Source organism: Argopecten irradians, chromosome 16, assembly GCF_041381155.1.
Source record: "Argopecten irradians isolate NY chromosome 16, Ai_NY, whole genome shotgun sequence".
Classification (NCBI taxonomy): domain Eukaryota; kingdom Metazoa; phylum Mollusca; class Bivalvia; order Pectinida; family Pectinidae; genus Argopecten; species Argopecten irradians.
In genome coordinates this window covers 16290784-16351731 of record NC_091149.1, presented here as the reverse complement: position 1 = coordinate 16351731, position 60948 = coordinate 16290784, and the positions used below count along the sequence as shown (strand labels likewise).

The 60948-nt window shown below is 35.1% G+C and overlaps 2 protein-coding genes across 2 annotated transcripts; one reads left to right on the top strand and one right to left on the bottom strand.

The window, feature by feature from the left end:
* Nucleotides 1–1124: 1124 nt before the first annotated feature.
* On the bottom strand, nt 1125–17865 carry LOC138310549 (cephalotocin receptor 2-like). The gene is made up of 3 exons (XM_069251813.1): nt 17738–17865; nt 8136–9103; nt 1125–2369 (listed from the first exon to the last, which is right to left on the bottom strand). Exons 1-3 carry the CDS (start codon nt 17779–17781, stop codon nt 2014–2016), a joined length of 1368 nt encoding a protein of 455 aa, XP_069107914.1. The 5' UTR covers nt 17782–17865; the 3' UTR covers nt 1125–2013.
* Nucleotides 17866–20550: 2685 nt separating this feature from the next.
* LOC138310037 (uncharacterized) lies at nt 20551–23646 on the top strand. Its single transcript, XM_069251187.1, has 6 exons — nt 20551–20558; nt 20744–20937; nt 21195–21461; nt 21657–22691; nt 22874–23041; nt 23183–23646. Exons 1-6 carry the CDS (start codon nt 20551–20553, stop codon nt 23644–23646), a joined length of 2136 nt encoding a protein of 711 aa, XP_069107288.1.
* Nucleotides 23647–60948: the final 37302 nt, after the last annotated feature.

The following is a 60948-nucleotide window of genomic DNA, read 5'->3' as shown; positions in this document are numbered from 1 at the left end:
ATGTGTTAAGATCACTTAAGTTTAATCTAGATAGGAAAACACTAGAAATTATATACAAATCATATATACGCCCTAACCTTGAATATGCAAGTGTTGTATGGAATAATCGCAATCAAACGGAATCCGAACTTATAGAATATATCCAACTTGACGCTGCTAGAGTCATCTCTGGTTTACGTAGAGGTACTAATCATGTTGTTATCTATAATGAACTTGGTTGGGACACTCTCAAAAAACGTAGAATTGATAAACAACATATGTTATTTTTTAAGATAATTAATCATGAATCCCCTGACTATCTACTTGAACACATTATACCTTTTATTATTGATCAAAGTCAAGTGTCTCATGATGTAAGACATTAACGTATAATTCAAATTCCCAAAATTGTTTGTGAACGCGGACCCTGCCTCTTAATTGGTCTCCTGTTAAGAGGCAGGGTCCGCGTTTACAAACAACATATACATTCTCCTGAATATAGAAAAATCAAACTAAGTGAACATCTTGATGTATGTGGACAAAAGAACTTTAAAATATTTCCATTTTACAAAATGTACCCAGACACTGCTTTAGAAAGAAAAGAGAAAGAAAAGTATTTTATCAAATTATTTAAACCTAAACTAAATAGTCAAATTTAAGATTTACCTCCCCTTTATATATTGTGACGTCAACAAACCTATGACGTCATCATGTGTTGTTGTTGTTATTGTTACCATGTAACTACAGTTGAGTATCTGAAGATAAAGTGAAAGCGCTAATGCTTAACGAAGACTTCGTCGTTTGTGCATTTGTTTTTCTATATTATTACACAGGACAATGTGAAGATTATTTTTTTCTGTACATGTATATATATATACTTAACATGCTTTTTATACATGCTCATTATTGAAGCGTTATCATAGTATTACTTACAAGTGTATCCTAAATATATATTTAATTTCAATATTGTCTGTAAATTTACATATATCATATATATGATTTTGAGATGTACATGTATGTATCCACAGGGAGAGGGCTAATATAGGCATAGCCTGCTGCCAAATCCCTTTTAAATCTAATGATTTAATAAAAATATTTTGAAATGCAAAAATAACAGGGAAGTACACTTTTATCACTGTCTTTAATATCATAATACCAAACAACAGATACACAGTGTTAAATCAAACAACATCACATATAAGGCATCTTTTTTAAAAACATACAGATAATTCATTAAACAGCATGTTTTAATCCATATTTTTGATTTGTAAACAATTTTTTGTTTTTCACCAATACACGAATTTTAGTTAAAGTCGATGTGGATGCTATTTCTATATCTAATACTTTTTGGAGTATGTTTTATAGGTGAAATTCGCTGTTCGTTTAGCTGAATATTTATCACCATCTGAAAATATTATAGAAACATAGTATGCGTTCAGAAAAAAATATATCTATTGGCACAAACATTTTCCATTAGATTACTATCTGAAAACAAACACGATTTCGTTTACTATATTTTCCGGACAATAAGTCGCACCTGTGTATTAGTCGCAAAAGGTTTTTTTACGATTTTAAGTACGATTTTAAATCGCACTGGTAAATAAGACGCAAATAAAAGTTTAGCCATGTACCACTTACCCTCTGGGTACATACGTTCGATCTCTGATAACTTACGGTAATTATTATCAGTTCAGTACAGTTAGTCAGCTATGTTTAGGATGCTTATAAAATCTAGTATGATTAATTCTTGCAATCAAGAGGAAAATTTCATAACACACACACAAAAAGGCGCTCTGCTTTATAGTACTGTCAAAATATCACATAACTGGCTCATCAAACTATGTCATACGAACACACGAAGAAAAATCCGCCAACCCGCAGTCATAATCAGTCATCTGAATCAGATGAGTTTCAAATCATTGAGTGAAGGTCCAGACGGCTTGACCTCTCGGTCTTTGCTGCACCTACGTTAATCACATAATTTGCTACATCCTGACGAAATTTGAAGAAAAAGATATATATAGTCTTGCTATACTACCTATTCAGCTGCATGCCATTTAATTCAATATATTCATCAGTATTCGTGTTACAAATATTTTCACTGGACTTACAGCGCTTATCATCTCTCCTGATGTTTGTTATCCCTATTGTTTGTGTGGAGTCAAACGAATAAGTACTTCGAAATGTCCATCTCTGTTTATGAGTATGTTTCTTTTTATATCTTTCAGAGCATGCGCAGACACATAGTTTGTTCCCATTGGATTCTTCCATCCTGGTACATTTACAGGGCGATAAATTATGCAGCATGTTCCCACTAAATGCTAAATATATCCACGGGTTGCAGCAACTGTTTAGACTGGCCAGCAGCAGCATTATCACCAAGGCGTTATCTGAAACACAGATAAAATATCCTTAAGTTCCATTCTGTAATTGTATTTACAATGTAATTATGTCAACGCGTTGATATCTTGTTCAGTTTTTCTTCTAATTGCCAACATTCATTTCATTGCAGAAAACGCGCATTCTTACGCTTTAAAGTACAGAAAAACAACATGTTTCACAATTTTGTGTTCTCTTTTGTGGCGTATTTATTTTGATGTAGTGGTTTGCCGATACTCACTACGTGGTTGCTTATTTTGAGATAGGCAATGGTTCGCTTGAAAAGTAGTTTTTTGTTACTAAATTGTTTTTTTAAGTATGACATATAAACATGTATGTTTTTATTATTGCTATCTTAATGGTGTAATTGTTTCCCTTCTCAAATGGATATTCGATCTTTGTGGCATTTCAGGAGCATGTGGTAACAGGGATGTAATTATTCTTTTTACTTGTCGGGTGTGCTAATCACATCTCAAATTCTTTAAAGATGCTCCATCGCAGACAAAGCATAAACGATACTCGTCAGTTGAACAATAATTGGTATTTAATCATGTATATATATATGTCTAAATAACAAAAAAATAACATAAAATAATTTATTTCGTTATTTTTATGCATGTGCCATCAGTACTTCATTCCAGGTAGTACATAGTGACACGGAATTTTTTTCTGGATGCAATTGATTATTTTTTTATATTTTTTTTTATTTTGAAGTAAACTTAGAGGCTAAAACTTTTCAATGGTGGTAATGGTGTTGAATAAGTAACTTTTGTAACTGAAGAAAAATACCAAATCGTCTGTTCCCGTTTTTGATAAAGGAAAATACCATTTGCCAGAGATGGAGTATTTTAACAATAAATAAGCTATTTATTGTTTTTGAAATCAATAATTTGCTTTACTATGATATTGGAAAAGATGGAAGGTCACATTTACATGGATGGATTGGTGCTTTTCTCAAAATAAATTGATTATTCATAATATAACAAATATATATAATGAATATAACAATGTCAAAAGCGAAAAAAATGGCATTTCCCTTCAAGATTTTCCATGTCGTTCTTAAAGTCGTATACTCGAATCGTCTTTCACCAATTACACCACTAAACGTCCGTATATTCCATAGAAAACATTGAAAGGATTGGGCATATTCATTTATTAAGACTATTACCGTAGAAGTCAAAAGGGTGATCAATCTTAAAAAATAAGTGATTTTTAATCTGTGATTCATCTTCCTGAAATGTGTTTTTCCTCGATATGTTGAACTTGCAATTACATTGAATGCGTCACTTTTTTGGCTTTTTTTTAGTTTATTTAAATGTAAATTGGCTTTCAGCAATAAACGGCACACCTTTGACTAATGCTATTTTGTATTTGGCTTTCTAACTATCAGCATTGAACTAAATTGCATTTGAAAATGATAGATCGTTATTCACAAAATCGTCTTTAACCGAATTCAGAACCCTGATTTGGAACTAGATTAAGCTTTAATTTGTTCGGAGTGAGACGATTATTCTGAATTAATTTTGAAGTAAGGATTCCGCCAAAATGGGATAATATAATGAGAACTACGCTTAATTGACAGGCATAAATAGATCATGCCTTTGTACTAACGATCAGCCATGGCTGACACTATCCAGCAATCCTTGAACAGCATTTTAACAGGATAATTTTAGATGAGTAATTTCCATTCTATAAATTTCTTTTTAAAGGCCTACTACCTTTCAGAATAAAACTTCATAAGAACAATTATAGCGTAAGAATATTTACATCGATGGGGTTACAACATCGAGCAAATACAAATGACCTTGCGTAATCTTTATGTTACCAGTATAGTGAAAATTCATTTCGGTGGTTTCCGTCTTTTGCAGTGGTTGTCAACTAAGGCGTTGTAATAAAGACTATGTCAGGAAACAAATGTAACGACCCGCGTTATTTTATGGGGATTATTATTTAATTGATTTTAATTAAATTGTTCAGAAAATGATGTGATAAGTGTAGTATTGACATTACGCAGACTACAGTAATTTTCTTTCAAGAAATAATAAAGAAGAACAATATAGAATTTTACATGTGATGACACCACAAAATAAATATGCATACATTGTATAATGTGGCCACTAGCGTCTAACAGTATACAGTATTGACTTAAATAAACAAAGGGAGGCTACTCTAATAATTATGTCTGAATTATAGTATATTTCAGGTCAATTAACGGAACAGGTACGAGGTATTAGTAAAAGGAAAGCAGCAATACATATACTTTAAACATTAATTTGACAATCGTAAAATCACACTGTCCAGACATTTGGCTGATAATCATAATAAAATATTTATTTGGTGACAGTTGTTTTTTATAGAGATTTGACAACACTTCAGTTGAAAACACGTAAGATTTTACACATGTATTTGATATGCATTGATGTTTAGCTTGTGATTTGTAAAATGTATCTCAGAAATAAAGTCGCGACCGCTTTACCTATCAAAACATTCGGTTCTATATTGAAAGTTTAATTGCTTTCTTCATTTCTATATTTTCTATAGAGTGATCGTTGTTTTGTCAACGTTAAAGTTTTACTGCGGATAACATATACCTATTAGAAAGTGTACATGTAATTTACTCCAAACGTAAAACATATAGAAAATGAAAGTGGAAAGTTGCATCTTGTGCAACAGACCCCTTTAATTGTATGATAGAGAGCAAAGCGTATTGTAGATAGGCCGTCTTCACCGATATACATTGTAGTCGGAATCAATGCAATATAATTTTCTGTGAGACGTAGATATCAAAATATCAATACAAGAGTACAATTGGCTATTTATTCTGTGATTATTGGCCGATAGCACCCCTCTGGTGTGACAAGTTCATATTATATCTATACAGAGAGTAGACGTGATCAATACTTATATATCAGTGTAGTAATGGAGCTGGGTTTATTAGCTATCCTTTTTGCAAAGCTTCAATGAAGTAAGCAACCCTGAATAAACAGTATGACTAAGTAAAATGAAGTGTACGCTGTACGCAGTGTTGTATGCTGTACCGTTAAAGTTGAAGTATTTTAAGAATTAGTTGAAAGGTTCGCTACCTTTCCGAAACGGCTTTTAAAATTGGTATTTTAAACGAGATTAATAATTTTGTAGGGTCTCAAAAGTTATTACCTTACCGTTAATACTACAGCTTTCATCACCTTCTGAACAATTAGATTTAAATAAATTAAATGTTAGTTTTTAAAACGCGGGTCGTATTATATTCCCCGCCGTTGTTCTAATTACCGAGCTTTAGTTGACTATCACTTCGCCATACGGCAAAATAGCGAAATACATCTTCACTGTAGTTTACGCAGGGAATCTTTCATTTGTTTGGTATTGTTACCTCATCTAAGGCCATCGATATATATATTTCCTTATGTTATTAATATTTTTAAGAAACTGTTTTATTTGTTTTTGTTTCGGAAAGGTAGTGTGTCTTTAATGATTATACCTTCAATTAGGAGGGTTATCTCTCCCGAATGATTTCACCTTTAACAAAAAGTATTTTGCTCTATTAAAAGGAGGAGCAAAAAAACTAGTATGTGTCTTCATTTGCAATAGTTATATGTTTTACACCATTGCAACCATAGGTTGTTAAGTTTCAGGGTTCTTTTTGTTCAAGATAAAAATACGAAAAATAATTAAATCCATCTAAACAAATCACGTCGTTATTCCCTATATGGATTGAAGTACTGATTGCGAATGTACAAAAAGCAAAAGAAATAATTCTATATCAATTTTGTGTTAATTAGACACATATATAAACGATTAAACATCAGTTGTTGTTCAAATGATGGGCATCGTTTATGAAATGTTCTGTCGGCGGTGGAGCATCTTTGAGTTATTTTGTTGTTTAAGAACCTGAAACTTTTATGTTATTAAATAAGAAGAGCCCAGTCTTTCGATTCATATTCAAGATTATTCCTTTGTCCCGGATTCAACCCGCATTTGTATAATGCATGTTATCCATGAAACGACACTTTCGAATCCAGTTGATCTATATACCAGCGTGGTATAAGCCAACAGGAAACATCGATAATTGTTTATCCTCAATCAACAACAGGGTATTGTTTAGTTGGATGGAAATGCTAAACGTCCTATTATCAGCTATGTTTAAAAACACGTTTAATTTTCTCTCGGACTCGCGTGGCCTTGCTGTCCATGAAGAGACACTCACGAAGCTAGTTGGTCTATACCCGCTGTGGTATGTAACAAACATCGATAATTGTTTATCGTAAATCATCAACAGTGAAATGCTCAGTTCGTTGGGCATATTTGACGTCCTATTAAGATATAGGTTTTGTGTTCTCTCGAACCCGCTTGGCCATGCCGGACGGTCACGGATGCACATACTATTTGCACATGTAGATGGCAGATTGTCACGGGCTGACCCCTAATTGATATTCGGTGTTGATACTGTGCTACCTATGTGATGGTATCAACATGACTTGAAGTACACTCTTAAATTCTCTCTTGTGACGAATTGCAAGTGGTGAGAGTGTATGTATTCAGAGAGACTGCAGTATGTTTGTACTATGTGTTCCTATTAACTGTTTATAAATATATATCAATTCTAGACCTTTGTTGAGGTTCACATGGTGTTATATCACCCGAGTAGAATAAATAATAACCGAGAGCGTAGCCCGAAGTCATTTTTTTTTAAATTCTATAAGGGCGATATCACACCATATGAACCGATACAAAGGTCCTTATTTTTTTATATTAGATATGTCGTTTCTTTATCAAATGCCAAAATAATCTCTAATGTACATATTAATTACAAGAAAAGCATTAGTTAAAGAACGACACCCTGAAGAATGCAGCGTTTGGGCAATGAAGTTCGAAACGGAATATTTACTTTCTTGGTGTTTATAAAAATGGAACACTATATATGCTACATATTGAATGTCACGTGACCATGTATTAACGGATGAAAATAGTGGAGAACTAGAGTATATCTAGGGTTTTTATAATGTGGCTAGCTTGAGGAATCATAATAGGGTAAAAACGTTTTAAAACTAGTATATTAATAATCCAAAATAAAAGGCCAAAATAAATTCAAAGTAAAATCAAAAACATTTCTTTTAGATATATATATTCAGCCACTATAGTGCCTTCTTTAGTCCAGAATAATACTAACACAACGTGTTCGTCTACATGTATGTTTACATCTGTTGTGCGCAGGTACGAAATGTCTCGACCCGTTTGATGTATACGGCAGGTTATTTCGACCCAACTACTATGTGCACTAAATCTAATAAACATGTTAAGTACTAGCTCACATACAATGTATAATATGTTTCTTGATTCGAAATGAACGTAGAAACAAATTAAACCGATATCAGAATCAAAATAGAATAATAATGGCAGAGTAAAACTGAAATCTCAAACATTTTTGTTTCTTAAAAACACATATAGAAAAAAGGAGAGCCAAAGAAAACTGAGCTTTGTGTGTGGAAATGGAAATACTGAATTTATTATAAATGGTTATTTTGTTACTCAGAATTTCTGCTTTATTTGACTTCATTCTTATGATAGAATACAATGAAATATTTTTTGTTTGGTTAACTTATATAACGTCCTATTAACAGCCAGGGTCATGTAAGGACGACATATCATGTATGCAGTGTGTAGAGTGTTATGTAGTGTGTTGTGCATGTTTTGAGAGGATGCGGTATACTCGTTTTGTGTCTTCTTGTATATTGGAACTCCTTATTTTTACAATGATACAAAAGTATGATAACACTTACTTGTAAGTGGAGCCGATTCGTCGTATAACCACCAAAGCTGAGAGACAAAGAATGGAGACCAACAGACAATGTAAGCTAGGATGATCACAAATGTGAGCTTTACAGTTTTCAGTTTTGCTCTTGAAAATCCTCTGAAGGAATGATTTCTAGGCACCACAGTAACATTATTATGAAATTTACCATTTTGTGATGTCACAGACTGATGCGTGTGTTCTTGACTGTTGTTCCGTGTAACATATTTCCCAGAATCCTTTGAGAGTCGGTACTTCCGCCAAACTGTATAGCATATAGATCCATAACAAGCTAAGAGTATGAAGAATGGAATTATATACACAAACACCGTAAAAGACGTAATGTACAACTGGAGCGTCCAAGGAGGGTCAAAATGGACCCAACAGTCCATCACTCCCGATCCGGGCTTTGTTTCCTGGTAACGGAACATTATCAGTTGCGGTAAACTCATAATGGCGGCGATGGCGTAAGCGCCACCTATCATGACGTTAACAAGTCTCGGGGTCCACGTATGGTTGCTAAGGGGATGGCAGATCGCCCGATATCTATCCACAGCGGTCATTACCAAGATGTAGGTCGACAGGTACATTACAAATATTTGTGAATATTTGATAAAACGGCAAAGAAAGTCACCTCCGTACCATCTGTATGTGATATCCCAAATCAGCTGGGGGAGGATGTTAAAGAAAGCCACTTGGAGGTCTGCTATACTTAAATGCATTATAAAGATATGCATCCGCGTTGACTTTTTCCTTCGACGACATAGCGCTACAAGAACGCAACAATTTCCAAGAATCGCAAGGGCAAATATAGCAGCTTGAACGGCGACTTCAACTCTTACCAGTTCTTCTTCCCTTGGCGGAGCGGTGACGTTCTCTGTAGATTCTATCGTTTCTGTAATGTTGTATGTGGCATTCAACATATCACCACTTAGTGCTGTCTTCGAGTGCCCCATTCTGGAAAATAAAACCGGCTTGTTACGATTTACTTAAACATAAATATGTTTGATAAGTATTCGTTTACAACTCAATGACGTTTAAAGAATGCGAAGAATTCCAGCAGCAAGACACTTTTAATTATCGCCATTTTCCGTCAACAATAGGTACATTCCTTAGGAAGGCGTACAAAATAAGGGGATGAGTAGCCTAAGAATACTACACACCACCAAGTCTAAGCCGTCCTCTGTGATGAATACCAACGTTAGAATGCTTCATTTCGATTACATGTGATTTTGTTAAATGACCTATGACATTCGGAAATGACTAGTATTCTAAACTTTAGTCATTGATTGAAATCGCTTCCGTCATATGTCTTCTTTAACAAAGGTTAAGGAAAAATCAATATGAATGAATGTATTTAATTAAGAATACATGTCCAAATCCATTTCATATGTATCTCTATCAATCGCTCACCGTATGAGATATCTGCGTACAGATCACTGCGATTAAGGCTATTGTCGACTGTGCTTCACTGAAAACCAGCACTTTAATTTGATTTTATTACTTTAACAACCGGAGTTATTTAAGGACGTGTCATGTATAGATGGTGCAGGAAAGCCTAAGAACCTGGAGAAAACAAAACACAACTCAGATGTGGAGGGCTTTTGGTAACTATTCGGCCATCGCGAGCTGACAGTGACGTACGGACAAATGACAAAACGTCTAGATAAACGATTAGTATATCTTACCATAAGCAAATTGGAGGTTTGTAGAGACGTTTGGTTTGATAGCATTTACAATTTTCTATCTACATTTTTTTCCGAAAAAAATTATATGCTTACTCTGAATGATGCAACTCTAATATATAGTAGTCGCATTTAAGACCATTGGATTGAAGTGTCAAAGTATTCAATAATTTTGTTCTTATAAAGGAGAACATACTTTTTATTCTAGTTGTTGACTTTGTGTTCCTGTTGTAAACCTGACATGTATCTATGTGTATCAACGTGTAGATAGACTTTGTACATGTATGTTAAAGAGACAATTCATTGAGGCTAATTCTGTTACATAACCACGAAGCAAAATGTGACATAAATGTATTTTGATTGATACCGTTGAAATTCCAAATTGTTGATCAAAACGATTAAGCAGGCATAATATGTATGCTGTACACATACCCGAGCCAAAGACAACACGTACAATTATAAAATGCAATTTATCTTAAGACAAGAGCATGCACCTAATAACATAACATACTACTGTAAGAAAGATTTGAGTAGCTCTAGACAATATTTTAAATATCAATTGGCAAGGGCCAGGGTTTGGCATACAATATGTCCGACAACAATATGTAGTGACGGACAGCAAGCAAGTTTGAACATTTCACATACATTTCACTACAGTGGGCTTTTCTGACATATCATAGTAAAATCAACTACTCTTATTACCATTAACTTGTTTGTTTCCGATTTATATATGCAAATGAAAATGGACTCTTAGACTGAATTTATTGTATGATTTCAAAAGTTTTTGACGCTTTCCAGTACCCTTCTATCACACATATTTATAGATTTGTTATATAAATATAGCTCAAACATCACGACGTTGCATGTTTGTAACTCATCACTTTATCCTTTTGACTAACACATTGCTAAATAAAATAATTGTTACTTGCCTAAACGTAGGCTGTTTTATATATGTGTGTTAACGAATGTGCAAGATCTTAATTTCATCTATGAATTGTAAAATAATAACCATCCCATGAATGCTGAAACAAATAAAGATAAGCATATATAAATACATATTACGTACGCGTACACAAATATCTGAGTTATCGGTTCATGCAGTCGCCTGATCTGTTAGGCATAACCACTTAATCGAATGTTCGACAGTGTACGATGAAAACAAGTTGTTTTGCAATATCCATGCGTTATTGCTCGATCGCACGCGAGTTTTACGACGTGAGATGATGGCCTGGTATTGGTCTATTACACTTGAGTATGTGATTAATCTTTTACACTTTGTGATAGCGGAAGCTGACAAATATTGCGATTTCAAATTGTCCTCCCTCACGATTCCAGGTTCTGTAGTAATGACGCAATCTGAATTTCGAACTTTCGTAATGAACTTCTCTGAAATCCGCTTTGGCAGTGGATTGTTGACACGAACTATTGATCACGTAAAGTGACAAGTTTTTGCAGCTGCAGCTTTATTACAGTTTAATTGCACTAATCACGTATGTTTTGCATTTTTTTCTTTTATTTTGTGACTTAATAAGCTTGTTTAAGAGAATATGTACGATTAGTATTGCCACGGCTTAGCGTATTATTACTTTCTGTGCGTTTTATAATTGCTTTTATATGTGTTATTTTTATGATTCTTCGTTTGTTTGCACAATGACAAATTTAATCAACATTTTTAAGAGAGGGAGAGGGGGGATTAATCATTAATGAACAAATTAAAATGTAAAGCTGAATTTTGTGTAATCTACGTGACTTATTGAGAATGCCAAAGCGAGACCCAAGTATGTTTCCAATTATTGTGAGAACTTGAAAGTCATTGATGTGTCGCACAGTTGATACAGGGGTTCGAACTTGCCAAAGAGTAAAGATAGAAATTAATGTTACGGTAATTCCATATACCGTATCGAAAACACTCACTACAAGCAGAAGACTATTCAGAGCTCCTGATTAAGACTCGTGATCCTTTTATGAAATTTCAAATTTCAAACCATTTTTTCTGATTTATTCCACATTGATTGGCAAGTGGTATATGAATAGAGTAACGCTTATACTGTTGGAACACATGTTTAAATCATTTTAAAAAATGTCTTAATTGAAGTCATCATACAAATTGAATAATATCGTCGTTCAATCAAATTTCTAGAGGGACTTTGTGTTCTATGAAACCATTGTCCCGTTGTTCATAGACGGCTTTACAAAAGACAATTTTTTTTACGTTACGTGTGAAGGATGTTAAAACATCAAGCCGACTGATGTGCTGGTTAGATAAAAAAAATGATTATTCCTAAAATTGAATTGCCGCTAAGCTGGAACACGAGGTTCTGTTATCTTTGTATGTTAGCACGATTCCAAATACGTATTCTGTTATTAATTTGTTTCAGTGCTATGTTACCATAAAGCTATTTATTCGGACCCGTTCTAGACAATCTTTTTTCTTCTTCCATCTCTCCACCATTTTGCTTTAATAAGAAAAATCATCCATATACTAAGCAAACATACATTTCTAATAATGTTGTGAAACATTGAAAAGGGACCATTGACAATTTGCCCGGGGTTGTCTTTCAACGTTGCAAATTAACCCCAAAAGTCATTGGAAACTGAGCTTTACGCGTACTCTTCATACGGACACGTTGAATGTGGACCTCGTTCATTTTTCTACAGACCTTCCTTTTAGAATTGATCATAGACGCTGGTAATTGTCAACGACACTATTCATTAAAAAACGCTTATGATTCATATTCAGCGTTGATAACTGACCATGGGTCAATTCTCAACGGAGGTCTATCTTCAACGTTACACCGGCCTTTCATATATAATATCTATCATATACATACACAGTAATCATATTTAGATAAAAAATAGATTATATTCTCATATTTCCCTTCTACTTTCAGTTTCCTGTTTGATCTGTGTTAAATCAGATGGGCAATATCCGGTTATGAATTCCCATCTGCTCACGCGTTTGGATATTTAACCTTTTCCGCCGCATTACTGACAGTGTATGAAATGTATACTTACGCCTATACATACAGGTCAAATAATTTAATGATTTTTGTATACATTAAACATACTACGATGGTTGTGTCTCTTGCGCATGTCTGAAAATGTGTGTCATTAAAACTGCGTCCACTTATTGCGTATGGGTTTTATGTTCGTGCAAAATTAAGAAAAATGTGGTATGTACTATGTCTCCTTGTAATGATGGGACGTTTAGTACAAGCCCAAAGAAACACAGATACGCTGTTATTTATTTGTCTTCTAATTACTAAGCAATAATGAGAAAGGTTATTTAAACTCTCCGACTGAACTCCGAGAGAACTAACATTCCTTCCAAATAAGCGCTTTAAACTAAAATGGCTCAATTTTGTGTTCATAAATTCATTCAGTGAAAAGGTGAACATGTTTTGAGAGCTATGCACTTACGCACCATTTTCTCATATAAAGTCGAAATGAAAACCTCCTGGGGGAGAGTACTGAATTGACTTTATAAATCATAGCTACATCACCGTGGGCTATATATTATCCAAACGTCTAGGGTTATTTGAGTACGGATCTAGAGGAGCTGTCAAAGACAGATAACGTACCCTAAATTGACACGTGTAACTTTTGAATGCTTACGTCGGGTTTAATCTATTCGGAATTATATAAAACCTGGTAAAAATCATATACATTTAAGGAAAATCTCCCTATCCATCTGATGTTTTACAGTGAGGCAAATGCGTACTCAGTAACAACGGTCATAGAAAAGGAAATCACGGAGCATAGATCTTTATACACTTAAAATACACATCTTATTGGAACATTGACGGGGAATGGTAAGAGCTACGTTAATGCGATAAAATCGTTGAAAACGTATCCGTTTTAAAGTGTTTACTAGTGGGGCGACACCTGGAAGAGTGTCGCAGATTAAATGAAGAGACTTACGAAAGGGAGATAACTATAGGAGTAAACTGTTAACTGTATTTTGAAAAAAAAGTATTAAAAGTTAAATCCATAAGCATATGACAGAATAAACATCGCGCTTGACGTTGAAGTAACACCCGACTACCACGAGAGAAGAACATTTCAATTGAAATGACAAAGATAATTCTATAAGAGTTCGACACCTACATCAAATAGGAAAATATGTTTCACGATATGTGTTAAACCGATCACAAAAAAGTGGTGTTTGAGTTTTCTGTCTGTGTCTATTATGCATTTTATTAGGTCATGATTGATGTGGAATAAATTTGACATGACATGTTTTTGAATCAATTTTCTAAATTTAGACGGATGATGCGCTATTTTATGGCGTAGATTCATGAGGGCGTACATATATCATATTTTGTAGAAACTCTTTTAAATGGTGTTATTACATCAATTGATAGTTATTTATCTTGTTTTACTCCGGTTTGTGTTGACATTTTTATTACTGGAACATGCAAGTGGAGTTGGTTAAGTCTCCTAAAATAGCGTATCTGTGACAACCATTGCACACTATAGTATATTACTATGCTAGTGACTGCTTAGCAATAATGTGATGGTACGACTGGTTTGCCCATTGTCAGTATAAGATGACCAGACAGGACGTGTTATTTCGTGTTTACCAGATTATATTTTCAATGACAATAGCCTCACTACTATAAAAAAAAACACATGAATATACCACAACCTCCAAAAATGTACAAACATTCCACACGCATCATATTGCTTACGTTGGATACTGTATCTATAAATAGCAAGTATTGCGAATAGGTTTTACGCCTACTCATGCAACCAACCAATTTTGCAAGCCAATTTAGAGACTTTTCGCCATTGCATTAACAATGACAATAAAGAAGCCAGTTGCAATATTAACCCTGAAAATGGTTCAAACAAATATTGTTTTGTATTATTGTTCGTATGTTCCATTCAGTGATCAGAATCCAAATCTTCATCTCGGGGGCGAACGCTGACAACCATATCATCAGATATGACCGGACAGGACTTACTGTTTCGTGTTTTCAGCAGTATGCAATAATGATATACACAGCACAATGATATACAACACTTTTATATGAGGATATGAAAAACAGGGATATTCTACCCAAGGGTCACAAAATGTTGTAAAACCCGAGGCTTGCTACAGGCGACACGAGTGTATTGTCCTACACCAGCCAGTATTACACGCGTAGGTATGAGAGAAAAAGGACAATAGCCCCACTACTATAAAAAGACATGAAAATACCACAGCATCCCAAAACATAAATAAACATTCACACACATGTGAACAGTATACAGTCTATACACCTTGTATAGCAATTAGTCTTCAAATGAAAATGATATATTGCGTCAGTTTAATATTGTGTGCATATTTGATTTATGTATCTTTTTAAAAACTACCAATGGATACGGTTAATACGAGTAATTGATCCATACATCTGTTCGAATGACACAAACACACATATAAGCATATCACTATTCCTATTGTTATTGGTTAATTGTTTATATACGAGCTACAGATTTTTTAAATAGGGATTTCAACGATAGGAATTTTCTCAAGGGTAATTAGGTAGAAGTTCTAATGAACCTTTACCTCCACTAGATCAGAATTAGTGCGCGACTAGAATCATACCACCATATCACAATGTGTGAATTGCAAAAATACCATATACGGAAGTTTTGGAAAACCTGAAAATAATCATATGCTATGGACTAATATACGTTTTAAACTTTGACTGGTTTATACTTTACTCGTTACTCTTGTAAATAACTGTACAGAAAAATAGAAAGGAAATGAAAATAGTGTTTATATTAAATATGAGAAGGGCAAAAAATGTCCACAAAACGCAATATCACTTTAACAACACATATTTAGAAATAGGCACCGTTTAATGGAAAATGATAAAAAAACTGGTAACAGTGGACCTTTTGGAGAATTTTTAACTTGTACGATAACTACGAAATCGTGAATGTTGTATTCCGAATTTGCATATTACAGAGTTATCTGCACTTGTGGGTAGGTATTGATTGTGACGTCATGTGTTTGGGAGCGCAACGTCATACGTTTCGGAAAAAACCACGTAAATTGCGCTCGATACCTACTCGCAAGGGAGCTAACTGTGTAATATGCAAAGACGGAATAGCGTGATGACGTAACTTAACTTGATTATTTACACGATAAGGAAATATCGGTAGTGGATGTTCAAGTAACATTCGCACTTGATAAAATGTCTCTCTTTCAGTAATAATTGGACTTGTGTTTTAACACATTTGTTTATAGTCAGATATTATTATTATCTTTAAGTAAAAAATATTTTTGGTGTATAGAATCTCTAACTGTCAGTTCGTCTCATAAATACACATAAAGGATTAGATAAGTCGCGATCGGGCATTTTAGACTAATTGCATGTGCAACTAGTATTCCTTGCCTGAAGTGTTGAACATTAATTAGTAGGCAAAATAATGCGTGTGCGATGTTTTCGCCTTTACTGCTTTAATCGTAATTGATGTATCGTGCAGCGTCCAAGTTCGCACTTCTGAAGTACATATTACGTAGGCATGCGAATATGCGTAGGGTAATTTTGATGTTTAATTTAGGCCTATACTGTTCCTCTCGGAACTTGTATGTCTTTGACATATCGTTAATCATACGCTTGACGCTTGAAGCAGTATCAGGCTGAAATAGAATTTGCAAAAGCTGGATCTTTTATGGATTGATTATTTTTATTTATCTAGATCCAAGCATTTTAGCAGACGCATCCATCATTTAACGAGTTGCATATTTAATAAAGGGACTATTTTAGTGCAAACTGATATTAGAAATATCTGCAAGAAAAATGGAAAATTTCTTCCGTAACCTTCATTAACGTAAAGTTTCACTTCAAAATTCAAATACCTTTGATATAATCAAATTACAATTGTAAGGTTTGTATACGATACTATTAAATATCAAGTACAGAAGCAGACATAATAAAGTCAGAGATAATCCACGGCAAACAGCTGTCTGTGAAGCGCCCTGATATCGGATAAGAATAAATCGCACGCGAAAAAAAATGTTTACTGTTATGCACGTGTAATTACATGGCCACCAGAATCTGATATTAATAACTACATCATCTTGCTCGTTGTGATTCAATGGTATAATATACTATTGAATATAGTATACACAATGACGTTGGCATGTTAACTATTAATTGAAAGTATTTTTTGTATAAATAATCACACCATCTTGCTCCTTACGATGCAATGTTATGATATACTCTAGAATATAATGTACATAAGAATTTGGCATGTTGACATCGAATGGACTGTAGATATTTTAAAATAAAAAACCACATCATTTTGCTATGAAGCATGCACTGGCCTAAGCTACTATGGTAGAGTAATATTAAGTGTACATTCTCTCTAGGTTAGGAACAATTGAGATAAATGTACAATATAAGCATAATTAAACCTTCCGGATTGGACAAAGAAGGAATATTACAAACGACTTGACAAGTTGTAATACTAAAAGTCATGATGTACGCATTATTCTTGTAAGAATGCATATTATTAACAGCACGGCAATTAAAATAACGCATATAGTTTTAAGGTTGACACATCGAGAAATCCATCTGGAAACAATCAATTTCAATAGAAATTAATCATCGATATATAAAGTCGGCTAATCCGTTTTTAAGTTGAATGACCGCAGAGACAGCATTTAAATTAAAAAAAAAAAAATGTCATATTGAAAAAAACCGAAAAACAAAACCAATAATCATCCAAGCAAAAGAAACAACTAATACGGCGTTTGTAATTTAAAATGCAGAACTAAATATTACATAAATCTCTGATACCTTACTTTGAAAACGAAATCAGTATTTCACATTTAAAAATTCCACATCGTATAAAAGCACATAACTTATTTGGCTTCTAAGTTCAATATTTCCAACATATATAAACTCACCCAATAAAAATAGCCTCCATTTCCAGGATGCTTTTACGCTCCATCGTATTGAAGTGTCGTTGAACGCCTTCAGCTTAGATACAGTTCCCCTAGAGCACGTTCATGTGTTGTTTATTGTTAGAGGATCGGGCCACTGTGAGCACTACATTCTAATTCGATTTTATATAGAAGGTATCGACCATTCCCGACTGACAAAGCCTTCAAACTGGCGACTCGTAATTGTACAATTACTGTCAGATTATTGTCAAGTGGTTCTCATATAGGCTTAATAAAGCTACGGAAAACCTGAATGACAGCAGTAGAGTACTCAACTGAAATTCACGACAATATATACTAGAAAAAGGTGCATAATTATATGGCTCAAAACTGAGTTATTTGATATGCAAATATGGTATTTTAAAAGATATTGTGGGTTTTTTTTTCTGAATAGCAGCCATCAAAATTGATGAGATACAAACTTGGTTACATCGTATTCAGCACTCAAAAAGTGTCTCACATAACTATATATGGAAAACTGTATAGAAATTTCACATATAATGACACCTTATTCGAATCCAGATGGTGTTACTTCCCGGTGTACATTTCCCATTACTATTGTCAACCTACTATTTCCGGAATGGAAAAAAGAAGTTTAACAATAAAATAGCCTTTCAAATCAGTCTTTTTCACGGGGGATTTATTAACATGATATTTTTAACATATCTAGTGTACAATTTGAGATAATTTTCCAGGCAATAACGTTATCTGAACTGCCTGAAGAGTTTATTTTATTTTACGTATTTAAACAGATTTTGATTTATTTTTCTTTTGTGTTGTTCATTTTAAAATGACTGTTTGTTTTCCTAATATAGCATTTTGTTTTCACGGACATTTATGGACAATTGTGGGGAATGTTACAGTGTATATATTACACATCGAAAATTCAAGATGTCTTAATTATATTCTGTAACACACCATAATCTATAAAAGTGGTAGTTTTGCCATCTGCTTAGCGCTCACAGCATTGAATTAGTGGGACGATTGATTCGTCCGTTTTCAGTATAATGTGACTGGGTGGGTTGTGTTGCTTGGTGTCTTTTTCAGCATGATTCAGTGATATAGCACTATAAAAAGGGCAAAAGTTCCACTACACAAGAAGACACAACACGAATATAATACAGTCTCCTATAAAACGCCATACGCATTTCACAAACGCAAGACACCACTCGGACCTTGTTTGTTAATAAGACGTCAATATAATATAACAGACAAGAATCATTGTAATTCTTAATCTGATATTAGAATAACAATTCCCTCGAGGATTAGCTTTACCAGAGAAATAAAAAAAAACCTACTGAAACACTAACAATAACTGCTGGAAAGGGAAGTGATTTGTAATCGTATATCTTCTTTGCAGATTCTTGGTCTGATTCGCTACTATGTGAATTTTAACCGAAACAACTTACTAATTGTTTTCGTTCTAATTAGTGCTCTAAAATAATGAGCCCAGATTAACTAGGATGCCAGATAAATCGTTTCTATCGCCCTACCTGAATCAGTGTTCTTATCGATAAGTCATATCGCATAATAATGTTTATACACGATCACAGTCACTGTATTATGGTATAAGCATAAGATGAGTGGGACGACTGGGTTACTCGTTGTCATATTTATGTGACCAGGGATTTATACGCTTGTGGCGTCTTTGACTTGATGTTTCAGGGAGATAACACTACCTAACGAGTAAGACTTTAACTAGTAGATATAACCAATACATGAACATACGGGAGGCCGTCCTTAAACTGCATAAACAACCAACCAGCCAGCCCTGCTTTGAATTATCGAAACGAGCTTCCGTAGAAAACCCAAACAACTCTTATCTATAGCCTCGAAGGCATGCCTGGACATATACTTGTTTATATTAATGAATTAGATTTCTTCCAATTAATTACTTAGGCCGTGTGACGTAGTTGTCGTTTATTTTTGTTTGGTTGACGTAAGATAAAATGATCATTCTGTCAATATCATTGAGGTGGTCAGCCCTACCTACTTTCTGCTTGTATCAGATTGTATCTACACTCAATCGATACTGCAATAAGGTAAACAGATACGCTATAATCTTGTTATCATGTAAAACATATGTGAATGATCTGTTTAGTGTTTCCAGAATCAATAAAATGGCAATTTTTAGGCCCGCGTTATCTTAAATGTGCTATTCGTCTGTCTACTCATTACAACGAATCATGCTGAATTTGCTTTGAAAAAAATGCTAATGTACGCTACGGTGCTTGATAAAATAACACATGATTTCAAATTTCTTTAAAATATCCTGTCAAAATAAAAAATATCTCGACATATAGTTCAAGTCTTTATAGATATCTTTACAAAATTCGAACGTATGCTAAATAACAATTATCAAGAGTTGAAAATAATACAATGCTTGAAAAAAGTTATTGTTTACCAATATCGTGTTATCCTCAAAATATATCTTTCATGATACATGTTTCAAAACTATAAATATACCAGGCAATTAGCATAGTTTGGTAAGTATGATCGACGTTTGCGTTGCCAGAAAACAAACTCTGAAAAATCCATATCTATATTCCATATCATCCCGAGTAACTGGCAAAGACCTGGAACGTTTAATCTCGTGGTCTAATATTGGACGAGGGCAGATATTATATGTTATAATATTTTTGCGTGTTTACTCTGTATATCTGAACTTTGGAAAATAAATCTGGTACATTTTACCGCAAAGATTTATTCTAAAAATGTAATGTGCATGTTTGTATCAGCGGTTTGATATGGGTTGCGTGTGTGTAATAGTACGAGACATGGATCGGTAATTGCAGTATCACGCGATGCTTAGAAGAGAAAATATATACATTGAGAAATTATCGAGTAGTGGTGAAGTTGACTTAAGTATAAATACATTACACTACTTGTAACCCCCTGGTTGTATGATTACAAAAGGGATGACATGTTTGATAAATATACCATCGTTGGCGGCTAACATCTGGCCAACAGAGATTGCTACCAACGACCCTCAATAGAACTGGCTAACGGTGATAACTACCACCGGTACTCAATAGAACTGGCTAGCAGTGATTACTACCACCGGTACTCAATAGAACTGGCTAGCAGTGATTACTACCACCGGTACTCAATAGAACTGGCTAGCAGTGATTACTACCACCGGTCCTCAATAGAACTGGCCATTAGTGATTACTGATTACTACCACCGGCCCTCAATAGAACTGGCTAACAGTGATTACTACCACCGGTACTCAATAGAACTGGCTAACAGTGATTACTACCACCGGCCCTCAATAGAACTGGCTAACAGTGATTACTACCACCGGCCCTCAATAGAACTGGCTAACAGTGATTACTACCACCAGTACTCAATAGAACTGGCCAACAGTGATTACTACCACCAGTACTCAATAGAACTGGCCATAGTGATTACTACCACCAGTCCTCAATAGAACTGCAAGTGATTACTACCACCAGTACTCAATAGAACTGGCCAACAGTGATTACTACCACCAGTACTCAATAGAACTGGCCAACAGTGATTACTACCACCGGTACTCAATAGAACTGGCTAGCAGTGATTACTACCACCGGTACTCAATAGAACTGGCTAGCAGTGATTACTACCACCAGTACTCAATAGAACTGGCCATTAGTGATTACTACCACCAGTACTCAATAGAACTGGCCACAGTGATTACTACCACCAGTACTCAATAGAACTGGCCAACAGTGATTACTACCACCAGTACTCAATAGAACTGGCCAACAGTGATTACTACCACCAGTACTCAATAGAACTGGCAACAGTGATTACTACCACCAGTACTCAATAGAACTGGCCAACAGTGATTACTACCACCAGTACTCAATAGAACTGGCCAACAGTGATTACTACCACCAGTACTCAATAGAACTGGCCACAGTGATTACTACCACCAGTACTCAATAGAACTGGCCAACAGTGATTACTACCACCAGTACTCAATAGAACTGGCCAACAGTGATTACTACCACCAGTACTCAATAGAACTGGCCAACAGTGATTACTACCACCAGTACTCAATAGAACTGGCCAACAGTGATTACTACCACCAGTACTCAATAGAACTGGCCAACAGTGATTACTACCACCGGTACTCAATAGAACTGGCTAACAGTGATTACTACCACCGGCCCTCAATAGAACTGGCTAGCAGTGATTACTACCACCAGTACTCAATAGAACTGGCCAACAGTGATTACTACCACCGGTACTCAATAGAACTGGCCAGCAGTGATTACTACCACCGGTACTCAATAGAACTGGCCAACAGTGATTACTACCACCGGTACTCAATAGAACTGGCCAGCAGTGATTACTACCACCGGTCCTCAATAGAACTGGCCAGCAGTGATTACTACCACCGGTACTCAATAGAACTGGCCAGCAGTGATTACTACCACCGGTCCTCAATAGAACTGGCCAGCAGTGATTACTACCACCGGTCCTCAATAGAACTGGCCAGCAGTGATTACTACCACCGGTCCTCAATAGAACTGGCCAGCAGTGATTACTACCACCGGTACTCAATACAACTGGCCAGCAGTGATTACTACCACCGGTCCTCAATAGAACTGGCCAGCAGTGATTACTACCACCGGTCCTCAATAGAACTGGCCAGCAGTGATTACTACCACCGGTACTCAATAGAACTGGCTAGCAGTGATTACTACCACCGGTACTCAATAGAACTGGCCAGCAGTGATTACTACCACCGGTCCTCAATAGAACTGGCCAGCAGTGATTACTACCACCGGTCCTCAATAGAACTGGCCAGCAGTGATTACTACCACCGGTCCTCAATAGAACTGGCCAGCAGTGATTACTACCACCGGTACTCAATAGAACTGGCCAGCAGTGATTACTACCACCGGTCCTCAATAGAACTGGCCAGCAGTGATTACTAAACCGGTCCTCAATAGAACTGGCCAGCAGTGATTACTACCACCGGTCCTCAATAGAACTGGCCAGCAGTGATTACTACCACCGGTCCTCAATAGAACTGGCCAGCAGTGATTACTACCACCGGTCCTCAATAGAACTGGCCAGCAGTGATTACTAACACCGGTCCTCAATAGAACTGGCTAGCAGTGATTACTACCACCGGTACTCAATAGAACTGGCCAGCAGTGATTACTACCACCGGTCCTCAATAGAACTGGCCAACAGTGATTACTACCACCGGTCCTCAATAGAACTGGCCAGCAGTGATTACTACCACCGGTACTCAATAGAACTGGCCAGCAGTGATTACTACCACCGTCTCAATAGAACTGGCCAGCAGTGATTACTACCACCGGTCCTCAATAGAACTGGCCAGCAGTGATTACTAACACCGGTACTCAATAGAACTGGCCAGCAGTGATTACTACCACCGGTCTCAATAGAACTGGCCAGCAGTGATTACTACCACCGGTACTCAATAGAACTGGCTAGCAGTGATTACTACCACCGGTACTCAATACAACTGGCCAGCAGTGATTACTACCACCGGTACTCAATAGAACTGGCCAGCAGTGATTACTACCACCGGTCCTCAATAGAACTGGCCAACAGTGATTACTACCACCGGTACTCAATAGAACTGGCCAGCAGTGATTACTACCACCGGTCCTCAATAGAACTGGCCAGCAGTGATTACTACCACCGGTCCTCAATAGAACTGGCCAACAGTGATTACTACCACCGGTACTCAATAGAACTGGCCAGCAGTGATTACTACCACCGGTACTCAATAGAACTGGCCAGCAGTGATTGCTTACACCAGTCCTCAATAGAACTGGCCAACAGTGCTTACTACCAGCGGCCCTCAACAGAACTGAATTGCATGGACAGTGGATTTCATATCTAAAATATATTTCTATTATAATAATTCGAATTGACCGGTCGTCTAATGATAACAAAGGGAGATATTTTATCCGGGCACTGGAGCATTCCTCCAACACCTAAACCTGGCACATCATTTAATGACCTTTAATGACCTAAAACAAATGAAAATAAGGTAAAGAGATCCCGATTTTTTTTGTGCATCAAAAATTACGTTTTAATGTCGTCTACAGATATTTCAAGATCGCCAAATAATCATGAATGCTTAGTGAATTTAAAATCTGAGAACGAAGACAAAATTAATCTAGCTAACCTGTAGGCCGGTGCGCAATACAAAATGTATCTAAATAACAAAAAGCTCAGACACTAGAAAGCTAAAAAAGTACTTTCAGCCACCGATAAACATTTACACCGTTTCATGTGTTAACAATTGTGTAGCCAAGGATATTTAAACTTCTTCCATATGTTTATGAGAAAGATAACATCAGACTTACGTCTATAGAATGAACTTGTTCCAACATAAACACCAATTACAGGGATAGTGAATACAAACAACTGTCCATCATTACATGACGTAACCACAATACCGTTACACATGGTCAGATGGATCTGTAATATTTTTTTTTAAATACAGATGAATGTAATCACTGACTAATACCGATCAATCATTTGGTTTATAGTTTAATAAAAATGAATATGATTAGAAATATAACTATTGGTGCTGATTGCGAACGCGCTTATATATTTCCCAATCGGTTTAGTGAATGGAACTTTTCTTCCGCATCAATGAATCGTCTCGCTCCGAGCGAAACTAAGTGAATAACGGGAAATTTGCTTTCATTTGAGTGTCATAAGGATAAGCAGAATACACGGTAAGTATACTACATTATAAGTTTTATTTTGGTGTTCGACAACGAAAGCCGAGAAGACTCGGCACAGCCTCGTCATCTCAGCTTGCCTAAGTCTCGCACTAAAAGAAACCTTGTATTGTAAGATACAATGTACTAACCATGTAACCATGTATTTTCTATATATAAATTCAATCCATACTCGGTAAGCGTTTTTTCAATCATATGGAAGGAACATTACAGAAGTCTAGATCAACAGTTAGAAAAGACAACCTTTTATTGTCGTGAATGTTTCTTCTACATACGACAAGTTTTCCAACTTGAATAATATAATCACACTTTTATTCGCGTCCGATTTACTTTCGCGAATTTCGCGATCGCATAAAAATCGCAAAAGTTAGTCTCCTCGAATTATTACCGATATATTCATATGACTGTATAGTTAAAAATGCTATGTTCGCATTAAGATGATCATATTTGTTCAGAAGTAAAATATCTGTGTTCAAATTAAATAAGCAAAAGACAACTCAATGTATACTAATTGTCGCCGATACTTGCAGATTATTTTGTTTATTTGTGTGTAATCGTGAGTACGTGTTTGTATATGGATTAACATTTAGGCCTAATACAAATGAGCTATTGTCTGTTTCACAAAATCAGATCTGTAACACCTTATAAATACTTTAGTTCAGGAAAAGTAATAAAAGTAGGACGACAGTCTTATCCACGAAAACTAATCTCCGCGAATTTGTTTCGAAACTGATTTGCGAAATTAAGTAGCCGCGAATAAGAGTTGGTTTACAGTAGGTTTTCCTCTACGTGTTCAAATCTCATGAAAATGGCGTCTGCGTTTCTCGCCTGTCAGTGACCAATCTGATTACAATACAAAGCCTTATCATCAGTACATTTGAAAAGAGGATCTGGCAACAATACTTTGAAAAAGCTGTCAGAATTATTTTCGTAAGTAGTCATTTCGCCGAAAGAACACAACAAAGTTAGTTGTATATGTATTCCGAATTTGCATATTACAGAGTTATCTGCACTTGCGGGTAGGATTTAATTGTGACGTCATGTGTTTGCGAACGTAACGTCATACGTTTCAGAGAAAACGACGTGGATCGCCCTCACAAAATAATGACGTAACAATCGACACCTACCCGCAAGGGAGCTAACTCTGTAATATGCAAAGACGGAATACTGGGATGAAATGGGGTTTTTAATCGATGTATCAAAATTTAGAAAAATGTATTTGATTTGACGTGCTTGTGCTACAAAGGTCATTCGAACATGACCCCTTATGGGATGTTGTCGGATCCTCTATTGGACGGAGTGGTTATAAGGATCTGAATTTTGATAATATTGACCGGTGACAACATGTAATTCATTTTATAAAACCATTGATAATTAATTCGGTATTAAAGATTTGTTTCTACCGAGGTGATAAATGTCTGTTTTCTGGAATCGATACCATTCTGGTTAATAAAACCTGAAGAGAAAGAAATTGTGAGATATGGCAATAATGCTGAAACCAATTCAAAAACAAATTTCCTCACCACGATAAATTATACATAATCAACTATCTGAAATCTGAAAACTCATTCATTTAAAACCAGATTTGCTGGATATTAGCTTAAATATTTAAATCATTTTTAATTCGACATAACTAGACTCAAAAACGTTTGCCATCTCGCGGCGACAATTCCTTAATAGGAAATGCAATAATAGACATTCACTTTTTAAAATTCACCTGGCCCGAAGGGCCGGTGAGCTTATGTCATGGCGCGGCGTCCGTCGTCCGTCGTCCGTCGGCGTCCGTCGGCGTCCGTCTGTCCGTCAACATTTCCTTTAAATCGCTACTAGTCATAGAGTTCTGCATGGATTGTAACCAAATTTGGCCACAAACATCCTTGGGGGAAGGGGAACAGAACTTGTATAAATTTTGGCTCTGACCCCCCGGGGGCAGGAGGGGCGGGGCCCAATAGGGGAAATAGAGGTAAATCCTATAAATCGCTACTTGTCCTAGAGTTCTGCATGGATTGTAACCAAATTTGGCCACAAACATCCTTGGGGGAAGGGGAACAGAACTTGTATAAATTTTGGCTCTGACCCCCCGGGGGCAGGAGGGGCGGGGCCCAATAGGGGAAATAGAGGTAAATCCTATAAATCGCTACTTGTCCTAGAGTTCTGCATGGATTGTAACCAAAATTAGCCACAAACATCCTTGGGGGAAGGGGAACAAAACTTGTATAAATTTTGGCTCTGACCCCACGGGGGCAGGAGGGGTGGGGCCCAATAGGGGTAATAGAGGTAAATCCTTTAAATCGCTACTAGTCATAGAGTTCTACATGAATTGTAACCAAATTTGGCCACAAACATCCTTGGGGGAAGGGGAACAGAACTTGTATAAATTTTGGCTCTGATCCCCAAGGGGCAGGAGGGGCGGGGCCCAATAGGGGTAATAGAGGTAAATCCTTTAAATAGCTACTAGTCATAGAGTTCTGAATGGAATGTAACCATATTTGGCCACAAACATCCTTTTGGGAAGGGGAACAGAACTTTTATAAATTTTGGCTCTGACCCCCCGGGGGCAGGAGGGGCGGGGCCCAATAGGGGAAATAGAGGTAAATCCTTTAAATCGCTACTAGTCATAGAGTTCTTCATGATTTGTAACCAAATATGGCCACAAACATCCTTGGGGGAAGGGGAACAGAACTTGTATAAATTTTGGCTCTGACCCCACGGGGGCAGGAGGCGCTGGGCCCAATAGGGGAAATAGAGGTAAATCCTTTAAATCGCTACTAGTCATAGAGTTCTGAATGGAATGTAACCAAATTTGGCCACAAACATCCTTGGGGGAAGGGGAACAGAACTTGTATAAATTTTGGCTCTGGTCCCCGGGGGCAGGAGGGGCGGGGCCCAATAGGGGTAATAGAGGTAAATCCTTTAAATCGCTACTAGTCATAGAGTTCTGAATGGAATGTAACCAAATTTGGCCACAAACATCCTTTGGGGAAGGGGAATAAAACTTGTATAAATTTTGGCTCTGACCCCACGGGGGCAGGAGGGGTGGGGCCCAATAGGGGAAATAGAGGTAAATCCTTTAAATCGCTACTAGTCATAGAGTTCTACATGAATTGTAACCAAATTTGGCCACAAGCATCCTTGGGGGAAGGGGAACAGAACTTGTATAAATTTTGGCTCTGACCCCCTGGGGGCAGGAGGGGTTGGGCCCAATAGGGGATTTAGAGGTTAATATTAAAATTCATTCAGAAAAGAAACAATGAACCTGTATGCAGAACATTACTTGGCATTACAAACCAGGTGAGCGATACAGGCCCTCTGGGCCTCTTTTTAAAATTAAAATTATGAAAAGTATAAACACATTAATAGGAGAGTAATAGAAAAGTCAGACCTCAGTTGTCGTTTGTCATATGATAACTGAAAGACCACTCTTGGGTATCATCGGAAACCCGAAAGTCACTGCTCGATCGTTGTCTTTGCCACAAACGATAGCGGGATCCCCGCGGATTTCCTACGATGACCGCTGGGATACGAATATCATTATAGACTACTATAACAATAATATTAGATATGCTCTTTTTTTCATTATACGCATTGGATAATACCCTTTCAGGTAGTTATCAATACGAGTATTACTGGTGTCAAACATCAGCCGAAAACAATTCTTATATTTATTAATGTATGGTTACCTGAAGGTCGATATTAAGTAACTAAACTCAATGTTTCCCTATAGAATCAATAATATCATGTTATGAAATCAAATCAGGGTTCATATATTGCACTTGTGAATTCGTACTCTGTGTTAATGGGGACTGCTTCGACTCTCGCAACTTTTGACTTAACAAAGTCACTGTATTTCCCGGACAATAAAACTCACAAGTGCAGGTCGTTTTGAGAACCCTCGTATTTTGGATAGTCTGAGCAGAGTTAACAGGATGAAACGAGGATAGGTGTTTTTCATTTATATGATTAGACTGGTTGGATAGTTTTTAAAAATGACAATTCCAAGTCAAGGACGTTTTAATCCCAAGTATAAATCCTGATTGACATGCAGATTTTGATACAGGTCTATGAGGGCTTTGTCGAAGCTCGTCTGAAAACAATATAAAATCACCAATTCGTCATTGATTAAAAAACAAGGTCCAAACAGACAAATCGTATACCGGTCTTTGAAACTTTAGTCGCTATATTAACTCGAGAGTAAAGCATTCGGATGACAGAGAGTTTGACGTTACTCTAAAAAACTCCATTTATACAGGAGGGTTGCGAGTCGAAGGCAGCCCAAGGTGAAGCTCTAAGGCTACCGTTCTTCTTGTTGTTATCTACAGGCATTACAAAGAAGGTTCGATATTTACATTGCGATACGTGCACATAGACAAGTGATGTAGCAAAATTAATTGCTACGTCATCGCCCAGAAATGACAAGGAATATCCTAATAAAAAGCCGTCCCTAGCTTATATTTGGACAATAGGTTCATTGGTGATAGACTGAGGAGTTTAGAGAATATTGGTTAAAGACAAAGAATTCACATGTTTGCTCGAGGAGTTTATTTCATCGAAACTATGAAGAAAAGGAAAACGATTATCAAACTCGTACTTGCTGAGATCAGTGTCAATTTGGTACTATCATTGCGAATTCAACGTCATATAGATCAGTTTGAATAGCATAAATTAAGTATCGGATACCAGAGATAAAGCGAAATTTGTCTTTCCAAATTGAGATATCGTTAAAGTGCTTATTGACATTGCCGATGTCCGCGATGTAATCAAAGATGCGATTCAACATATTTCAATATTCGATTGACATACGATATCTCCAACAGGGTGGTGCCATAAGACTAACGTTGTTCTTGTAATTTATATTAGATTATGCTTTAATAAGTTCAATATCTTACATAAAAACTAAGGACCTTTGATTTGGTCCACATGACATTAAACCCCACTGGAAGAATTTGAAACAGCGACATGAGGCTATATTCTCGGTTATGATTCAATTATATTTCCTTTGACTGACACTATATACATTGTAACTTTACCAACCGAAAAGGGAATTTATGAGATCATTATTCTCCTATAACTTCAATTGGTGTAGTGATATGTATAGCACGTATTGTGACGTCTTTCTGAACGACGTTATGACGTAATGACGCATTTATTGCGTGCTACCGGAATGAAAAAAAACCATATTGCTCTATGTTATTCGCCACAATATTTGTAGGTTTTTTTATATTTGAATATCTCAAAGATGGAACATATTCATTTAAATGTGTAATGATTTTATGTTTATTTCCATGGACATATTTCATCTTACCGCGAAAGACGTAGGGAGTTCTCATGACGTCGGAGGTACTTATGACGTCACAAGAAGAGGCTCTACTGACGGGGGCAGCGGGAATTTGATTTGGTAATAGTGATTACAGTGTATATTTAAGGTTGGCTAAAAGAAAACGAACGTATAAGCATTAAATTGCCTTATCGGTGAATTTATGATCCTAACATGCGTATTTAATTTGTCTGCAAGCCTAGAAGAATTATAGGACCATGAATATCCCCAGAAGGTAATTTAATGCTTAAACACCATGTCGTTATAATACAATTATGGTCTTAGCAAATACTGATAATTAAAAAAAAATTAAAAATGGTATTGCGAACAAACTTAATACGATATAACTACTGCGGTCTAAAAGAATACAAATGCGTTAACAAAAATTCACACAATATGACAGCGATCGTAAACAAAATTTTTTTTGTTACAAACAACATTATTGTCTTAGCGCTTTGTTTGTTATGTCTATTTCAGCCGCAGTAGATTATACTTGATGAGATGATACGTAGGCGAAACAAACACTTTTTTCGTCGATACCGTCAACAGTAAATCCCATTACTCTTACGTTCTAACCATGTTAAATTGTGTTTATTCTCAGCTTTGAAGAATTAATAGTTTACAGTATATCATAGCTACATGTTAATACGTATATAAAAAATCACGCAATAAGGAAATGTCTCTCCGTGTGTAGCTACAAATCAATCATCATCATGTTAAACAACAGATCTTAACTGATTATAACGGCGATTTTCACCGAGGGTGACACGCCACTCTTAATTTAATTACTTATTGCTTCACGAGAAAACATTTCAAGATTATGATAAGTTATAGACAAAAGACAATTTGACCAGACGACATATTGTCTGTGTATGAAGAACATTTATATGGTTAAATCTTTTTTCATCACATTGATCTCGTGCACACAATTAAATCAGAACAATGCAACACCTTCTTTCGTCCAGAACTAAATACGCTGAACAATTCAATATTGTTATTAAAACCATTGTGGCATTATTCGCTGGGTTATATTTTCCATAAAGGTTTGCATGCATGATCTGATTCAATTTCATTTTTTTCTCAATGCCCAGATAAAAAAAAATCTACGAACGGGGTTTGCCAATCCACACGAAGATCAATGAACATCTACATACATCACCAATCGAGGAAATGTCAAAGGGGATGAATTTTATGTTCTGATATGTATCATTGTAGCGATTCAGAGTCGTTATAACCCTTTTCAACTTCCCATTCTCAACTTCTGTCACTTAAATGATTCATCAGAGGTGATTTCTGCGTCCGACAAATGTCAAACATATTTCCAATTAGGCGCAAAGCAAGATGAAGTGGCAAAGGGTCAATGTCCTATTTAAGTATTTTTTCATGTTGTTTTCACCATTCCAATAAAACATATTTGTTTTTGGTTATAAAGGATCGTTTGTCATGACGTGAAATCAAACAACTTCTTTAAATGTTGCTTGGTTGAGCTTCTGTTCAACCATTAAACGCTACTTTAATGATGGCCGCAGGTTTAGCATGTCATTATGTTTCAGAATTTAAGGTAATCACCAATGACCAATCTGTATCCAATGCCCTAACGCAAGATGCCAACTTCCTTGCGCGTTTTTGTATACCGTTATGACTTACGGTAAAGCACGCGTGTGTCGAATTGATCACTGTCGGCACCGCTGTTGTTGTTGTTGTTTGAATAAGGCAGTCTTAAATCGCCTAGTTGTCAATGTCAATAATTCAAATGTGTCATCATTGAAGTGGACGTCAGTAGGTTCATACTCATATATCAATCAGCTGCGTAAATCAAATATCAACGTAAGAATTTGTATATAATATCCTTTCGACGACTGGCAGTATACGAACCTGACTCAATTCTGACATTGGATTACAACAAATGTCATTTATCAAAGCTGTTTACATCTTTCGGTTTTATGCTATTTTCACGATACTAACAAACAGAACTCACGGAAAACAAGCATACACATTCACCGGATGTCCAAAAAAGGTCACCGCGCACGGGTCATGAGAGACAGAAATCTGCGCTTGAGGTGGTTTGTTTAAATCGGTGCTACCCATCCTTTCTTTCTTGTTCTCTCTATTTACTATTACTTTGATATCTCCTATATTGTTTGAGAACATCGATATAGCTCTATCTTGGTACTGAAGCTCACAATGACAGCTTTTCACACTAAATTATGGATTTTAGATTTTTGACTTATTTAGGCATGCTCAAAGGTGATTTTGTATGACACTAATGCAATGACCGAATCGATATTGACACGTTGTATTGTGATGGACATCTCCTTTTCAAAAAACGAATTAGTTTTCTAGTATCTCATTGGGGCTCTTCATGGGTACATGAAATAGAGCAAATGCATGAATACGTTACGGCCGTCAATAGGATATGGACACATTTGACTTAAAGTCCCTTGACATAAAACGGTCAGTCATACAATTACTATAACTTTCACTTAGTATTAATTGCGATCGGAAGTACAAGATGCCTTCGATTTTATTATCTGGGTAAGGTAAGAACAAACATGAATAATTTAAGTCGACAAGAGTCACTTAAACAGTGGATGACAAAATCCACGCTCGCCAAGAACTGTTTAATGCGTGGACTACGTAATGTATTCAATAAGGACAGGAAATGCTTTATCGTATGTAATCTGCCGCAGACGCGTAGAGATTGGAAAGACCATGCTGTTAAATAGATCGGGTACTTCTGCAAATACTGTGCTATCTTAATCTTAATATTTTTTTTATTTGTAATCACGTAGAATTGGCTAAAACTCTTAAGGAAATGTGTAAAAATCATAGGTCGCTTTCAAGTTATAACGAACTTAGCACCGTTTTCGCCAAACCAAGCAAGGCAAGGCAACACCTTAAATAGAGGACATGAAACAAATTAGTTTTCTCCTAATGTAATTTTGTTTTTGTTCAACAAAGAATATCAACAAAAGGCACTTTGTATATAAATAATATGCACATAGATCCAAGAAGAATAAGAACACATATTGTATTCAATAAAAATAATTGAACTGTCAAAATATTAACGCATTTCATCAATTTAGAATTTCGTTGTTAAGTCGCCTAATTTTGCCATCACATTTGATTATGAATGAAGTACGTGAGAATATCGGTGTCGTTTAGGCGCTGTAGTTAGAACGTAAGAAACATATCTCTTGTCCCCATTGAATGATAGTAAAATGCGACTAAACTTAGGGCCTAATATTTTCTTTCTTCCCAACTGAGATTCTTGCTAACGCCCTCCCTCAACACAACCTCATTTTTGGCCTTCGATTCAGCGATCGACCCTGTAAGGTAGAATCTGGGTTTTGTCAGCGTACATCAATGTCTTTAAAAATTGTAGTTTCTGCTCTTGCTTAGCAATATGGGAAAAGGGCAATCGGTTCTTATAATAACAGTATAATAGTATGATCTGGTCGGATTGGATGTGTTCAGCAACATGCTTCAGTAATAGAGTATTGCTGTAGTATCAAAAGGAGTTATACTAAACAAGAAGACACAACACGAATGTACTGCAGTCTCCCAAATCAAGCCCTTCATACACGCTACCAACCGCATACATGGTAGACGTTCGTTATATGAACCTTGCTTTTAATATGGCGTTGATTTAATCAAACATTGTCAAACCAAAATTCTGAAAAAGAGAAAGAGTATTTTTGAAAGAATAGACAAGATGATTCCAATCGATAATGTGCATAGATGATGGATCATACCTTCATCATAAAAATGAGGACTATATAGAAATACATTCCAAATTTGTTTTAAATGGACCTCAGAACCATATCAAAAATGGCTTTCCATCTGGAAAATCCCCTTTGAGGCAGAATATTGCTTAGAAAGTTAATGCCTTGAAGACTACAGTTTTCAGTGTCTGTCTGTATGTTTATCCATGTTTCTGTTTTGCTTTCACTTCCTGTCCATCCCATGTGTTTGTATGTCAATACATGTTGTGTACATTGTAGTTTGTTTTGTTTATCTGTATCTGATCTTCATTTTTTGTATCGTTACCTACCATTAATTGGTGGCTGAATTTGTCTTTCTTGTATATGTTTCAAAAATGTTTTTTTTTTGGTATATGTGTGCGCATACTTGTCTTCCATTTAAGAGTGATGTGTTTATATATCCATGTAGGTCCATATGTATAAACTGAGTATCTAAATTTTGACAGGAATAATGTGAGTTGGTGTGTGATCGCATGTATGTCAATGATGGTAGGTGTAAGAATAGGCCAGAGGTTAACATTTTGTGTGTTATTGATATTTCAGAATAAAAATAAATTGAACTGGCTGTATGTAAAGGCGTGTGAGTGTGAGGCTGAGTATGTGTATGTGTGTTTATTTTGAATGTATGTGTAGTCCATATATGTACCATCTTAATATATGTAAAAAAAAAACTTTTGAAAAATAAAACAATTATAAAAAAAAATGCCTTGAAGCTTGCTGGTTGAGTAAATTTATAGGTAGAATATATTTTAAAAGTTTAAAATGTGTAGACTGGAATGTCTATGTAGATAAAGAATGTGCAAAGAAATGTTAGAATTCTTTCAATTCAGATTTTGTCAGACCAAGACAAATCAATTCATCTTTTGTGATTGGGAATTCAGTTCAGTATGCAAGCCTCAAAGTTTAGCAAGACTATGATTTATCAATTAAAATATGCACCCTACACAATCAGCGCTATACATTTATAAACCCCATTCAACCTAGAACGTGGCAAACATTAAAAAAGCTCCGCCTCTTGCAAACGGTATTGTTTCACAATATCACATACAAGAGCAGACGATTTAATGTTTTCTTCATTTACAAAAGTTACTTAGTTTACACAATTACCACCATTGAAAAGTTTGAGCTTCCCATTTCACTTTGATATAAAGATACAAAAAATAATTAATTGCATCCGAAAACATTCCGTGATACTATTTCCTATATGGAATGAGGTACTGATTGCACATGCACCATAAGCGAAATAAATTGTTTTATATTACTTATGCTCTGTCGGCGATGTCGGCATCTTTATAACTTCTTTATCTGGTGTAGTCAGGGAGATAAATAAATCAAGTGTGTGTTGAAGTCTTTTGGGTTTTTTTTTTAAAACGTAATTCAATACAAGCTGGAAACTCCCATTTTTTAAGATGGTAGATCATTAAACCTTTCATTTCCAAAGTGTATAAGATGACCGTCTTCAAATTAAGCGAAAAAAGACCAGATTTAGGAACGGTCTTTATACAATGCCATACCTTACTAAAGGTGGATCACATTCCTGATTAAACACATTGTATGCTAGTCGATAATGTCTAATGTTATATGAATCCGTTCGCAATGTTTTGTCTGTTTTCTCCAATTTAATGTCTGCACGATTTGTGACTCTCACAGAAAATAATGAGTCATCGTAATGCTCGTATCATTTTGCAAAGTTCTGAAAAGATTTAAGATAACTTTGTCGACACTTTCTTGTGTAATGTGTGACCTGAAATATTCGTTGCATAGAACTGTTCGTCATTTTCTTGGTTGGTGTTGAACAAAAAAAAACCCCATAAAACAACAAATTTCAAATAGAAAGGTTTTTTTGTTTAATTTATTAACGACTTATTAACAGATTGGGTCATGTAAGGAAGGCCTCCGATGTATGCGGTGTGAAGCGTGTGTGGAGTGCGTATTTTGGGAGACTGTGGTATGTTCGTGTTGTGTCTACTTGTATAGTGGCGCTCTTTGTATAGCGATATATCACTGAAGCATGCCGCATAAGACACCAAGCAACACACCCCACCTGGTCACATTATAATGGCAATGTGCGAACCACTTTATAGACTTTGGTGAGTCTCGGTCAGGGGAAAATCCCAGAGACTTCTGACGAGCGCTCAACAGGAGGCCAAAAGTGTGGTGTTCTTATGAATATAGAATAAGTGAATGCAATCAAAGAATAAAAACAAATATATACTTCACCCTGTCTTGATGTAAGAATACATTTATAATGTATTGTTTCTACGTTTCTTTTAGTGTAATGCTTGGCGTCAATAGCCATTGCCATTTCAGTGTGTGAACTTTATACTCGCGATGATTCGGTATTTTTTTTTCTTTTTTGGCTTTCGCGTTAAAAGACATTAGTTTTCCTTCAGTTGTGAAAGCGAAAGTAAAAAGTATATTTAATGTGTATTTTGCGTTTTGTCACATTTAAACTTCTCGCGTATCACCTCGTTAAATGTTACTCACACAACATTAACAATTTATAAATGAATTGATGTGAATATCGGCCATCAACACCATTTACAACTGAGTATGAATCATTTCTACAGTTTCATATTCTAAGACGGGTTCCCTGTGGAGTTTGATAGCCATTACATACTTAATGACAACACTTATATCAACTACAAATCACACTAAGGGGCCATCCATCATTTATCGCTGTGTCATAAAACCTATAAGTTTCTTGTTGGTGTTTATAATTTAATAATCCTTGACGTCTGAAGCATCCATTTGAAAAAATATATCTTACAAATATAGATATTTACAGCTATTTATTTTCTTTTGATGAGATAAGGTAGTGTGATAAAAAAAATATAAAACAATAGCTCCGAAGCCGAAATGAGGGTAATATTCGATAATGAAGAAACCGAAAAAAGGAAATTCAGTTTTTTATTCCTAATAATTCAATTTAGTTTGCTAAAAATGTTTAACTTTATGCCAATGTGTCTATGGATGTTAAGAGAATACGTATTGCTTCTTATATCTGTTGCTTTACTTTAGCGCTAGCGTAATGAACCACGCTGCTAAAAACCACCAATTGCAGACAGCATATCTCATTTGATATCATAAGCCAGACATCCGACGACATGATAGCTGCCGTTAAAATGAGACCGTAAAAGATGGATTATTCACAGTGCGGTTTTTTTTTCTTTTTTTTTTCTTATATCTCTTTTATGAAACTTTTTGTGAATGCGTCCACGAGAAAATTTATCAAAATTCATCGCAAATCTGGAGTAAAAGTAATCAGACAGGGATGCACAACAAGAAAACTATTACATCACGAACAGTTTGAAAGCTGACATGATAAAAATATAGGAATGCTAAAATTCAAGTATTTGGTTATTCATGCAAATACTGCTTTCCATTGTATTATAATTATTCTAGAAAAGTCTATGTATGGTTTTGGCCCTTTTTGGCCCCCAAATCCGTCTCATTTTTAAACCTGTTACTTAGTGATTAAGTTGTTGAATTTCATAAATCTCGTATATCCTTTATACATGTGGTATGATAGTTATGAAGCTTTGTAGCCATCCAAAATATGCATAAATTGACCAAATGTCAAAATTTTGTCATGTTTTACCTATTTTTTGCTATGTTTTTTTATCTAGAAATCTTAGAGCGCATCCTTCAAAATCCTAGAAATCATCATATATAAATCAGAAATGTACTAAATATTTCAAATACAATAGCTTAATTTTGTAACACTACGTTGAAAATCTTACGTATTTGTGAGGCCAATAACAGCCAAAACACACATCTTTTTTTAACTTAGGATCTTATTTTCTCTCATCTTTCTGAGTAGCTTTTATCTTCCTAATGTCGTCTATCCTTTAACCTTGAGTTGAGCGCTCGCCCGTGTAAGGAAGGGTTGTTCAAAAGTTGTAGAATCTGCTTAGCGCTCAACATAAATAGCAAAATTGGGAAACTTCGATCTAGGACCCAAGATTTTATATGATATTCGAAAAAAATATGAACAATGGTATTTCATAAAACATTTAACAGTTATGTGGTTTTCTTGATGTTGCAGACATATTATTTTATCATTTTGTTAATGTTTTGGCTAGTAGGTGGTACCCTTAAATCTCAATTATCTTAAAAAGCAGTTCAAGAACATTATTTTTTCTTTACAAAGAAACATACATTAACTAAGAACCATCTCGCGCATACATCCGGATCATCGAGAGTGATTTGAATAAGTTGTATTACTTGCTTCGTAATCGATGTAAAAGAAATAAAGTTTATTTTAAACAAAAAATGACACGGGTTTGCTTAAACGTAAAAAGCTACGTTAATGAAGGAACAGATCGAAGCTTCGTTTAACACAGAACACGAATCCAACTTCACGCCAAACATACTCACCACATTGAATACAAGTAATGTCGCCTCTCACTGTTAATATGACACTTAGTCTAACTAATCAAGCAACTAACACTAGGAAATCACCCATATTTATTTGATACATTAAACCACTGATATCATATACGCCGACAAATCAGAAGATTGAAAAAAAACAATTAATTTGACATCATAGCTATAAGCGTGCAACTGACGATTCATCAAAACGTTCTTAAAGACGGTTGGCCAAGATCGTGAACAAGGAAGTGTCGACATCAGACATTATTGTAAATGCTGTATTTAATTGTCCGTTTTAAAGGAATATCTGATGAATTGATTGGTTTTTGCGTTCTATTTATAGCTAAGGTCAGCCTCCTATGTTATTGTGGTGTGAATTAAAGATGCTCCACCGCCGACAGAGCAAAAATGACATTCATCATTAGAACAATAATTGGTGTTTAATCTCGTATATATATGTCTAATTGACACAAAAAATAATACAGGATAATTTATTTTCGTTTGGTGCATAAGCAATCAGTACTTCATTTCATATAGGATATAGTGCCACGGATTTTTTTCGGGATGCAATTAATTATTTTTTATATTTTCAACTTGAAGTAAAATTAGAAGCTCAGACTTTTCAATGGTGGTAATGGTGTAAAGTAAGTAACTTTTGTCACTGAAGAAAAATATGAAAAAGTCTGCTCCTGTTTTTGATAGTGAAAAAATACCAATTGTCAGCGGTGGAGCATCTTTAATTTTAGGAGACTGCGGTAAATTCGTGATATGTCTCCTTGTAATAGGAGAAATGTTGTCTTTTGTCTATCATCGCACTGATAGCAGTCGTCGACACGTGCATTAAACACTGGTGGACTGTGCGCCTCTTTTGTGTCAATATAAACATTTTCTACGTTTTACATTCCTAATCTTTCCTTACACCAAGCAACAATGCGTTTATCAACTTATGATGATGCGGAAGCATTTCTTAACTTGTCCTTTTCATTTGATCAAACTTCAAAGGTACCATCTAATGCATGTACCAATCTAATTAAAATAAAGATCCTTATTGTTACTATATTTGATAAGAGGCTATTTTGAACGGGGTGTCTATAAGGAAATGTGCTTTAATTTAATTGATGCAATATCATGATCATAAAGGCGACTACATTGTGATAGATATATATTCTCTCCTTCTTACGGCCTTTCTTTTTCTAAACAACGCATCAATTTTGATGTATAGTTGTTAGTTATCAGTAAAGTTGCAAGTTATAAGAAAGCTCATGTACCCTTTGTTTGGTACAATTTTCTGTTGCATAGTTTGATTAAATCAACGTCCTATTAACAGCCAGGGTCATATAAGGAAGGCCTCCCATGTTTGCGGTGTGTAGGCGTATGAAGGGAGACTGCGGTCTATTCGTGTTGTGTCATATCACTGAAGCATGGCTCCGAAGCACCAAGCAACGCACCCTTGCTACCAGGTTACATTGTATTGGCAACGGGCGAAGCAGTCGTCTCACTCCCTGAATAGACACAAAAGTATAAAACCCTGTGTTTTCAAAATGCACCCTGAATCCTTTTGTCTACTACAATGATTTAATGAACTTATAGACACGGTTTTTATGTTTCAGTGCACATATGTGACATAACATTTGAAATCACTCGGTTTCTATACTCCTCATGTTACGGAGTTATCGATCTAAACACAAGATTTAAAGGATTAAAAGCTTAATTTTCCGAACTTACAAGCACACGATCAGGTTATAATTCCTACAACTGTTTGCGTATGTACATCTTACAAGGATTCAGTCGATCCTGGCTTTGTTTATTCTATGGAACTTTCAGCAATACAAATGTAGTAATTCAAAATAAATTCAGATGGAACCTAGATTTTACAACACTTCTCTGTAAAAATAAATACTAAGTTTCTTTCATATATAAACACTCATGAAATACCTTCGATGGTCCGGATATAAGAATATAAACAAGAGTGCACAAAGAGAACTTACGTAATAAGCCTGAATACCTCGGTTTTTCACGCCGGAACCGGAATCGAACCTCTGCCGTCTGTAGGGAAGCGGCCTAACTTACACATGGCCATTTATATTCCACAGTATAATAATACTGATAGTGTTTTATGATGATTTATCCCATAACTATGTATGTTTCATAATGGAAAAACATGTGATAAATTCCAAAGCAGTTCGTTATCATTTGTAATGTTTACACACTCCAGTGAGTAAACACCCACGTCACCTCTGATTGGTCAACTCCAAGATCTTTTGATTCCGATTGGCTTTCAACTTCGGGGTACTTTTCATAGCGCATGTTATTTGTATTAACATTGTATTTACTTAACAGTTAATTGTTTATTCAAAGTACAAACCAAAGAATATTGGATCTCTATTTAGGCACTATATTTTATGGCGGAAAGATATCACTACACATCGTATGGTGGTTGGTTTCCCTGAATGAAGAAAGAAATGGTCATCACGGTGTAAATATGGAGTTAAGGCTTGGAATAAATAAATTCCTCAACGCGTGGCTATTGTTTATCATGTTTATCTCTCGTAAGTTAATTTTCAAATTAAAAAAACCTAACAACAGTCACTTGTTGGGAAACCTCTATATATCATACAATTAACGATTTTAAATGCAAAAGAACTGACATAAATCTATGGATGGATTAATGTAATGTGTAGTTCTAGTATGTGTCTAGGTTTCGGAAGGCTGCGGCATAGTCGTGTTTGTCTCTTGTCATAGTGAAACTCCTGCCACTTTTAAAGTGCTATCATCGTGATTAATTAAGTTACGGCACTAGGAAAATGGACTGCACTTGTTTTTATATACAATAATTATTATATTTTTTTCCATTGTATAGTTGGGAATTATATTAAGTTATATTAACCAAATATATATTTTAATACAAAAGTAATACAGTAGATTCCTTAGCCTACATAAAAAGCTTTATTGTGCCTTTTTAATAATTTCAATGTTTTCAACAGTATTGAATGTTCTGGAGATACTGAGATAATTAGAGATACGATGATATGTAAAAAATATGGTCCTAAAATAACTGCAACTATATATGTAGACAGAATAATGTGAAATAAGTTGTACCATATTCAGGGGAAAATCATTGGAATTTGGATGATACTGAAATCCATGAATGGAAGAAATCAGATAAAATACCGCGTAAATGAATATAAAAAATAATAGAAATATATACAAAATAAAGCATTGCCTAACGCATTACGTTCATATGCTAAGCACATCGATCTAAACAGATGGATATTTACTATTCTTTTGGAAATAATCTCTGCAAACATACAACCGTAATTACGAGACAATGAGTCTGAACAATATACAATGCATACTGACTGTTAGTGCCAAGATCGATTAGTTTTTTTCATTTAGGCCGGAAATTGTTCGCGTTGTAAAGAACTCCGGACCCGGTCTCCCGCTACTTCACCTTAAGCGAACGCGCCAATTTTATTCGGAACACCTTTGGCGGTACAATTTATTCTGACATTCGGTACATATTTGTACTTTATGTTCGTATCAAAGCACTCAAAAGATAATATATTGCTAGTTATACACTGGACACGTCGGAATTGATAATAGAAATGCATGTCTGCGATTACTGTTGGTATGTTAACGGTACGAGACTACCCAATTTCCTATTAATTGTCGACATGGCTCTTAGATCTCTTCGGGTGACCTCTTCATATGTAACAAATATTTACAGTATAATGAAAATAGCTTTACCGCAACTGGCATTTAACTGCCTTCGACTGCTATGTTGAATGGCGTTTTTAATGCTTTTACAGTAAGTTTTCTGAAAATGTATACAATATAAAAGTTTTATATTACTGTAGAGGGTCAAGGCACAGCCAAACGGAAGCAATGAAATACAAATAATCATGTTACAGGTTGGGAGCTATGTGATACCGAAGTCTACCCCTGGACTTATACGTGAATCTGCATATTTTTAGGAATAGCTTATAATACATCTGCACATGAAAGTATATATTAGCACACCTGTGTCGTTCTGATAATTGTGTGTTAAGCGTTACATGTCGCACAAATTGTAGTTTGACTTTAAAAATAGGATTATTTGTAATTTATCAAAAGTTGCAAAATGTTCCGACAAGATACTGTAAACCAACTTTTATTCGCGGCTACTTAATTTCGCAAATTCCTTTTCAAAACAAGTTCGCAGAGATTTGCTTTCGCGGATCTGACAATCGTTCTACTTTCATTACTTTTCCTGACAAAAAGTAATTATAAGGTATTACAGGGCGCTCAGCATGCAGGGAGATGGATGACTGGTTCGCCCGTTGTCAGTATAATGTGACCGGGTGAAGTGTGCTGCTTGGTGTCTTCGGCGGCATGCTTCAGTGATATAGTACTATAAAAAGGGCAACAGCTCCACTTTACAAGAAGACACAACATGAACATACCGCAGTCCGCAAAACACGCAACTCGCACTTCACACACGCTGCACACTCCATACATGGGAGGCCGTCCTTACATGATCCTGGCTGTTAATAGGACGTTACAATAATCAAACAAACAAACAAACTAAACAGATAATAACCGTTTACCTGCGTTTGTAATTAGAAGGTATTTCATTCGTAAGTGTTAATCCTTACACAAACACCTACAATACAATAGAATGGAACTCAAGATCAGACACAAATAATAAATGGAATCTGCCAGTATTGGCGACGATCAGTATGCCTTAAGTTGTATTTTGGGTATTTGTGTAGTCGATCGTGAAACTCGCGAAAGTAAATCACACGCGAATAAAAGTTGGTTTACAGTAATCACGTTTGAAAAGTACTAGCTGTTTAGTCATCTTTAAAGGTAATAAAACGTCAGTGAAACGCGTAACTACGTCCCACAAATATGTTTCACTCTGACCCTATACTGTATAGAGTGAAGACTGTGCAAGCGCCAAAGCAAAATACCTCATTTCTTTTCTTTGTTTTTATTTTTTGTTTAATTAGCGTCCTGTTAACATTCAGGGTCATGTAAGGACGGCCCCTATGTATGCGGTGTGTAGTGTGTTTGACGTACATGATGCGTGTTTTGGGAGACTGCTGTATATTCATGTTATGTCTTGTAGTATAGTGGCACTCTTGCCCTTTTTAAAATGCTATATCACTGAAGTATGCTGCCAAAGACACAAAGCAACGCATCCCACCCGGTTACATTCTACTGACAATGGGGTGAACCAGTCGTTAATGCTGAGCGCTAAGCAGGAGTAGAAACTACCACTTTTATAGACTCTCGGCCTGGTGACAGGACCCTGAGTCGACCTTACAGTCCTTCATTTACGCATATGGTTTATAAGATAACGATATTCCAAGTCACTTTTTGTGTAAAATACCTTGTTCAGGTACCTTAATAGTGTAGTATCGTTAAAAAGTTCATTCTACGTGTATTCATATGTGGTACATACGTTTCGCTTGTGTTGGGGTTAATATACATCTGCTTCTCAAAATAATTCTTAAATATACAGCACAGATTGCATAAAGCCTGACGTTGGTAACAATGTACAAAGGAAAACCCTTGTAAATAAATAGAAAAGAACACTTGTATGTCGCTGTTATTTTTGTAAATTTAATCAGACATAAAATAACAGCCTTCATCGATAAGACTTTGATATATCTGCACAGGTTGCATAAATCGTTATAACAGCCATAGCAACAAGACATACCGTTGTTAGATGCAGATTAGACTCTTGTTACCTCAGTAAGGCATTTATGTGATAATGCAGGGCTGTGGACAATGTTGTGACTTTTAAACATGCTCTAGATTTTAAGCATAAAAAGTAAGTTTATACCCAAAAATATTTACAGATTCTTCAGCTTGAATCTTACAATGTTATTTGTCAAGTTTTGGTTATCTTTCGAATCGGCTAATCACATTTCAAATTCATGATCTTGGAACTTAAATTTTGGAGACGAAATAGTTTGCAAGAGCTGTTGGACTCATTTTAATGTATATATTCATATCAAGAGCAAAACATAACTAAATTGTATACAATATGCTTATGCTGGAACTAATAAGGATCTGTATTTTCATTAGATAAGATTTTAAGTGTAGCCTTTCTGATGTAGATCTATAAGAACGTGGACATGAAGTGGATTTGAATTTTGATTAGGTATTGAAAGTGAGATGCCCTCAAGATCTTGATAAAACTGTATGATGCAATACATCGATTCTTCATTTACATGGAAGACCGCTTTGATGATGTTTGATTTAATTAGCATATGTAGTGCCTAACTTCGAGCATGTAATCCTTTGTACAAACATTTCTTTAACAGAGGGTTAATTATATACTACCTGATAGTAATTGCTATTTTAAGCTAAAAGTGTATCATCAAAAAATTCTAGGAATATGTAGATAATACATCTTTTTTGATTTGAGATTTATTGATAGATTCATCTTTTATCTTTGTTACGGCGCAAACACTACAGTACTACCACTGAAACATAATGTTAAAGTCTTGATCATCACATCCACCTGTTAAAATTATATTTAAATATATCTCGACCAAGAGTCTTCCAAAACACGCAACTGGGGGATAAATAATTAGTAATTAGTTTCTGATTAGCGCGGATCATAACGCGAGTAGGACGACTAGTTTACCTGTTGTCAGTAGAATATTGCTGGGTGGTGTTTTCTCGCTCGTTGCTTTTGACCGCGTATTTCAGAAGGATAAACGAAAGGTCCTCTGTTACAAAAAGACATAACACTAATATCCGCTGACAAATGTTTTTTTTACCATGAAAAAACAGGAGCAGACGATTTAGTGTTTTTCTTCAGATACAAAAGTTACTTACTTTACACCATTACCACCATTGAAAAGTTTTAGCTTCTTATTTTACTTCAAAATAAAAAAAATATGAAAAATAATTAATTGCATCCCGAAAAAATCCGTGGCACTATATCCCATATGAAATTAAGCACTGATTGTACATGCACCAAAGGCAAAATAAATTATTTTATACTATTTTTTGAGTTAATTAGAAATATGTGTACACGATTTAACACCAATTAGTGTTCAAATGATGACTATCGTTTATGTTCTGTCGGCGGTGGAGCATCTTTAATTTAATCAATCAAACAAACAAATGTTTCAAGAGTATCTTGCCCTTTACAACAATCAGATTATACTACAGATCCTTATAACCACTCTGTGAAATAGAAAATCTGACAACATCCCATATGGGGTCATGATGGCATGACCTTTATACCACTTGTACTTCAGATAAAATGCATTTTCTATACCTTGCTACATTAATTAGAAACACCATATTGTCACAGTAAACATATTCAATGATGTTGTCAATGGCTACGTACACGAAAAGAATTCTAACAGGTTTTTTTAAACTGTTTCGTCCCCAGACAAGATACTGGCAGCAGCAATTTCATTGGCCATTTCCAAAGGTCCATATTACACTCAATGTAGATGTGATTACTTGAGTAAATATTTATTGTTCCTCAAAAAACTTTGTTTGCTTCCTACTATCTTGGGAAAGTTTTAACAAAGGAATAACCCGCCAGTAAATTACTTAGTTATGTCCCTTTGTACTGATGTTTTATTGGATTTGCGAACATAACTTTAGCAAGCGATTACTTAGCTAAAAACTTAATACCCTGTGTATCATATATCATAAGTAGGTGATTGCTAAGCCCCCAAGGCCCCTTTTTTCCACTATTATGGTATGTTGTTGAATACGCCGTTTCCGGAATACAACATTCAGTCAGTTTAGTCAAGTGACTTTCACCACCACAAGACTTTATTTAGGGCACATTTGAAACAAAATGGCGGCATTTGTTATGATTGAACACGGGTGAAAAAATTACATATCATGACAGAACACTTAGAAATAATTGTCAAAACATATTGTATCAAATATAATCTAAATATGGACGAAAACTGAATTTAGACACTGAACAAAGAAATGACAATGTAATTTACAGCATCAAATGGAGCTGTCGCATAGCAGTTGGAAATCAACAGTATCTGACGTCTCACCCAATATATTTCATAGCTTACCTGGGTAATTTTTTTCCAAAAATCAAAAACAAATAAGAAAAAAAACAAAACATAACAATTTAGCTTAGTTCTGTTATCGAGGAAGTATTACCGACAATGACCTTTACTCGGACATTGCTTTTCTCTGCCTATAAGTGTCACCGCCATGATGGAAAAATGTGCCATAAATTTTTCGCGGTCACATGACCAAATCAACGTTTTCTACCTCCTACCCAGGAGAGTTCCTTGTATCCCGGAATCGGCGTATTAGGTTTACTGCTAATTATTAACCATATTATGATGACATTATAGCGGAGTGATATGTAATGCAGATGTGTACAGTTTAAATTATCCAGTGTTCGCTTATGTTGTCTTCTAATTACGAAGAAATATCATTTTGAAATTATTCGTTTAAGATAATTATAGAGGCATCGATTACTATCTGGAACAGATTTGAAGGCATAAATCATCCTCATAATTATACACGACAAAGGATTTAGTAGTTTGTTACAATTTACGGTAAGGCACAAATAGTTGTTAAATGCTAATTAATGGAAACAAAACCAAGAATTGATTTTTATATTCCTACAATTATTATACATATGAAGGTACTTTTAGGAGACGAATTGCAGATTAAACATGAATATTGACAAAAATGTTTTATAAATACATAAATATAGCTGCTTTTATTGATAACACATGGTATAGCACCCGAAATTATTATCAAATACATTTTGATAGAAGAAACTAGTAAATCGCTGCGCTGCATTTCACATTGTAAAAATAGAAAGTTTATATTTTTGCTATCTCGGGTCCTTGAAACTGCACTTATATCGCACGTAAACAAATTCGAAACGCACCAGCCTAAGGAGAACTAATTTACTCCCAAGAAAACTTGAAATATGGCAATCATTATCTTCGTCTATCATTAGCGTTCACTTATTTCAGTTTTTCTGTCAGGTGGATATACTACACAACAGGAGTATACCACCGTATAGGAATAAAGAACATCCGTCTTCATAATGCTCTCCAGCGGCGTATGTATGTGTAACAAATAATTACAAAATGTGCTTGTTTAAAGTAATCAATCGGAAAAAGCTTCAAATGCAAGATGTTTCAATATTACCGTATTATGTAATATATGACTCTAAAATAAAGTCAAAATATTTAAACATCAACCAAATGTCCAAATGACGATCACAAATAAATGAAACAGCCATAAATATACCTAGTAAATCACAGCAACCCTGAGGCACAGCACGAACAGGCGCGTAGCTACCATACAGGCAGTGGGACGACTGGTTCGCTCGTTGTCAGTATAATGTGACCATGTGGGGTTTCTTGATTTGTGTATTAGGCGGCTTGCTTTAATGATATAGCAATATTAAAAAGGGCAACAGTACCACTATAAATAAATCCTGTTTTTAGAGTAAGGGTCATTAAGGACAAGTGCGTTGTGTGTGTGAGTTAGATGCCTGTTTTGGGAGACTGCAGAAGGTTCTTGTTCGTGCTCTTATAATAGCGGAAGTGTAGCCCTTTTTATAGTGATATTTCAAAGAAAATATTACGTAACTCTAATAAAGCAGTTATCAGTTATATGACATGAGGTGATGACGTCAAGCTTCTGGATTCAATCACATCAAGTCATCAATGAAAGAACAAATTTAAGAAACCGTATAATATGCATTTTTCACTTAGATGGAATATACATTGAGTGGTTGGGAGGTGTCAGTGTCAAATATCAAACTTATTCTGACCAATATCGTCATCCTATTTTACTTTAACTTAGTTGTATGTGACGGATATGCTGCTGTTAGTAGAAGAACAAAACTAGAAATTACAACATCCCATTCACCGTATTAGCGTTTAATATAGAAGGCCAGGCAATGAGCAAAATTAGACAAAAAAAGTTAACAGAGGTTTCTCAACTATTTGGGGATAAGTTAAGGTACTCGAAACCCCATAACAAAGCCCATCCGAATCCCTCATGGCAAACGTCGTACCAAGAGGTACACGTTTCTATCAATTTCAGTTTGGAAATCTTTGTTAACATTTTTGTCTAACCTCTAATGGGGAAAACTCATTGCCTGGCCTATAGTGTCGAAATTTCATTTAAAAAAACCTGCAGGTGCTACGCTTTCTATATCTCTCAGTTTAAGAATTAAATCACAATAGGTATACTGATGGATAGTATATTTTTCCTGTTTTGGGTCCATATATGACTATAAATAATTTCTTCTCCGCTTACGACAATGCAGCCATTTGTTTTATTGACGATGCAACATGAGCATTCTGCTAAAACGATCATCAAATCAATATTGAAATATCGATGGTAGAAACTATTATATTAAATTGCCGCGTTTAGCTATTTATACACGCATTCTTAAAATTGTACTTTTATCTTACATACGTGAGACGTACCAGCTGGAGATAAAACTTGAAATATAGGAATCATTACCTCGTCAATCATTTTTGATTCTTGTGCAATTATTTTTGTACGTTGACTATTTAGTAAGCGGTAAGTATTTAGCAACGCAAACGAAATTAAATGCGTCCTTTTTTATATTACTTCCCAACGGGTTCCTAAGGTGTTTAATCTATTTAGTCGCTAAAATCAAGTTTTTGTGTCAGTTAAAGTACAACAGGGATTTCACCAGGCACACACAGTCATATTATACTGAAAAAAAATTCTAACCAGTCGTTCCACCTCATTCGGTATTTCGAACACGAAGCAGGAAAATAAAACACTACTTTTATAGACGATGAGTGGGAAATAGATCAATTTCAACATTTCGCGGAGAATATGTGCTAAGTGTATTGGTTCACTCGTTTTGATGCCAAATATTAATCAAAATTTGCGAATGTTATTCCGTATTAGCATATTACAGAGTTATTTGTCCTTGCGGGTAGGTATCGATTGTGACGTCATGTATTTGCGAGCGTAACGTCATACTATTCAGAGAAAACGACGTTAATTGCGCTCACAAAATAATGACGTAACAATCGATACCTAACCGCAAGGGAGCTATTTCTGTAATATGCAAAGATGGAATAGTGTAGTGCGTAATTCACACGGAGACATTTTGCATCGCAAATATAATTTAATAAAGCAACTAAATAAGAAAGCAAAATTAATACGCATACAGTACAGTGAAGTTACCCAAGTATATAAGAAGGTCTGGCTGTTTGTTTTAACTAAAGTCCTATTAACAGCCATGGTCTTGTAAGGACGGCCTCCCATGTATGCGGTGTGTAGCGGGTATAGTACATTGTATATGTAAAATGCGGCGCATATTTTGGGAGATTGTGTAGGCGTTTTATTCCAATTTGACTTTAACGAACTTGCATTGCTATGTGATGACAAGTTAATTGGTATTAATGTATTACATTCATTTAATGACATGACAAAATGAAAGAAGCAAAGACAAAAAACGAGATTGATATTGATTACAACGTTACAATAACAAAAAATAAATATCGGACAAGGGGAAAACTCCATACTTCATACTGCGGCCAGATCAAACCGCTATCGAAACCATATAATATGTCTTCTCTCAATTATAGGGTAATGATTGAAGAAAATATCAGCGTCCAAAACCGACAACTGCTGTATGTTCATCAATTATCCCCGGATTATGATTTGTCACACGTTGTCACACCGTCTAGATAGGGAAAGATTCAATTAGTCACCATTTATGAGGTTGTCATGTAATAACACTTACCGCATTTGGGCTCATGCACAGACAACAATAGGTACTAAAGGTACACAAAAGAATTACCTCATATCAAAACATGTATACCGTATGCTTCAGTGACATAGCACTATAAGAAGGGATAACACGAATATACCGCAGCCTCCCAAAACACGCACAAGCACAACATACACGCAACACATCGCATACATGGCAGGCCGTTCTTACATGACCATAGCTGTTGGTAGGACGTAAATTAATCAATCAAACAAACAGTTGTTACCCGTCGTCAATCAATTTGTCAGTAGTCACGTCAGTGCTCGCATACATCGATTATTGTGTAAATTCCACCTTGGACAAAAATCTAAAATAGACAAACTAAATATATCGACTGTTATTGAGAAGATATTAAGTATTAACTCAAATCCAAAGCATACAATTTATTATTATTTTATTAGATTTGTATATTGTTCATGGCACTTTAAGTGCATACGAGCGCGCGCATGCGACAAGTGGCTGTATTATGTAGATGAAGCAAACCCGATACACTTCGCTGATTCTCGTTCACGGTTAAGATGTTGTTCATGCGTTTTATTAGGTTACTGGACAAAGTAATTTACCAGACTCTGATGGTCAAACAAGTCAGACGAATGTGGTATATCAAAACGTTATCAATATATATATATATATATCCTTAACTAGTATTGCAATTCCAAAATATGATTTACGGTATTATCTTTAATATTATTTTTCTGACCACATATCAGCATAGTTTTGTTATAAAAGTATGTCGTTTTTATTCAATAGGACGCCTCTAGTGACCCGCCGCTTTTCTGGTTTTCAGTTAAACGCTCGCCCCTCTGAAGAAAGCTTTGGATAATGTCCCCTTGATGAGACACACACTAGTCTACAAAAGTGGTTTTTGCTATTGCTCAGTATAAGGAGAATGGGACGACTGGATTGTCAATTGTCAGTATGATGTGACCGAGTGGGATAAGCTTGCTCGGTGTCTTAGGCGACATGCGTCAGTGCAAATACTATAAGTTATATAGTACAGGAATATATCGCAGCCTCCCAAAACTTTAAGACACTTCCACACCTCACATAATCATAGATGTTAATACGATGTTAAACATAAGAATCTAACCAATAAATATTAGCAATGTGCTAATTATATCGTCATTTTACCTAAATACTTGTCATTTTATTTCTGAAGTTTAACATAGCAAGAGTGAACAGGATATTTATGTCAATAGCAGAAAGTTAAATATTTGATAGAATCCACTAAATGTATAACGGCTGATATTTTTCATAGTTAATGGGCCAATATATATCGGTATGGAAAGGTTGCATGAAACATCATGCGATGTCTTTGAGATGATACATTGAGCTCTTTGTGTATCCGTTATAGAGCCGTTTTATTCAAAAGTTTCTGCTCTGTCACTGTTTCGTGAAGCCTCACTCCTACTTCCGTTTTATTTAATGCTTTTCCGTTTCAACTGCCAACAGCTGTCCAAGATGCCGTATGAGTTATGTAGAATGGGGTCGATGTTTTAGCGATACACACCGAAGAAATTAACGTACCAGTAAATCCAACACGCAATCACTTAATGCACTCATATAAAACTACAACGTTTACTGCTACACCAACAAGAAAAGGATTATGTGTATATTTGAAATCAGAACAATTTACAATAAAATATCGCTATTTACTACTTATTAAATGACTGGTTTCATAACATTAATGACTACCAGAGTGTATGAATTAGATTTTTTTTATTAAATTAATGTCCTATTAACAGCCAGGGTCATGTAAGGATGGACTCTCATGCATGCGGTATGTTGCGTGTATGATGTGTGTGTTTAGAGACTGCGGTATGTTCGTGTAATGTCTTCTTATGTAGTGGAACTGCTGTTTTTATAGTGTTATATCACTGAAACATGTCACAGAAGACAGAAGGCAACACATCTCACCCGATCACATTAAATTGACAACGGCCAAATCAGCCGGCACACTCCTTTAATACTGAGCGGTACGCAGGAGCAGATATTTCATATATATTTCATAGACTACGGTGTGTATCGGCTAGGGGACGGAACCCATAACTTTCCTCACAGTGTCGAGCGCTTAACCAAAGGCCAATTCATTGTAACATTGAGGCCAACAGACTTCAATCAAAAGGGAGAGGTAAATGGCCGTATTACCCCAGACAAGCCTACCATAAAATGAGCATTTGCGGCTCTACATTAAATCCCGCGATTCTGAATACATAAACATCAAAAACGTTCAAATATTAACAGGACAATTATATTTTGTTTCAATCCATCAATATCAATTTCGGTGCAAAGCAATTGTTTTGCAGCTTTATCTCGTTGCCTTTCAATAATGTTTTGTGTGAACATACAAAAAGTATTAAATCAACGGTCTTTGACGCCGACTGATATAGACTAATCAAAGTAAACGTAGAGAAATTAAATCACCGAAAACTGATGTTTTTTATTTTTTTTTTTACTTCTAAAGTTGAATATAAATAAATAAATTATTTGCTTTTTAAAGATAAAATAAATCTCCGAAAACGGACGCTAAGAAAAATGTAAAAAAAAATTGTCTTTTTACTATTATAGATGTCGAAAATGCAAGTAAAAAATGTTTTCAGAAGAATAAATAATAAATAGGTTGTAAAGATTAAAAAAAAATATAAGCTACAATATCTCGATTAAGCATGTGACAGTTTAGCGCAAAAATATAGCAGACAGCTATGGATATTGCGTATAAATCACCTTTTTAGCGGGAAAACAATTATATGCATTTGTAACTTTTTACATTCCATTACCAACTGAGGCCTATATTGCGAAGCCCATTAGCAACATTCATGTTACACCTGGATGACAAGATGATATTATATATATGGTATTAATTTGCAGCAGATCTGGTTCAGGCTTGCTATGGCCATGACAAATAAGTGACATCAATGCAATACATTTTGATCTCACAAAGCGTTAATTGTAAAATATGATCCAGACATAAGATGAAAAGTTACAAGTTACAAAGTTGAAAATGATACAAACTCAGACTTCTTTCAGTTAGAAGACAAAAAACAGAAGTCTGAATATTTTAAGACTGATATAACCAAGCCAAGTCAAATAAAGGAGCTCAGATTCCTGTGTCACTTCCAAATCACTTGAACGTTTGTAAAATAGAGAGGTAACATTGAGTTTATGCAGGATAAAATCACGTTCATCAGAATCACAAGAGCGTTTGGCCGCTTGATCCTGTATATAATGAGCTTACTTCACAGCGCCATATCCATGGTGATTGGTTTACATAACATTTCCATATGAATATCGCTCCCGATATTTATACTTGTCAGTGCGTAGGTTTGAATGTTTAGGTTTCAAGCTGATATAAATACACATGCATCAATCTGTACTACATTGTTAATCTCAAAATCAATCTTATCTATTTGTTTATTGGTTATATTTACCCAGACCGTATTAGTTTAAATTGGACGATCAACTATGACCGAATTCGTCTTCTTAACAAATCTCTAGTTTGATATAGTTGAAAAATAACCACCATTTCCCAATCCCTGCACCGCTTCTTTTTTTCCTTTTAAAGCACCTTAGCACTAATAACTTATATGTAGTAAATATATCAGTACTGCAATTGTTTATGTTTATATATGGAGGAGAATAAATATATAAGTATACTGAGCTTGTTTCTGAATCCAACTTCTCATGACAATGTATATTGTTTTGAATCCTTATTGTATAAAGTTTTGTTTAAATCAATGTTGAAGACTGTTTATTTCTGATATTTACACGCGTTAACTTAGCAGTACGTCGTTGTAAACCGGGTTAATTCGCGTATCCAATATTTCGTTACTTAAACATAATCCCGAATTTAACGATTCCTAACTACATACATTCGCGATCTAGAGATCTTCTGGCAATTATGCACTCATTTACATGCATATACATTTTCTACAATTGTTCGAGACACATTTGAACTCACAAGTTTTATCTGTCCCCACTTACTTTCACTCTAACGCTACATTCTGTGTGCTTAGCTAGTGTTGTGTAAATATTATTAAGTAATTTTTGATATGTAAACAATGAGTATTGATACACTGATGTCCTTGTCCACTTGTTGTTTGTTTTGAGCCAAAATCTACTGTCCGTGATTTTTTATCTTGCTGCAATCATTATGTGTATGACGAAAATTCGCGGTATAGCTTCATGTATTGGTTTTAAATCAATATTTCAATATGTCAATATCATATTGAATTTCTTACTTAACCTGAAATACACATATATTCTGATCGTTTTTATACTTGTATCATACTGTTTTGATATTTGTATAGATATGTTTATCGTTATGATAGATCACATTCATAAATATTTCGTTTCATTTCTGATTATCAAGAAACGAATTATGATACTTCTAAATTTCTGATGTAAGGCTTAACAGTTAAAATCATTATCTGATAAAGCATATGTTTCAAAATTGCTATGTAATGATAAACTGACAAACATAACGATAACCTACCTTAAAATATTGCCCTCACGGTCCAGTGATCCTAACAACTATCAGATTAATGAAATGACACAAAGATATTCTGGACATTTTGATCAATCACAGACAATTGGAATAAGGTCGCACGTGATTTGGTCCATCCGTGTAGGATAACACTGGCTGTGTCACATACTGTGAGGCTCGCGCGCCAATCCCATTGATCTATAGCGGAGATGTATGTAGTAAGCCAGTCAGACGAGAGAACTTAGTTAATTACTGCTGGGCTGAACCTCGTTTGCTCTATGACACATTTGCTGCGATGTTTCATATTCCATCGCACAGTGATGTAGGTGTTAGTCCAAATCAACCAAATCAAACCAGGTCTATATCATGCTTTTTTACTGTAAACTAACTTATTTTCGTGCGAGATTTGATTTCGCGTATTCGTATTTCTATAAAAATCACCGAAAATCAATCATCGCGAACAGAGGTTTACAGATGCTACAGCGCCGACAAATGGAATTCTCTTTCAAAAACCAGACGAAATAGAATTTTTCTAAAATAAAAATAATTAATTGCACTCCGAAAAAAATCGGTGGCACTATGTCCTATATAAAATGAAGTACTGATTGCGCATGCACCAAAAGCAAAATAAATTATTATTTTTTTGTATAAATTAGACACTGTCATACATATATATATATACATACACACGATTAAACACCATGCAATTAAACACCATGTTCAAATGGAGCATCTTGAAATACAAGCACAATAGAACGTTTTAACTTTAAATGACGAAATTAAATAGTTACTGGGTATGAAAACGCGATATGTATAACGAACCTTAACGAAACTATATCTTTATTGCAATGATTTTCTTATTCAATACTTTCAGGGTCCTGTACCTTTTGCATTTACATTTCATCTTTCTATATTTTAGAGTGTTTAGATAATATGGGAAAATATTTACATGAAACTAGGAAAATACAGCTTAATTTCTCTAGTAGAATGGGGCCTTTATTAGGCCCCAAATGTACCTAAACAAATCATTGTATTGACAAAATATATTACATATAGATGGGAATACATCAGGTTTAAATACAATAATAAATCATTCATCTTGTTCCCCAATATCTTATGTCGATAAGGTTTGGATATATGTATGAGTTTTGTTGGTGTTTTATTCATATTATACCAAGCGTGTCTGGTCAGGAAATTGGAGAAAAGCCAAAGTATCCAGAAAAAAAACATCAAAAATAATTAAAACCTTATGGAGAAGCAACATCATACCTATATAATGAATATATCTTATATTACTTGTGATCCTGAGCGGTATCGAATTGACCATTTGAAAGATATACATAGGGTCTAACTTTAGATGGTTAATTTTTTTTCCAAATCACCCCTTTTGACGTTTCTCTAACTAATATGAATATCCAATCATTTTAAAACACGACATCATATGATTGATATGATGTTATTAATCCGAAAGTCAACTGTTTTTATAAAAAAATTTAAAAGTACACCAAAATATCTCTAAATTTCGTCACACTCAACAAAAGAAAAAATGAAAATCTTTAAATTGTTATTCCATCGTTTCATACTTTTGTCATTAAACTATTATTGTAAAGATTACACCTATTAAAGAATCGAGGTATACTATTTATGCTGTGGTATCTTTATTAATGAAGTGAATAGTATATATAACTGTAATAAAAAACCTGTAAATCGTGACCTGAATCAACATATGCTGGATGTTTGACACGAGTGGATACTGCTGTGGTTTAATACCCTACGTTTGTTTACAAGTACGTTAGGTCGATTACCTCAAAGGATGCATAGTGTCAAGGATAGTTGCGAAAACACCCAAACCCAACCATGGTAAATGTTTTAGCTCCGGCTCTCACATTAAAGTAGGGCGGCCATATTTAAAACATCTGGCTGCACACGAAAATGGCGCAGAAAACGATAGGAACTACGCAAAAATATCCCATATGTCCTGCACGTAGGGCAGAAAGAGAGCCATTATGTTTGACGCCTTCTTATGCTCGCGAAACCTATTTTGCTTGGTATAATCTATGTAAAACAGTTAATAGTGTAAATATGTTTTGGTTTTTGTAAAACCGACAAGAATTTAGAACATAGAGCTTCTATACAGCGGAAATCGAGGATTTTTAGCTACCATTTGTATGTAGCAGGTTCATGCAATTGCTTTTAGAGTATATCTATTTGTTTGGATGTCTACTCATACTTATGGGTACATATATATGCCTTGGTACTTCTGACACTTCGTAATATCATGCTTTAATAATGCAAAAATATATATGTTTTGATATGGGGCAATTCTTTTGCGTACCTTTAGTACCTATCGTTGTCTTGGCCTTTTGTGTACTGATGGAGGTTGAGAAACAAGCGCCCTGCCTTGATGCGAGAGCCGGAGCTAAAATGTTTACCAGTGTCATTTTCGGCAGCTTAAGTCGATCAAGTGTGATGAATGCCTGGACGGCCTGAAATGTTACAGCTTGAGAATCCCGATGTTTTCATGTCTTACACTGCTAGATGGATAATGTTTTAGACAAATGTACTAATATTTTCTTATTATAATGATTATCTTATGTAGAGATATAAAGCAAAAGTATAACGTCATCCTTGTTATTTATGTTCTAACACAAACTTTTTAAGCCAATGAAAAGGTCCGTTACAAGCCATGATTAAGTAAAACAAATTTAAAATTTGAATTTGTCCGCAGAAACTACATGGTAGTACACATATTTAGGCTGTCTCCCATCTAGCCTGTTCAATTTAGATAGCCCACTCTTTGATCTCGACTGATCCACCATTTTCATACATATGATTAACTGATCAATACCGAATGTGTTTTTTATTCCAAGTTTTTATGTTGAGTGTGGAGTCTGTTGTTTAGTCAGTTGTTTTGTCCAAAGTGTCATTTGCTTCAAAAATAAGTACGTCTTCAGAAGTCATTAAAGTTTAATACGGTGTCAATGTATATTATTACACACAATTACACATTCTCTGTTGATAGACGTTCACATTTGTTTCTGCCTGACGACGTAAATGTATGTTTAACATTTTTGCAGTCTGGAAATATGTCCTCCCACGTTCGTCTGATCTCATAAATGCCGACAAAAACTTAACATTACTGTTACATATGTAACAGTTACGACAGACTTGTCTTGTTGCTACTTTAACTATGACACCCATTGGATTGCTATTGGGGAAATAACTCTTAAGATCTTACCAATACCGCTGTCCAATCCTACTGTTAATCATAAATTATGCTGTGGACCAATCCCTCTGAGAATCATACATTTTAATATAGACCATACACACTTCTAAATTAAAGTTGGAAAATGAATGTTCAATCCATACGGGAATTTATGAATCGAGTCTAAAAAATTGCAAGCCTAGGTGAGTTTCATAAAAGTGTCTTTCCATGTGTGACAAGTTCACAATATTTCATATATGATGAACACACACAAAATATTTTTTCAATCAGTTAAATGTTTGCAAACTGTAAAGAATCCGCGTTCCGCATTTTCTGTTTCATAACCCGATAGAATTAAAAAATAATGGCATCAATGCATAAAATTATTTATATGATTTATTTGATAAAGTATGATATGTTTAAATGTACCATTCTAGTGTATTTAAAGGGATTTACCGAATCAATACGCAACGTCAAAATCTTTAATGTGACGTCACGATAATGTCGGGGTTTAGCACCATTCTGGATTTTTTTTTCATAATAGTAAATTTCGCTATATTTAGTATAAAACAAAGAAAAATAAGTATATAACTTCAACAAGATCCCAAAGTCAAACTTTGTAGCAAAAATAGCCATCATTTTGTCACAACACTCTCGAATTTCGACGTCACGTTATTATTTAATAACGGCATATGATGACGTCTTTTCTTTTTCACATTGATAGCATAATAGTTTTGTTTATCTTGATTTAAATTATTGTGGAATCTCCCCGTTATTGCACGCTATGGAACATTACATACGTTTTCAGTATAAATATGACACTTTATCTAGATTAAGCTGTAAAGTACTCCATACTTTAAGACATTTTATGCAATGTGACGTGATGTAAACCCCATTTTACATGCACTTTAATACTTATATTTACTGTATAACCTTTACATAGAGCTTAATCATGTCTATTAATTTGTATTTTGTCTTTTTTTTTGTTCTATCGACTACGCCTACAATTATGGTAATTTAAGCTTCAATTTATAACGCTTGTAGAGTATAATCCACGATACGTATTAAGTAAATATAGTCGGGGACTCAAAAGGAATGCTTGTGATTTAATTTGCATAATTTTTATACAATGATGCATATGTCTAAGCGGATGGTCAAAGTGCTTAGTTCGTTGTTTTATGTACATGTACTTCTTCGATGAGTACCGCAACATTCTTTTGTTACAATGCTAAGAAATCTTTCGGTATTATTCTTGTATGTTCAAATAACATGTATCTATAGGAGATTTCAGAAAAGATGGCGTGACGTCACATTACAGACATTTATATTTTTGTATTTACAATTGTTTATTGCTGAATATATTTGTGTAGATAGAGTGTTGAAGCCAGCTTGCCAAGCGGTGTCGGGCCGTCACAGTACCCATTTTTCCTTCACAGGTATAAATCCTTGTTGTGAAAAAGTTATGAATAGATAATTGATTTTATTGTGTAACGTTTCTGTTATACATGAAAAACTTGTTCACAATACTATTAAATATAACGAAATGTGAACCACATTGCCAGACCACGGCCGCTCGTGCATGGAGCCTTCGCTGGTAGATCACCTCAGGCCACAGCCCATAGTTGGGAATTTAATAATATAAATACGTAATTACCAACACATATCTCAATAAGAACTTGTAAAAGATATATATTTCGTTATTTTCTATGTATATATTGCTTTAAAGGAATGCTATAAACCACTGTGTTACACTTATATGCAGATCTACGGAATGTACATGTTTACGTAAACGTATGGCTGTCGATATCTCGAAAATTAAAATGGTGAAATCGTTCAGTTTTAATGCTGTAGAGTTTATTTTTTAATGTCAGTCGCTTTTATTCCATGGGCTGCTAGTGAAGTCTCAAATTGAAATGATATTACTTTAAAATAATTTGAATGCATGTTAGACAGACTACATTTAGATTTATGAATACAGATCTTAATACTGTAAATGCCGACCAGGACACATTGCGCACGGCTTCGAAAATCCTAAAATACTAAAAGTTTTCTTAAAAAATACGATAAAAAGTAACTATAAACTGACTCATTTGTATGTCATGAGCTAAAATCCAAAATTTCTGACGAACAAGTTATCTAGAATACGTAATTTTGTGACTCTAAAAAAGGGCGAAATTCGAGATCTCGGCAGTACTGTACGTAATGGCTGCCGTGTGCTTGGGGTGATCTACGAAAGCAAACTTTAATTTGGTGATAATCACACATCTTAAGGTGTTTTACAAAGTAAGACTAAGAAAACAGTGATCGCTTATTAAAATTTCAGTACTATATTTGCGGAACTTGGAATTTAATTTGTAGTTGCAAGCTGATATTTGCAATATTCTGTCGATGTTTACACATAATGTGTTTTTCCTCGCGGCGGTCGAAAATGGAGTATAAACATCGTATAATATATGAATACCATATGTTTATATCTATTATTGTTACATAATTTTATTTACACCTTTTGAAATTAAGATAAAGCAACAATTATCGGATGGTCGTACTATTTATTACAATAAAATGTAAACAAACATCGAAGCGGCTGTGTTCCAACCATGTTAATGTGTACAGATATACAGAGTTGTACCTTTGAGCGCCCGGATGTACCTTGGTGTGACGTCATCGCCATCTTTTCTGAAATCTCCTATACATGATTACTGTTATGATCATTACAATTGTCCTATTTTTTTTTTAATTTTAGAATAGTTCAAGTTATATTTTCTATAATCCTGATTTCCTGACTAGAGAGTACAAATAACGTTACAGATTTCAGTTCCCTCACATTTTCGTCCGGAACGTGAGTTTTCTGAACTATCGGCGTCCGGATTATCGCGGGCCCAGTGTATATCAATTATAACATTGTCAGTCAGTGTTATGTTGACCTAAATATACTTATTTCTTTATTATCTTTGTCGCTCTGTATAGCTTTAGGCATATATATATCTATCACGAATCTTGTTTATATAAATTGAATAACCACCTAAACCAACTTCCCATGTAATAAATATCAGTGATACATATTTTTCCAATCATGATTGATTTTCTCTTAACTTTTATTGCCTTTGCCAATACTGATGTATTTCTGAATATCATAGTTCTCCTTTATATTTCTATTGATGTTATTGATAGGTTATGCTGTAGGCATCTAGACCTGTAAATGTACTGTTTTCTAATGAGTAGTTTTGTAATATGTTTTCTATTGTTTCGTATAGATGATTGTATTTCATATTCATGATAGATTGTCTATTGAAAGGAAAAGGAATAAATAATGAATCTAGCAAAAATTTAAAAAAATTAAAAATAAGTGCATTTCTCTGTATTCCCAAAATACATGTGTAATTGTTTCTATTTTAGATAAAGTGCTATTAGTGTTTAGACTGTTGTATACTATAAGGTATAAATACACTGCTGAAAATGTTTATGTCATGTCATTCACTTTCGCTCTAAGATCCAATAAACACGTACTTTTCCGTTTTTGCATATTA

What these genes read in the sequence shown, in the direction of transcription:
- LOC138310549 (XM_069251813.1), bottom strand. Translation starts at nt 17,781, where the DNA reads ATGGAGCGTAAAAGCATCCTGGAAATGGAGGCTATTTTTATTGG. An exon ending in ATGGAGGCTATTTTTATTGG is followed by an intron (nt 9,104 to 17,737) that starts GTGAGTTTATAT and finishes TTTATTTTCCAG; the next exon opens with AATGGGGCACTCGAAGACAG. An exon ending in CGAATCGGCTCCACTTACAA is followed by an intron (nt 2,370 to 8,135) that starts GTAAGTGTTATC and finishes TCTGTGTTTCAG; the next exon opens with ATAACGCCTTGGTGATAATG.
- LOC138310037 (XM_069251187.1), top strand. An exon ending in CTCAATAGAACTGGCCATTA is followed by an intron (nt 20,938 to 21,194) that starts GTGATTACTGAT and finishes TACTACCACCAG; the next exon opens with TCCTCAATAGAACTGCAAGT. An exon ending in CTCAATAGAACTGGCCAGCA is followed by an intron (nt 22,692 to 22,873) that starts GTGATTACTAAA and finishes GGTCCTCAATAG; the next exon opens with AACTGGCTAGCAGTGATTAC.